The 72089-nt window shown below is 32.9% G+C and overlaps 2 protein-coding genes and 2 long non-coding RNA genes across 4 annotated transcripts in view; 1 reads left to right on the forward strand and 3 right to left on the reverse strand.

The window, feature by feature from the left end:
* Positions 1 to 5981: 5981 nt before the first annotated feature.
* On the reverse strand, positions 5982 to 6622 carry LOC108912365. The gene is made up of 2 exons (XR_001964538.1): positions 6463 to 6622; positions 5982 to 6230 (listed from the first exon to the last, which is right to left on the reverse strand). It is a non-coding gene; the product is annotated as an uncharacterized LOC108912365 (long non-coding RNA).
* Positions 6623 to 10108: 3486 nt separating this feature from the next.
* LOC108912360 lies at positions 10109 to 10707 on the reverse strand. Its single transcript, XR_001964535.1, has 2 exons — positions 10661 to 10707; positions 10109 to 10400 (listed from the first exon to the last, which is right to left on the reverse strand). It is a non-coding gene; the product is annotated as an uncharacterized LOC108912360 (long non-coding RNA).
* Positions 10708 to 18888: 8181 nt separating this feature from the next.
* On the forward strand, positions 18889 to 58404 carry LOC111691730 (protein ALP1-like). The gene is made up of 3 exons (XM_023454989.1): positions 18889 to 19134; positions 20131 to 20589; positions 58300 to 58404. The coding sequence occupies exons 1-3, from the start codon at positions 18889 to 18891 to the stop codon at positions 58402 to 58404; spliced, it is 810 nt and encodes a 269-aa protein (XP_023310757.1).
* Positions 58405 to 62711: 4307 nt separating this feature from the next.
* Positions 62712 to 72089, reverse strand: part of LOC108912356 — a 10355-nt gene continuing 977 nt past the window's right edge. The window contains exons 2-3 of the mRNA XM_018717565.1: positions 70944 to 71057; positions 62712 to 62895 (exon numbers count right to left, since the gene is read on the reverse strand). Of these exons, the coding sequence (XP_018573081.1) occupies positions 62712 to 62895; positions 70944 to 71057 (298 nt within the window). The remainder of the gene's footprint in view (positions 62896 to 70943; positions 71058 to 72089) is intronic.

A 72089-nucleotide genomic window follows, 5' to 3' on the forward strand; every position in this document is an offset into this window, starting at 1 on the left:
CATCAAATTTAGACATACCATCGGAAAGAGCATTAAATTTACTACAAGACGAGCATATATGAGTGTTTAAAAAATCTTCTATACCAGGTGCTGTAAAAAGTTAAATGTAATAATTGTGAAATGAGCAAAATTAGTGGTATCTCCTTATTGGTGATAACGCCAAAAATTTGTTAATGAGGACGTGTTTTTTCTTCAGCAAAAACTACTGTATTTAGTAAGCTCTTCAACGATATATCAACTTTTGAGTTTGCTATTTTTTTTTGGCAACAATATCGAGGGCAAAGGTAATAAAACCGTAAAAATTGAAAATACACAAACTTTATAATACATTATTTTTATTTTAAATCTGTTCGTATTACTCCATGCGTGTAGTTTTTGTGGGAGTTTCTTCAAAAAGCTGTTTTTTAACTCTCCCTCTTTCTTCTGTAATCCGCAATATTGTTACAAATGTGTTTTTGTTTAGAATGCGTCTTTCATGATAGATAAATGCCAAGGCGGCTGTGAAAAACAATATTGACACAACTGTCAAAGTCATAAAATTACTTTAGTGTTCTTGTTAATTACCTACTTAAGTATCTAAATTGAAGATGCCACGTTTTTTCACAAATAACGAGTATCGAGATATTTTATTTGTGTATGGTGTTTGCAATGGAAATTCTAGAGCAGCAGTTGCAGAATATTCTCGCCGCTATCCTGAAAGACGCATTCCAAACAGAAAAACTTTTGTAACTACATTTCGGGTTTTGGGAGAAACAGGCAGTGTTCCAGGACCTCATCGTCTAAATGCCGATCGAGTAAATCGTCATCAAGACCAAATTATAACAGCGCTTTTTGAAGAAACTCCCACATTAAGTACACGCAGGGCAGCAATACAACTTGGGAGAATTTCGCATACGTCAGTTCACAGAAGTCTCAGAAGGAACAACCTTCACCCTTATCATTTGACCCCTGTTCAAAGTTTACTGGATCGTGATAGGGCAGAACGTGTTCAGTTTTGTCAGTGGTATATCCAACAAACTAATAGAGATCCCCAATTTTACAAGCATATAATTTGGACTGACGAGTCAACATTTACCAGAGATGGCATATTTAATTATCATAATGACCATACGTGGGCACCTGTGAATCCTCATGCTGTCAGGCCCTCCAATAATCAATACAGATTCAAAGTTAACGTATGGATGGGTATAATTGGAAATTACGTTCTTAGACCAATTATACTAGAAAATACATTAAATGCAGAGGCATTTCTTGATCTTCTTCAGAACGAACTGCATAATATATTAGAAGAAGTTCCTTTAAATTTTCGGATTAATTCCTGGCTTCAAATGGATGGTTGCCCTGCACATAACAGCAGGGAGATTCGCGCATGGCTAAATGAGCATTATGAAGATAGATGGATAGGACGCTTTGGTACAGTTAGGTGGCCTCCTCGAAGTCCTGATCTAACTCCGTTAGACTTCTTTTGGTGGGGTAGATTAAAATCTTTGGTATATGAAGTACCAATTGAAACTCGAGAACAGCTCGAACAAAGGATTTTTGCTTGTTGGGAGCTACTTCGACAGCAAAATGGAGAAGTGCGTCGCACAGTTGCTTCCGTGCGGAGAAGGTGCGCTTTATGTATCCGTCAAGGGGGAGGTTACATCGAAAATTATTAAGTCATTGTAAATATGTTACTAAGTTATAAATAATTTTTTCAACAATTTTGTTACTTTAATTTAAAAAAGCAGTCTTAAAATAAAAATAAAGTACTATAAAGTTTGTGTATTTTCGATTTTTACGGTGTTTATTACCTTTGCCCTTGATATTGTTGCCAAAAAAAAATAGTAAACTCAAAAGTTGATATATCGTTGAAGAGCTTACTAAATACAGTAGTTTTTGCTGAAGAAAAAACACGTCCTCATTAACAAATTTTTGGCGTTATCACCAATAAGGAGATACCACTAATTTTGCTCATTTCACAATTATTACATTTAACTTTTTACAGCACCTGGTATAGAAGATTTTTTAAACACTCATATATGCTCGTCTTGTAGTAAATTTAATGCTCTTTCCGATGGTATGTCTAAATTTGATGTGGCTGTAAGAATAACAGAGATATTTTTGTTTTTATGAAAAAAGGAGCAAAATTTTTTGAAATCAAAAAATGTTAAATAAAAGAGCAACTATCAACATTCCAAAAAAATCTTATATTACTTTTTTGTTGAAAATTACTTGTATAATAACCCCCTGAAGTTTGGCCATCAGCATCCGTTACACCCTGTATAATAAAAAATATATAAATAATAAAAAGCGCTTTTCGAAAAAGAGCGTTTTAATTTTTAAAACCTCAAAAAATTCAATATGCAAATTTATGAGATAAATTCTAGAGTGGGATCTTCTTTTATTATAGTTTTTTTATTCGAAAAAAATTATGTTTTCCAACTAAAAAAAATGTGTATTTTAATTTTTTATAGATTTAATAATTATTAAACCAAATTTTATTATGAAAGTAAATCGCGAGGACTAATTATTAAAAATACTGTATTTTTAAAACTACTAATAATGTTATTACTAAATTACTTTTTTTGCATAATGCCATAATACTTGTTATATTTTTGACCATTTGTATTTAGTAAAAACATTTATATGCAGAAAGTTTACGACGAAATAGAAAAAATCATTTACTAGAACACTTGACGAATTTTATTTTCTGTATTACTACATTAAATATTCTCGCCAGTGATAGGTACAAACTTCAAAGCATTTCACTCTTTCGTTGTTAATTCTATTAACGATTATTTTGTATAGGGTGTTCCTTAACGATATGCGAATATATAAGTGTGTGATTCTACATGGAAAATTAATGATAATCTGCTTTATAAATTATGGTCCAAAAATGTTCCGTTACGGGGTGTTAAAATTTTATGAAAAAGAAGAAGAAGAATGAATAGAAGAAAGAATTGAGTAATATTTTCTAAACCGCTTGAAATATTTCAATGATATTTAGTACGTAGTGATAAAGGCGCCTAATAAAATTATTTTTGAAATCTCCGTTCAATTCGAAAGATAAGAGCTTTCTTGTCCTGCGATGCGCCGTTTTTGAGCAAAAAAATAAAAATAAAACAATATTAAATAATAGCAGCCACAATACTTAACCTTAAGGTACACCACCTAAATCCTAAATATCGATAAATACATCTATACTTCGCTGTCGAAATTATGGAGAGCGACTCAGACCTAATATAAAAACACTATTATTATAAATCGTATAAAATATTTAACGATTTTTACGGCTTTTTATATCGATTCAATATTATTTGTAATATATTAAATGATGTGCCGCTCTCTATGCACATTGATAGGATCTATAATCGTCTAAGTATACACTAGTTATAGTTTTTCCGAAGTCAATTGAAGAACCAATAATTTCAAGGTATGTACCAGGTTCGGTCGCTAAGCAGCAACTTGGCATTAAAATTCATTAAATTTTATTACCAGACGTTTTTTTGCATATTCAACCGACTTACTATACTGACTTACTATACACTTAACGGCGATCTATCTTCTATCTCAGTCTATTGCACATATAATACTTATAAGCTTTTTTAGTAAACGGACGTACGTAGTACTTGATTTAGATATTGTTAGAAACGTCATATATAGAATAAGGGTACGCGCGGGTCGTTAGTTCGGTGGCTATAATAAATTTAAAAATTAAAAAAATACAACCGGGAAATAAAACGTAGTAATAATTAAGATGGATTAAAGTGCCAGTTATAGTAAACGATCTGTTAGTCATAAACCCCCTAACCTATGAGATGGCATCATTTTTTAGAAAACACTTAAAATTAGAAAATAAAATGTTGCTAAAATATTTTTGAACTTTTCTTGATAAAACCTCAAAAAATAATAGATGTTATGTTTTATTCTTTTTTCATATTTTCTATATCTTTTTGCCTTCTAAACTGATACGCCTATGGATTTTCGATCCCCACATGCTTCATCCTCCTTACTAGTCCAATAGCAATTCCAACAGAGGCATTCAGTATCGATTATTTATTTATGGAAACTCCATAAATTACATAAACTCCATAAATTAAACATCGTTATAAAGATAATTTCCCTTTTCTTCTAATAGGGCAAATACTCAATATGGCGTCCATAACTGAAAAAAAATTAACACAGCTCAGCACAAATTTTGAAAAACAAATGGGTCTCTTTCGAATGCTAAATGTTATATGCTAAATGAAAATGGATGTACAACAATATTAAAAATTTAATAATTATATTTTCAGTGTGAAAAATATTATCGAAGTACTAATTTATAACTACTATTAAGTTGCCAAATTATTCATTTTGCTTATACTTAAAGATATTCTAACCCCGTAATTTCTATAAATTGTTTCGCTTATTGGTGGTTAGTTTTGAAAATGTGGCGTATGGTTTTCCCTTATTGCTTTTAATAAAAAATCAGTAGTATACTTTGTGATAAGCAACATATTATTTATATATTTAAAAATGTCGAAATACTAAATTTCATAGAATTTTATGTTTTGAAGTATACTGTTTAGTCTAATATTATAAAACAAAGATCTTAAAAAATAAAATCTACAATTTTAACATCCCAATTATATTTGTTTTTGTACTTTTAAGATAAAATATGATTGAAACAATAACTTTAGTAAATCATGTAAGAAATTTCATGTTTTTCTAGAAACTGCGATTTAAAAATTTGTGTACATAGTACAAAATCGAAAACATATTTCATATAGGAAGTATGAGATTTTACACTCACGTGAAGAAAATTAACAACCAAAATTAAACCAAGCGATAATCACCTGTCGCGTCCTATTCTCTTCACTGGCAATTCTCTCACCGACTTTAGCCGGTCTAGCCTCGATTCCGAGGAATTGGGATACAAAATAATCCTCCAACAATGCACCTGACTCATCAGATACTACCTACTGATTGGAGATTAGAGACTCGCACTTTAGGACCTTTTTCATCTCGTCTCTGTATGACTCAACTTTGATTCGGATTCTAGACATATTAAGTAGGATACGTTCTTGTTTGTTTTTTTCCTGTAACTTAATATACACCCTCTCAACGGCAATTTATACATGAAGCTTTCAACTGAGCCTCTTCTCACTGTTTTGCTTTGGCACTTCGAGCATTTGTGCTCTTGGCGCTCTTTCCACGGTAGTTTTTGCTTTGCCTGCGCACTTATTTTGGGCCTCTTGGAGCGCTGGATTTTAGGTTAACGAGCCACTTTATTATCGACCATAGGTCTCTAGTAATTCCTGGTCAATTTGGACGGATACAATGAGTTTGAAAGCTTATGAACCAACTAACTACTGGCAAGAAACGATGATTGACTCATCCGGACAATGTCAGGGTCGACGTTTGATCACAGGTTAGGGTGATTCCGCCAAGTTCTGGTATGATCTTTCGGCGATCTTTTATGTCGCTCCAATTATTTGGGGAGTAAAGCGGGCTGTTTAATTTTTGCTTGTTAACCTTGTCCTGATGTTAAGAAAGTAAATTAGTGCTATTTAAGGTGTGAAATATGATGTGTCGGAAGTTTTGAAATTGACATAGTTTATTTTTATCCAGTCCAATAAGAATCTCGGATTATACTGAATCAATATAATTTCACATGTTAAGATACTATAAAAATAAAAATCAAAATATTTTTATTATTATTCCTTATCACAATTTCTGTTTATAAACATTCGTAAATATATGTTGAAGGGAAGAATTGATAGCAGTTGTACATCAAATATTGTCTATAGCAAAAGTAATAACATGTTTGCTCTTTCTCGCATATCAAGAGTATTTTTATATAGTATAGTATGTACCTACTACTTGAATATCATGGTATAAAAGGTACAACTTCCATAGGAAATCTTCTTTTAATCTCAGCTAATGATTTAAAAATGTTTCTCGATAGTTCCTAAAAACTGTCAATGACCACAAAATGTTGAAATAAAATATTCAAATAATTCGCTTAACACTTTATTTTATTAATACATAAATAATACATAAAGAAAGTGCAAGACTATCTTCATTTACAGTAACCAGCTACCCAGCCAGGTTGTTTGTGACAGTATCCTGAACAGCAGTTCCCTTGACGTCCGTCAGGTTGGCAACCGTTACGGTTGGCAATGCAAGCATTAGCAGTCTGATGAAGAGCCACAAGGGCGAAGACGACAATGAAGAAAAGGTTGAAGAATTTCATCTTAAATGATCTGAAAATGAATATAAAATTGTTTTAGGTTTTTGTTGACCATTACTTAATTACGAAGACAAAATTGTAAAAAAATAAAAAAAATGAAGATCAACCGGCAAGGATTGCTGAATGGAGATAAAATTGATATTTGAATGCAAACTAACAAATATCTATGTACTAAGCACAGTTATAATATTGGCGCACCATAGAAACCAAAATAATGATATTATCAGTTAAAAAATGGTACTTACTGTTAATGAACTGATGAATTCACGACAATAACTGATGTATGTTAAAGAATTTTTTTCGTATTTATAGTACCATTTTGTTTGTTGCGTGCGAAGTATTAAGGACCAAACGAGAAACCTCTGACCCCCGAAATTCTATTAATTATTGTTTGCTTATTAGATGTCAGTGTTGAAAATATTGTTGTGCGGTTTTTCCATTTTTGGGCTTGATAGGAAATGTGTTGCTTTGTGATAAGAAATGGTCAATAAATAAATAGGTCTGTTATTTGCATGCGTTATTAACGTGTTGAAGTATTGCATATCTATTAAAAATTTGACCTACGTTCAATATTGTTTACTGTAACGTCGCCAAATTTTATTAAATTATTGTTTATTGTTTCTTTTTTTGGCAGACGGTGAAAGTCCTAAAAATATACAGGGTGTCTCGGTACTTGATGCAAAAAAGTCGAGTACAAGTAGACAAGGTCAAAATAATATCAGTTCTTCATATAATTTTTTTTCATACGGACCTTCGTTAACAAGTTACGGGCCCTCAAAGGTGAAAATTAAAAAGTTATTTTTATTTACAGTTTCTAAAATATTAACTTTAGCATGACGCAAATTTGATGATCGATGACATATGCGTACAACTTGATTTTAATGTTGTAAGTGAAACTTCATTATGCCCGGAACGCCAGGGACGCATTTTGCCCAGAATTTTTGCATGTATGACGATCGCACTCTGCCTGTATCAAAAATAATCCCGGCGCGGTGCCTACACCATTTTGTGTAGAAACAAATAACATTCGTAGACTTAGGAAGTGTGTGGAGGTGGAAAGTGCCCATATTGAAAATGTATTTTGATAGTTTTCTTTCTTTTAAATAATTTTTTTAACTTTAACTTATCCTTGTTTTCTATTTTGTGTTATGTGTAAAGTGTGTTTGTCAAATTTTGTTAGTGAAAATTACAGTAGCAGAAAGTAAGATTTTCTAGGCACTTATTTTAAAAATATGTACTCTTCTAACATAGTAATTAAGTACAATTAATAATTAAAAACAAAAAAATGGTGGAGGCGCCGCTCAATGTGCACTGTGACATAAAATCATAAATATTTCTTAAACTGTTAATTTTGCCGAGTTGAACCAAGAGGGTATTTTCGTTTGGCAAATTCTTCAGGGAACTTATTTTTTCTACATGCAGATTGTGATCGTCATCTATGCAAAAATTATGGGTTGATAACTATTGGGTATAGTCCGTCCCTGGCGTTCTGGACATATTGAAGTTTCACTTAAACATCCAAAACAAGCTGTACCCATGTGTTATCGATCACCAAATTTGCATCATGTTAATGGTTTAGAGACTGTAAAATAAAAATAGGTAACTTTAATTTTCACCTTTCAGGTGAAAAAAAAATTATATGAGGTACTGATATTATTTTGACCTCATCTATCTGTACTCCACTTTTTTGTATTAAGTAGCGGGACACCCTGTTTAGTTTCGCAAAAGCATTAGAGAAATTTGGGAATATAGTTTGAAAATATCCTGTATATACAGGATGTCTCATAGCTCTACCAACATCAAGCAGTAGGTATGCCAATTATTAAATTTAATAGTTCTACCAGTACCTATTAAGGAAATTTAACTTTAAAAAATTTTTTACTTTCACAAATTTTTTGAAAAAATAACGTTTTTGAGAAAATCGGGATACAACCGGTTTAAAATTAACAAATCACTTTAAAGTCCCCCAGAGAAAAAAACCACATATATTCAGATCTGGTGATCCTGGTGGCCAATTTTCTGGACAACTGCTTCCTTGTCCTATCCATCTATTCGAGAACTGCTGATTCAAGAAGTCTCGTACATAAACACTAAAAAGCGGTGGAGCACCATCGTGCATGAACATGGGGTGATGCTTACCCTTGCTTGGGGGGGGGGGTGAATGTGGCGGACTCAAAAATACCAGCAAAGGATGTCCCCCTTTAATCTAAAATCGACGGGTCTGAGCTACAATCTTGACGCAGTTCCTGAAAATGGCTCTGTTTCGTTTTCATTTGGCCACCCTGTATAAGTGCTCTCTAACCTGTTGTACGGTATAATAATGACCTACCCAATGTATCAACAATACAACAGTATACAGATGGAAACAAATATAACTAACAACAAAGTTAAATTTATATCAAGATCTCAAGAAGCTGTTAATTTTTGTAAACGAATGATATTATTGCTAAAAACATTGACGTTGTGCATATAGTGAATGTTACAACATTAAAATAGAACTTAACCAAATCAGTTTATTCACATTTCAAAATTTCAGTTGGACGGGCAACTTTTATTTCAAACACGTATTTATTATTTAATTTCTGCCTAATTTCTAATCCTGAATTTCTAAAATTCTGTTTAATCATCGGATGTCAAGGTCTACAATAAGCTGTACATTTTAATTAAGTGGTTGAAACGACTTTACATTATTTAAGAAAAGCCAGTTATTTTTTCTACAAAGTATTTTAAAAGTTATGTTTTTGAATCAATGAATACAAACTGCTTTAAAAAAATAATTAGTTTCTTATTTTATTTACGGTTTGTAACTTTTAAAGATTGCTAAAGTAAAGTATAGCGAGGCCAAACAATATTTTTTTCGATACAACTTTCACACATTGAGGCAATGAACATATGCTTCGAAATATTTTCGTCAACATGTTACTCCCACATTAGATATGTTTTCCAGATAAATATCTCATTAGTATCTGTTCTGATGAGTATTGTAGTAGAAAGTAATGATGGATGTTTTAAACTGTTTATGTTTTTAAAATTATTTAGATAAAACAAATGTTTATAAACATTCGTAAATGTGTGTTGAGGTCAATAAATTGATGATAAATAATAATGCCTTGAAGATTGTCCACATTTTCTAATGTATTTTGAATGTTTATATAATGTAGGTTCCACTTACTACTTAAATACATACCATTTGAATAGCCTGATATAAAATTTCCAGATTTTTAAATGAAAAAGTTTTGGCAATTTCAAATATTTTTGCATTAAATATTTTGAACCTGTAAAGAAGCACACTTAAAACGAAGAAATATAATAATTAGTATATCGTGACACTGTCTAATGTAATACTATAGACAGACATTCGAAATAAGAATATGAGATCTCTAGTTTTTTGATGATTTTACACCAATTTATTGATTTCACTATGTTAGGTACATACATTTTCAATAATACTTTTGACAAATCATTTTTTATTTTATAGAATTATTAACGTCAACTATGCGTATTGTGTTATTATTTTAACATATCCAGATATTCGGTATCAAAGACTACATACATATAACTTACTTCTAGGATAATTTGAGAAATGTTTGTAGAATTAAGCTGTATTCTATTCTCTAAAATTATTTATTTTGGCATAGCTTTAGTCACCCATGAAAATAAATAAAATATTAATCAAATACAAAGAACATATTTTTTATTCGTCCAGTTCTGTTTTTAATGTGAAATTTATATCTAGATTATAATGGGTTTTATCAAATTTGCTTCACTGATGGCAAAAAAAAACAAAAATAAACCAATGTTGTGATAGCTTAATATCTGTAAGGCAATATACTTAAAGTTTTTGAGAATAATATAAATATTATCGTTAGTAATGATAATGAAATACTAATATAATATGTTTGCCTTTTTTTTATTAATATCATTTTGGTACATATTATAAGCGATTAAATATTTGGTAACACATAAGTAATATACATATAAAAAAGTTCCATTTTATCTCCTTCTGCAGTAACCAGCAACCCATCCAGGTTGCTTGTGGCAGTATCCTGAACAACAGTTTCCTTGGCGTCCGTCAGGTTGGCAACCGTTACCATTTTTAATACAGGCATAGGCAGTCTGTTGAAGGGCCACAAAGGCGAAGATGACAACGAAGAAGAGGTTGAAGAATTTCATATTGATTTTCCTGAAAATTAGACACCATACTGTATTATTGAAACAGTTATTGAATTTAATTTGATACAAACAAATGATTTGCAATTTAGGAAGAATTTTTCGGAAAATAAAAATAAAATATTTTAAATTAAAAAAAAAGCAATATATAGGTACATCACACTATAACAATCATATACTAAATATGTATTTTAATATTATAGCAAAGCAGAATGTATAAAGCGTCAAAGATGAAATATTTTTTATTAATGAGATAATAGAAGTAATGCTTACTATTAGTGAAGCGATGGATATACAGCAACAACTGACTTGTGTTGACAATTCTTCGAGAATATATAGTAATTTTAATATCTGAATAATATAAACATAAACAAATTATTAAGGACCTTACTGAAGAAATCTCTGGAACCCTGGAATTTCTACCAGTTGTTTATTTGTTACTGACCAGTTCTTGAAAATTTATCGGTTGGTTTTCCCGATTTCGTTTTCGATAGGGGTGTCAGTTGTCTTGTCGTATCGTAGCGCATATAATAAGAATTTATACATACAATCAATGAGTAATTTGCTTCGTTTATTTTCAAAAAAGTCAAATTCATTGAAAAATAATATTATTTGCTTGATATTTCAAAGGAATAAAAATAATTCGAAAAATTTCTGTTAAGGTTAGTTACAAAACTATCCTTATTTACAACCGATTTTGATGAAACTTATGAAGATCCTTATGGTATGATTAATGCCTACAATTTTATTCCATTATCTTAACCAGAAAGAAACTTATTTTAAAAAATATCCTAATGATAAGACTCCTTTGGAGCCATATCTCAGTAACGGTGCTCCGGAGGACCATGTTTATAGGAACTTTTTTTACTACTTTTGGCTCTACTTTCACCTCCTCAAATTTTCCAAACACGCTGTATACATAGATTAATATAAAAAAGTACATAAATCAACAGGGTCTTCCCTTTTTAATTGAAATTTAAATACACAGACGTATCTATTAATATTATCACGTCGCCACGGTAGCGCAGTCGGTCGAGAGTGCGGTGGCAAGCATTTCTCGGCTAGGCTTCCTACTCTGGTCCGGGTTCGATCCCCGGTGTCGGCACTGGCAATGTCGATGGATAATGGGTGTTTGTCCGCGTTTTTTCAAGTGTAGCCCCCTTCCGCACAAGCCTTTGGCTTTTGGATTTGGGGGTTGTCTCATTTCTGTGGTGTATTTCATGTTTTATCAAAATAATAACTTTGTACACATACACCGTGTCCACCTAGTGCGCGTAAGTCCAATATCTAGGTTAATAAAAGATATAACTTAATTTTTTTTTCTACAGAGTTGCCTACTTTCCTGAGCTGCACAAAATGAAAATGTATTTGAATATACAGGGTGTTCAGTTTTTCCTGGGCAGGTACCAGCTTAATTTTTTTTAATGGAAACCTATATTTTTATGACATTATCGAATTCTACATGGAAAATTAAAGGGACTTTGTGTTATGATCCCTATTAAAATATTGATAGTTTTGGAGATAATCGACTTTTCATTTTTTTTCTTATGTTTCGTCACTTCTAGTAGTTGACATAATTATGATTGTATGACAGCTAGAATTTTTTTTCAGGAACTGTAGAGTGAAGATGGCTCTTTCAAAAAACGTATCAAAAGTTGACCTGCGATATACAGGGGGCAAAAAAAAATCGTGCCAAACCTGATAATTTAAAAATTTGAAAAATCTCGACTTTTTTTCAAATAGAACACCCTGTGTTTTATGATTTCATTAGATGCCTTTCTGTAGACCCTACAATTTTTTAATAGCTTTCCCTATACCTATGTTGCGTAGTTTTTGAAAAAAAAAAAAAAACATTTTTATGTAAAATACTGGATTTGCGCCCGTGCAAGTGATTCTTGAAAATAGAATAACTCCGACAATTAGAGTTATTTATTAATTAAATTTGGCATAGGTAATTTAAATGCAATGAAATTTAACCAGTCAAATCTGCAAAAATTCATACAGGGTGTTTGAAAACGTGTGTACTGTGATGTTGAAGTTGAATTTACTCAAAAATTTCAAACGGTACACCTTGTATATTATTACATTAATAGATGCAGAATCCATTAAATTTACTTTAAAATGATACTATAGTTGCCTATATCCAAAGTCAACAGTTCCTGTGTAAATTGAAAATTATTGATTTAATGCATTTCAACTAATTACAATTAGAACTATCAACAGTGCCAAATATGTAAAAATGTTGATGATTTTAAAGGAAATTAATTTTTAAAGAGTGAAAGTGGAAAAAATAACGAAAGCCGTAAGTGATAAGGATGAATTTACTCCGAATGGTAAATATAAAAAAAATCAAACAGTGGACGGAACTAGAGCTTCTTGATTTCAGCCGTAAACATCAGAGTATTTATCATCAGATATGAAAAATAAAAAAATTTGACTAAACGGACAAAGAGTACCATATACCGAAAACGGGAATACGAGTTTCGAAAATATTTTTCTTGGAATGTAGAATATTCTTTAGTATATTGCACAAATGTTCAAGGACTAATGAATGAATGAACTGAAGCCAGATATTTATAATGGAAAATAATGAATAATAATAATAATAATAATAATAATAATAATAATAATAATAATAATAATAATAATAATAATAATATCTCTACTCCTCATTCTAATTACGAGAATTAGCCCAGAAGTCGGAGACTTGTGCGGGAGAGGAGGCGGCATATTATTATTACGCAGGCCGCATTTGCGCCCAGGAACGACTTATGTTGGTAGGCCCTAACCACCATTCAGTGCAGGAATGAGGGAAACCTGGAAAACCTCATTAATTAGGGGGGCGGTCAAATGCCAACCGGTGTCAATCTCTCACATTGACCCAAGCCAACATTCTTCCACCCTACCATACCTGCACAGAGGGCGCCAATCCTCCGTACAAGTATAGATAATCTACGGTCACCGGCCGAGGGATTCGAAACCCGGGCAGTTCGACACATCGATTTAAGTACTGACGCCTTAAACCGTGCGGCTATCGACCGATCAATGAATGTTCATAAATTCCTGTAAATTCCTCAAGAAAGAACTGCATATCCTTTTCACCTTCCATTCCATAAATCGTGAAAACTCGGTTTCGTAAATTTTCCTCGATTTAGCTTTCAATTATTTTAGTGATCTACTTTCGCAACTTCTACTAATTCCGGTGGTGTAAGAGAAAATTCTAAATCAGAAATGTCCATTTTTGATCTTTGAATAATTAAAATAACTAATAAATTCTGATTTTAGTATATTGTAATAATATATCACGCTGGGAGACAAACACAACATGGAGCTAAAATCTAATACTTTTTTCCCTTGTATAATAAATAACAATTTATTTGGTCCTATTAACACGTTTGTGTACTTAAAATGATGCAGCATTTCTGACGGCTCCATCGTCTTAAGCGTGTTAAATACAGGTGATTTATCACACTATGTTAATAAGTAAGTATGTGAATTTTTTTGTATGCCTGTGTAATTTGAGAAATGAAATGAGAAATAATTAAAATTCTCTAAAATTATTTTTTGTGGCATAGTTTTAGCCACCTGTAAAAAATAAATAAAATATTAATCAAATGCAAAGAGCGTATTTTTTTTAGTTGTTTCTTAGCATCTGATTTATGTGTAGATTATCAGTGTTATCAAATTTACTTCACTGAGGACAAAAAAAAACAAAAATAAACCCATGCTGTAATAGCTTAACATATTTACGGCATATGCTTGAAAGTTTTTGAGATTAATATTAATATTATCGCCAGTAATGAAATACTAATATATGTTTAGCATTTTTTTTATTAAAATTATTCTATAAGCGTTTAAATTTTTGGTAACACATAAGTAATATATTTATAAAAAAAGTTCCATTTTATCTCCTTTTGCAGTAGCCAGCTACCCATCCAGGTTGCTTGTGACAGTATCCTGAACAACAGTTTCCTTGACGTCCATCAGGTTGGCAACCGTTACCATTTTTAATACAGGCATAGGCAGTCTGTTGAAGGGCCACAAGGGCGAAAATGACAACGAAGAAGAGGTTGAAGAATTTCATGTTGATTTCTCTGAAAATTACACAACACACTGTATAAGCTAGCTGTGATATTTTATTTCCCAAACAGTTACTGATTTAATTTGATACAAATAAATGATTTGCTTAATTTACGAACTTCGGAAAATAAAAATAATATCTTTTGAATTTAATAAAAAGAATATACATAATATAACAATTAAATAGAGGTTATTTTAGATATCAAAGGAAAGTAGAATGTACTAATGCGTCAATGATGAAAATAATTTTATCAATGAGATAATAGAATAATAATACTTACTATTAGTGAAGCAATGGTTATACAGCAACAACTGATTTGTGTTGACAATTCTTCGAGTATATATATAGTAACTTAATATCTGCGTAATACAAACAGATTATTAAGGACAAAACCTCTGGAACCCTGGAATTTCTACCAATTATTTATTTATTACTGACCAGTTCTTAAAAACTCATTGCTTGGTTTTCCCGATTTCGTTTTCGATAAGGGTGTCAGTTGTCTTGTCGTATCGTAGCGCATCTGACAAACAATCAGTGAGTAATTTGCATCGTTTATTTTTATCATTAGTATGCATTTACTAGGATAAAAAAGTAAATAAATCTACAGGGTCCCCCCTTTTTAATGTATTAACTTTAACAGTTCATAGACGTATTTATTTTGAACAAAAAACCTAGACGCAGGGTCGGATTTATTTATTTTTACCTTTTTATAGTTGTATCCAATGTTCTTGAAAAATGGCATATAAACCGTTTCCGTACAACCACCAGGGGCGTAGTAGCCACTGTTCTTTTTTTTTAATAGAATTTTCAACTTAAGTTTTTTTTGGAAAACGAAACGCTGTTCTTGAAAAATTAAAGGGTCAATGACATTATCACATTGTAAATAAAATCAATCCCCTTGATTATTTTTCCTAGAGTCATATGAAACAGCAGAATTATGCTTCTTCAACAAATACAAGGGAGAAACTAATATAATACATTAAAAATTCTGCACCATCCATTATGATAGCTTATTTATCAAACTCAAGGTCATTATTGTGTAGATGCTAGTTATGTTTCGAATAGAAGGACATCCAATTTGTACATCTTTAATTTCTGCTCACTACTACTTATATTCTCCTGTCGTTACAGTTTGTTATTAAATAAAACAAATTTATATTTATAGTTGAAATAATTTTTCAGTTCAATTTAAATTTTGTGTAATCTTTATGTGCACTAAAATGATTTAACGACATTATTTACTCAGAACCTTTTTATTTTATGACAGTTTTGTAGGAACAGCTTTTTTTAAATTGATTAATTCATAGGAAGAGAAATTCAATTTAAAAAAAAGACACCAACTATTCGTCTACCAGGAAACTGGTAGTTGTACTGACTGTTTTTTAGATATTACGAAAAAAATTGAAAAAAAATAAATTCGACTCGGTTAGGAAGCAATTGACGACCTATATCCACATGAAATTTCTTGTTAAAACAAAGTCCTCTAGCAACTGTTAAAGTAAAAATATAAAAAGGGAACACTGTATAGACATATTTACTGTTTTATAAATATTTTTTTCTATATTTCAGGAAGCTTCAATTTTAATTCGGACTTTCTTTTATTTCAACAAGGTGATTTAAAATAAACGTAAACAAACTTCTAGAGTACATAAAAAATAAAAAAATATGGAATAAATATGTTGTCTAAGATCCCCTTAAATCAACAAAATGTAACAAAAAGTCTAATGGCTTTTGCGACTAGTACCACATTAATATGAAACAACACAAAAATAGGTTTAATTTTTTTTTGAGTTGTTAGATAGAAATTGGAATTTTCCCAGTATTATACCGAAATTTAAAAATTTCATTTCGAACAATATGTTGGCCTTCAGTGGTAGGTGTACGGTGTACAACAAAAGTTATCTATCAAGTTATTATCTAAAATGGTTCAAAAGTTGCAGTCAAAATAAGTTCACCCTTTATATCGACAAATTTTACCCATTGGTAGTCGCCTAAATTGCCGCATCCTATTATAGTATTTACAGACTTCCTTGAAAGGTTCTGTAAAAGCATAACTGTAAATGAGTGTGGGTGAGATACAACCTACAAAATGTCATATCTTAAATGTAACTGTAATGCTTACTGACACAAAGTAGTACTTTTACCTACTGATGAGAATGACTTGTTTGCAAATGCGAAATAAACTTTTTCAGTAATTAGGGAATTGGTTTTTTAACTGTGAGATATGTAATAAAAGAAGAAAAATATCAACTTAATATTTCGAAATAAAGTGATATATCAAAGTCCCATTAATTTTTTGAGTTCCATCTATTCCTGAATTTTTTCAGGATTAAAGTGGGACACCCTGTTGTATTTTAAGCGAAATATCGTATGCCCTAGATAACGAACCTCTGGCCTGGGATTTCTACCAGTATTTAACTGTGCTCAATTCATAATAATTTGTTGCGTTCTGTGGGCGGATTTTCCATCGGTGAGAGAGGTAGGAGGCTATCAACAAATAAGATTGTGAACTCGTACAGGGTCATTCATCTCATACAGACACATTACTAGGGGGTCATACTTTAAAAGCCAATAAATAATTGTAAATACAATTTTTCGGAGCACTTTCTTAATAATTAAAATTCGTTTCAGTGAAATTATGAGTAGAATAAGTTTAATTTTGTCTTCTAATATTTTGTGTACATACTTTAAAAGCATAGTTTAGGATCCATGTCTGGTAATGCTTTGTGTGTTTTTTTAACAATAAATGGGATAAATCAGGCAGGGTACTTGCATTGCCTAATGTAATAAGATTTATTATACAGTGAAAGGAACAAATTGGTATAAAATTCAGGTAATTATTTTGTGGAAAAACGCTCGGACACGTCGATTAGTATTTTTAGTTGCGAATTTTTTGACAAGAAAATTGTATACAGTGGTTCTCAAGAAAACATTATTTTTTGTATAATACTATGCCATTTTTGAATTGTACGGTAAATTCTGAACAATTTTTGTATAATATACCATATTTCTAAAATCAGCGGTTTTCGTAATAATGACTAATGAATAATGAATAATGAGTGTTTGAAAATTGATATTTTGAAATAACAGGTGGTCTATGGGAGCGGGAAGTTTTGAAAATATTATTATTTCAATACTATACATAGATTGCCGCGGATTTGTTTGACAAATTATCTGTCATTTTATGCCATTTAGTAATCATGGAACAGTGGTCCGGCAAACAACGTAGTTTTGTGATTAAGTCTTACTACAAAAATAATGATTGTGTGGTCACAGCATAGGGGCAATTTCGAATTAATTTCAACATTTCTCGTCACGGGAGTGTTCCATCTGCCCATGCCATAAAGGAGTGGGTTCGTAAATTTGAAGATACTGGATCAGCTGGAAATGTCAAACATAAGGGACCAAACAGAAGTGTCAGAAGTCTTGAAAACATTGATCGCGTTAAAGCATCTGTAGAGCGCAATCCAAAACGTTCAAGTCAAAAACAAAGCCAGGCCTTGGGCTTATCAAGGACAACTCTTCTTAAAATTTTACACAAGGATCTCAAATTTCATCCTTACAAATTCCAGATTGTCCAAGCATTGAAACCAACAGATCTTCCTGTTCGCCTACATTTTGCTGAAACGATGCTACAGCAGGAACTTGACGTTTACAATTTATGGATGTTTGATGAAGCACATTTCCATTTATCTGGGTATACCAATACCAATAAACAAAACAGCCGTTATTGGGCTTTGGAAAATCCACAAGAATTTCATCAACAGCCGTTACACAGCCCCAAGGTAACAGTATGGTGCGCAATATCTTCAATGGGATCGTAGGTCCCTATTTTTTTGGGGATCACAATGAAAATGCTTTAACAGTCAATGCTGCACGCTATACTGTTATTAACCAGTTCATTACACAGCTACTGAATATGTTTCCACAGAACAATAGCTGGTTCCAGCAAGATGGCGCTACCTCACATACCGCAAGAGCATCAATGGATTCCGTGCAAAGATTGTTTCCAGGTCGTGTTATCTCCTGACACGGAGACATTGAGTGGCCCCCAAGATCGCCAGATCTTACAGCATGCGACTACTTTTTGTGGGGCTATCTAAAGCCGGGTCCAGACGCTAGGTTTTCAACAACGTTTTACCTACGCAGTTATAAAACGAGAACAAAACGATGCAAATCAAACGCGTCCACACGGTGTAGATATATTTGCGCAATTTTCGCGAGATCGACCATGGAAGAAGTACTGCTCTGGTCAATTTATGCATGTTGTCTTGCAAGAAAAAAGCAAATAGAACGTTTCAAACGTACCCGGCGTTCAAAATGGTCAAGAAACTGGCTTCTAAAAAAAGATCACTTTCCCCACGTTAGACTACTGCGTGAATTGCGTGATGAACAGAATGACTGGCGAAACTATTTGAGAATGGACGTAGACACATACACTAATTTATTGGAATTAGTAAAACCGTATATTACGAAAGAAAATACTTGTATGAGAACAGCAATATCACCACATGAAAGGCTGACAGCAACTTTGAGATTCCTAGCAACTGGCAGAAGTTATAAGGACCTGGAATTTACAACAATAATGTCCAAACAATCATTAAGTGAAATCGTTCCTGAAACATGTGAAGCTATCTATAATGTGCTGAGAAATGTGTACATGAAGGTAGGTCATTATATAATTGCATTACAATTTTTATTCGCAACATAATAGTGTTTTCGTATAATATAAATACAAACAAAAACTACAAATAACAAAAATAGTTTACAAAAAAATTGGCTGAATAAATAATGTACTTCAGTACCTATTCAGTTTGTTTGAAATTTTGAAAAGTAGTCTGCAGTAGAAGAGTTGTCATGATGAGATCTAATAACTTCAGAAGGCGCTTCAGCATCTCGTTCAGTTAAATTTTGTGGCATTTGTTGTGCTTGTCTAGCTTGTGGCAGCAAGAAATGCTGGTCTTTTGCCTGATCACTTTGCTGTGGGATGATGTGTGGAACTTGCTGCATTTGCCGAAGTGTTTGTTGCTCCTGAGAGTGTCTAGATTGTTGTTGTGTGATGTAGTGATGTGACATAGGCTGCGAGAAGGGCTCATATTGTCCAGTTTGTGGGGGTATAATATGTGACAATCCCAATTGTATAGACATATTCGCTTGCCACCCATTCTGTCCACTTATTAAATCGAAATCATGCCGTCGATGGCTGACATCAACAATTTGAAAATTTCTGCTTAGCGAACCCATCTCCGCTTCGAATAAAATGTCGGATATTAGTTTCTGAGCAAACTTGCTCTGTTGGCTATTGACGCCTCGGAGTTTATTACCCACATACTTTCCAAACACATCGAAATCATCATCTGCCTTTAACGATTCCAGTTTCTTTCCTACCAGCGCCATCACTTCAGTAGTACTGTCATCATTTGAAAAACCCTTTCTCTTGCGAGATGAAGACTGTGACGTGGAAGTACTGCGGGACATTAGTCTACTATAACTGGGGGTTGATGTTTCAGAAACAGTAGCTGAAGTTGCTGGCCCTCCATCGCGTCCAGCATCAGCATCACTCTCATGTGCATCTGCCTCAAGCTGAAAAGATTAATGAATTATTAATTTGTAATTTGTATTAAGTATTTTGTAGTTAACATTTTATGTAATTTTTTTTCAGTTTCCGAAGACCGAAGCGGAGTGGTTAGAAGTTGCAACTGAATTCGAAAGAAAGTGGCGAAAGAGGCAGTTCCCTCATTGTTTGGGGTCGATTGATGGCAAGCATGTGAAGATTGTGCCGCCTAAAGGAAGTGGATCGTATTACTTCAATTACAAAAAAACTCACAGTATTGTTCTTATGGCAATAGCTAATGCGAATTGCGAATTTCTATATTGTGATGTAGGCACAAACGGCAGGATTTCAGATGGTGGAGTCATAAATAATAACAAATTTTTTGAAAAGCTCGTTAACAACGAGCTGAGAATTCCAGGAGCCCGGTGCATTACAAATTCAAAGGAAGTTCTAGGATATGTCTTTATTGGTGATGAAGCCTTTGCTATGCGTCCAGAGTTACTTAAGCCGTATCGGCGAGAAGCACTGACCAAGGAGCGAAGAATTTTCAATTACCGCCTGTCAAGGGCGAGGCGTGTTGTTGAAAACACATTCGGAATTTTAGTTTCACGATTTCGTATTTTTTTCACAAGTATTAATTTGAAGCTGGATAACATTGATACGGTAGTTCTTGCGTGTTGCACTTTACATAACTTTTTGCGCAGACAATCCCCCCAGAAGTATACACCTCCTGAAAGTATGGATCGGGAAAATATTGCTGAATGTAGTGTTGAATTAGGTGAAAGATGTCACCCCGAAATATTACACGATCTTCAACGTGGAACAAGAGGCCAAATTTTGAACAGTGCTATCGTGGTTAGAGATAAATTCAAAGACTACTTTAACAATGAGGGGGCTGTGCCTTGGCAAGATCAATTTGTAAACTTAAATAATTAACATATAGACCAGGGTTGATAATTTTAAAAGACATACAAATTAAGTACAGGATGAAACCTGTTGGATAAGGTAGAAAATATCGTGTTGATAACGAAAAAAAAAAAATTAGAATGAATCCGAGGTACGGGGGATGAAATGGGGTGTACTTTTAGGGCAAAGTGCACCCCATTTCATACCCTTTACCTCGGATTCATTCTAATTTATTTTTTTCGTTATTAGTACGATATTTTCTACCTTTTCCAACAGGTTTCATCCTGTACTTAATTTGTATGACATTTGGCCTTGTTAACACGCTTCTGCACTGGTCTAATAATAGTGTATTTCTATTCATTAATCACATTTGTGAACTAAAGTTACTTTTTCCATCGCTATGGCTTAAGGAATAAAGGTTAAGTAAGGAAAAATGTATTTATTTATCTTACCTCTTGATCCGTTGCTTCAGAAAATGTAGTATCTTCAGTAATTGTATTCCTGGACTATCTTGGTGTCTCTTGGTCGTTTAAAAAATGTAACAAATCGAAATACCACAGTGATGGCTTGTACACATCCTCTTCTCCTATCCCAGATCGAAGCGATTTGTTTACTTTTGCCAATTCTTTTCGGTAAACAGACCTCAAAGAATTAATTTTTTTTATTACTGTTTCTTTATTTGCAGCAACTTCAACCTCTTTGAATTTTTCTACGAGTATCTCGTATGCCTGGCTCTTTTTGTCTCTATCACTATATTCCCGTGACTTGACACGCCAAAGACACGGGAAACTTTCATATAATGCAATAAATTCTGTAAGACACTCGCGGAAACATTGGCGAAGGTCTGCCATTTTGCTCGAATTTACCTACTGAAATGAGCAAAACGTAGCAGAAAACGAAGCCACCGTCCACACGCAACGACTTGTCCGCGCAGTTCACGGAAAACTATGCTCTTCGCTTCAGTTTTCGCTTGGCGCGTACCGTCTCCGCGCAGTTCCGAAAACTGCACGGTTTTCCTGTCCACACGCAACGTCTTGGCTGCAACGTTTCGAACTGCGTAGATAAAACGTTGTTGAAAACCTAGCGTCTGGACCCGGCTTAAAAAGCAAGGTGTTCATTGACAAACTACGAAATATTCGGGAGCTGAAAATGAAAATTCGGGAAGAAATTGCTAATATTGCGTTGGATATGTTGCGTCGTGTTATGCAGAATTTCAACGTTCCGCTTCAAGAGTGTATGGAGAGAAGAGGAGGCCATTTATCAGGCATATTTTTTAAGAAATAAAAATGGCACACAGTTATCTTGTTATTGCTATACTTTGTTTTAATTAAATACAGTTACTTTCGGAAATACGTCATTTTCAAAACTTCCGGCTCCCATGGTCCACCTTGTCCAGCTTGTACAGTCGGCGCCACCCAAATGTGAACGGCAATATTGTACCGTGTAATTTAAACTCCAAATCATAGTCGTCGTAAAATTCAATAGTTGTCAAATATATACTTAGAGCAAACAGAATGAAATGTAAACAAGTACGAGTAACGTGAAATATGCAGGAGCATTTAACTGAGGAGCAAAAAGCAAGGGCTGTAGCTAAATTAGAAGATAAATTGGTCTTTGAGTGAAGTGGCTGCTGATTTAAATGTCAGCAAGAGTTGTATATTTTATATTAAATAACAAAGATCACAAATATATATCAGACAAGGTGTCGGGAAGGTTTCCAGTGACGCGGAAGACAATGCCTTGGTCGAATTTATCGATCAGAATACCCTCTCTGTGTTACGCCACTAAGAAAAGTTTGATTTACTACGATAAAATCCGGAAGAAATTTCCATAACAACCGCGCCATTATTCTATGGCTAGAAATTGGCCTCAATGATTTGGGATCGAGGGGGATTATCCCTCTTTATCCTGTCTCATCTCGTGTAGGCCTGGACAGCCTTCGTAGGTGGGCCCCATCCGTCGTCTACCCCGACCGCAATTGCGGCCGGTGTAGGCGCTTTGTGGGACCTCCTTTTGTCCTGGCTGGGCCCCGCCGGCTAGGGCCCTTTCTTCTGGAGCCATAACAACCAAAATCCGTTCACATTTGGGTGGCGCCAACTGTACATACAAGTAATTAAATAAAATGTTTAAATTGAACGACCTTGAACATGTTTTTAAAAGCCAACAAAAACAACCTGGTATGCCACATTTTATCTTAAACAAAATAATTTTCTTTGCATTAATCGTTTTTCATTCCTTTATCCCTAGACCATTTTGTGACAATAGTTTGTCAGTGTCATTTTATCAGTTTTACGTTTTATTTTAAAAAGGGATTTATCTGAGAAAGAACGCATTGAAGTAGGTACTTATGATGATTGGTTTTGGAGACAGAATGCGTACTCAACAAGAAGTGTGTAATTCATTTAACGTAATTCATCCTGGACACATAAAAAGACAAAACTGCAGGTACTGGGCAACTGAAAATCTTCGTTGGACACAAGTCTTTTATACACAGCATCGTCCAGAAGTAAATATTTGGGAAGGTATTGTCGAAAACCGAAATTTAAATGGAGAACGTTACTTACATTAGACTTTCTTCAGTTTGAACTCATCCCCCCTTTAGCTGTTGTGTGTCCTAATCCACAAGATCCAGATATTTCTTATAATGACATATGGTTCCAACACAATGGGGCACCTCCTCATTTTGCACTTATTGCTGTTCGACAATTTCTTGACTTAACTTTCCCTAATAAATGGATAAGACGCAGAGGTCCTATTGTGTGACCACCAATGTCACTGGAATTTAACCTCTTTAGATTTTTTCTTATTGGGTTATTTGAAATCTAAAGTTTATGTGAATAGACCAAATAATCTTGATGGTCTGAAACAGAGAATACGCCAGGAAATACGACTTATTCCAGCAGAGGTAATTGAAAACGTTCAACAGGAAACAATCTTTCGGCTACAAAAATATATTGAAGTAAACGGACAAAACATTGAACATTTATTATAAATCAAGTGTTATTTAAATAATGTTTTATGATTAAACATATTTTTTTCCATTTATCACATTTCAAACGTAATTATTACGAAAACAGTTGATTTTAGAGATACAGTATGTTATACAAAAACTGTTCAGAATTTATCGTAGAATTCAATAATTGTATAATATACAGCGCGTTCCATAAAAAAGTCAATGATAACTGCATAATGTCCTTTTTGAGATACCCTGTAAACAATGTTCTTATGTTAAAAAAACCGCAACTAATCGACGTGTCCTAGCGTTTTTCTAGAAAATAAGTAGGTACCTGAATTTTAATCGAATTTGTTCCTTTTATCATGAACGCACTGCATAAATAAAAAATGCTTTGTTTCTGGGACATACACTTTTTTGCGTTTCTTTTTGTACTGAAAATTTTTTGTGTGTAAATAGTATGCAGACGAGACAGCAAGTAATAGTTGTTAATTTTTATTTATTTCATTTTTTACAAGTATTTTCCCAACGACGTAGAATTATAAACTATGATGGGTCAGTTTTGACGACTCTTGTTCTTGTCAACATATTATTTTAGTTATTACTTGTAACGATTTAGTAAAAGACTAGCGTCTTTCCGAGAACTTTTTTTGGTACTTTTATATATTTTCCGACCCACAAGACAGCTTCACGAAACTAGTGTTTATAAAGTCAACATTTTTCGAACTTCTAAAATTGCTCCGAGAGTTGTCAAAAAAATAATTGATACTATAACGATTCTATATGATAGTTAAGGGGTTCAAGTAAATATATGTAAAAAAATCGCGCCAATTAATGACATTAACATTCACAAATGTCTCATGCTAAAACTATCAAACCGATTTGGATGGGGTTTTGGGATATAATTTTGTAATACTTAAATCCACATTTATAGTAGAATTGAACAATTGCTTACCCGTTATTCTATTTCTAGAGGGACTTATCATGACATGATTTTCCCGGATGAGATTACAATTTTTCTCTATTCTTTGCAACAATTCGGCTCGTGTTCATAAGCCCAACAAGGACTGCAGCTTCAAAAATAAATAAACAAAGCTAGTTATAGTATTAAAAAAAAACATAGAACACACCACAGAAATGAGACAACCCCCAAATCCAAAGCCTAAGGCTTGTGCGGAAGGGGGCTACACTTGAAAAAACGCGGACAAACACCAATTATCCATCGACATTGCCAGTGCCGACACCGGGGATCGAACCCGGACCAGAGTAGGAAGCCTAGCCGAGAAATGCTAAATGCTATTAAAACGAGATAATCGTAAAGCTTAATTAAATTATCACCTAAACGGCTGCTATTATAAAAAAAATGCCAAGAATCACTCTTCATTAATTTAACGAAAATTTTCATATTCTGAAGACGGAGCGATCTTCAGTAGCACGACAATAGTTAATTCAATAAAAGGTCTAATTACGTGAATACGCTGTAATAAATTTCATTCAAATCGTTTAGCGTGATATGAAAATATGACCGAAAATATAATTTTTTTTTTGGAAAATTGAACACCCTTTATCTCGAATACCACGTCCCCAGGAAAAGAGTTTATAGAGCAAACTCTACTTATTTTTTGGCAACTAATCTATTCCTACAGTTTCTGTATTTAAAGTGAAATCACCCTGTATATTATTTTCTTAGCGAATATCTAATCTACGTCAAGCAACAGTTACATAGTCGACTCTTAATTGATTTTACATACTCAAAATAAAGTCAAAAGTCACTCACTTGATGCAGAAACTCGGATTTGAGTATAATTCTCACTGTTGTAATAGTTTCACTTATAAACTTTTAATTGTACTAATAGAGTGAAAATTTCACTCAAACGGGTGTGGACAGAAATTTATACATTATTGAGTAAAATTAATTAAATTTGAGTGAATTATTTTTACAGTGTACAAACTTTTACTAAGGCAAGTGTCTGTGTCTACAGTACGTCTTAGGACTAACCAAGACACACAAATTAAAGCATTAATTTTTTAATTTTTTATTATCCATATTCGTTTAACTGGAATAGAGCTTCTGATATGTTTGCGTTTAGCAATGTATATTTTCACGGAATTTAGTGCTAACCCAATTGTGAGGTGCAAAAAATCCTTAACCAATATTTGTCAAAGCCAACGAAGAAAAACAGTAAATAGGTTTTACTAACTGGAAATACATTCTAATATTTTGTGACGTAATCGCCTTAATAGATTGCACGATATAAGATAATGATAAAATTGTATCAGTGATTTAGAAACGTATTTCCTGTGCAATAAAAAAAATATACACCGCTACTTAGGAAGCAAAGATAAAGCATCAAATGTTAGCATATTATTTAATATATCCAGTAGTGGCAAGCGAGGTCATATTATTTATTTTAAGCGTCTTCATGGTCAAGTTCAGGACAACATTTGCTACTACACAATATAGTTTTGGTTCATCCATTATAATAATTGAATTATTCATACAAAAATAACGTGATTTCTGTGAAAAATATTAGGAAAAGATTGCTTTCTCCGAATGAAGTTATACAATAGGGAAATACGCTCTACATTTCTGCAATAGCGTTTACCAAAGAATATGAAGGTCAGTGGTCTCAGAACACATTAATGCGTGTGTTCCAGTAATTACTAAAATTATGGTTTGTTTTTATGGTTTGTTTTCAATCTAAAGAACTTGTTTATTAAAACACAGTTACGTCGTAAATAGTTTGTGTATCTATTTCAGATTACTCTGGAAATAAATTCTAGAGTTTTTATTGCATGTGACATTCCATTTTTAGATTTATTTTAGTAACAACAAGAGTGAAAGATCTTGTAAATGCAATAACGATTTAAAAAGAAAAACTAAAGTATATACGTTATACAAAAAAAATGAATCTCGACCTAATGCCGTACAAAAATAGCAATACCGGAAGCTAGGAAAATTTTTTATTTTCTGAAAATTTTAGCCCGGGTTTTGGTGATTTACTACAGTAAGTGCAAATTTCGGATTGATACGTAGAGAACTTTTTTAGTGACGCCGTACGTAGGTATCTGCTGATACAGGGGTTAGAAATGCAGGGCGCAACCCTCTATTTTAGCCCCATTGTTTCAAGTCATTGAAAACTGTACGGCATCTATTCCACTCTCCAAATAAATCTTAGCAACTATACCGTCACAAAATTATGGTTAATTCAAAAGTTTATAAACAATTACTTGTATTTTGGAATTGAGTTTTATTTATTTTTCGATAAGATCATTAATTCCTGTACGGCAACCACTTTTTTGATAAAATATAACCAAAAATTATCGTGCAAAATCATGGCCGGTGTTTAATTAATGATACAAATTAAAAATTCAAATTAAAAAACAAATAAATAAATTTTGAAAACCTTGTTATAAACTAACTAACTAAAAATGTTATATTCAAAATATTATCGCTGTAACTGACTTTTCATATGTAAAAAAATAAAAAAAAATGCCGTACATTTTTAGGTTATTAATAACTATACGGCATTTACAAATTTTCATCAGAAATATAACATAAAGAATGAAAATTACAATGCCGTACATATTCGTTGGAACAATTCTCCGAAACTGTACAATGAGTTTTATCCTAATTTCAAGAGAAATTTAATTTATATCGTAGAAATTATGATGGCATTGTCCTTCAGGTTAAAAAAAATTGTGTATAGAGAATCGAGAAAATATTTTGAGAAATTTAGAAATTTAATGAAGAGTATTATTTTTAAATAAATATAATAATAAACAATTAATTTTAACTCAATATTCATGAGAATTCCTACATAAATACTTACATTTAAAACAGTGATATAATACATGTTTTGAAGTAACAGTACCCTCGCATTTGCATATTTGCAACTTCTGTTACAATTGTTTGAACAATTTATTTATGTAAAAATTGTGATGCAGCCATTGGCATATACTTAATATATATTTAAAATTAGTATAAAAATAATTTAAAAATGCATTTGTTACAAAAACAACTTTAGATCACATAATAATTTTTTACACGCCGAAAAGAAAAAAAGACAGAGAAAAAAGATGTTTCGATTTTAATTTTAAAATAAAAATAATACCAATTTTTTTTAAGTATTTGAATGCAGATTTTTTTTTTAAATTTTACTTATGTACTTGAGACAAAAAATTAATATATAAGCTTTTCAATTTTTTAAAATTAATAAATTTTATATCGACCTATGGTTTTTTAACGCCATATTACTTATTTTACGTCTTAAATAATGTTTTAGCAACAATGCCGACCATTTTTCAATGATCGAAAACCATAAGGGTCAGAATAGAGGTTTGCATCCGTGGTTTCTCACTCCTGTTTCGACAAATCTGTACGTCATTACTGAAAAATATTTCTATATGATATTGTAAGTCTTATTATAGAAAGGCCGTACAGTAGTAAATAATTTGTATTAAGGAGAAAACAGTGGTAAAATTAAAATTAATTCTTGCAAGTATTACTTACTTGCAAAAATATATTTCAAGCCATTTAGAACCATTTTTTTGTACGGCATTTTGTTTTTGTTGACGATTGTTGTCAATATTAACAAAATATATTAATGCCGTACAAAAATTTTTCACCGTGAAATCCTACTTTTCAGAGGGAAATTAATTTTCGTATAGTAAGCACATGTTTCATGAAAAATGTACGGCATGGCCAAAAATGTCATTAGTTTATAAAATAGAATTAAAATTAGTGAATTTGATATTGGTTCAAACAATCCCCTATACGCTACTTACAAATAGAGGGTTGCATCCTGTATCAGCAAGTACGTACGGCGTCGCTTAAAAATTTATCTATGTATCGATCCGAAACTTGCAGTACAAATGCCTTACTGTAACAAATCACCAAAACCCGGGCCAGAATTTTCGGGAAATCAAAAATGTTCCTGGCTTCCGGTATTGCGGCATTCCGGTATTTTTGTATAACCTATGTACTTTAGAAATGCCATACAAAAATGTTTTGCCGAAAACCATCTTCCTTGGTGGACTGGTTTAGCTTACCTGTGTACTCACCTGTACCAACAAGAATTGACGGCATAGATGCTAAAGTTATTGTTGTATGTGGTAGTATTGATTTATAATTAATTCATGCTGGGTCAAATAACCCCTGAAAATTTCCGATGGGCTTGTAGTCTATAATTTTAGTATTATCTATTCTTTCTGGAATCTCTTATACGTGTCTAATAACAGGCTAATTTGATTTATTTGACAAACTATTAATTTAGATTATCTATTTTCATTTGCACAAATTAACGATATTAACAAAATTGTAGAAGTATCTTCATTATGCATAGATGTTCTTTATAAAAGGTAAATCTATATAGGATTGGCCAACAAGCGCACATCGGTCAATAGTTGCTAAACCGTTGAATATAAAGGGAAAATTTGTCATCTCTGTTACAACCAAAAATTATTTTTTAACATTTAAAGTATTTCAAAAAAGAGTACTGTACCAAGAACTATATTTTTCTGAAATGGAATACCCTATGTTTTTATGTGGCAATTGAAGCGTGAGTTCTATATTCAACTTTAAATATATATGTGGGTCGAATGCAGCGTTGCAAATTATGAATTTTTCTTTTAAACTTAGTCAAAAAAATACTTTTTTTAAAACCGTTATATCCCCTCCACTGTTTATTAAATTTCCTTAGAAATCTACATGCAATCTACTCTGTTACCCTAGTTTATACTAAACTATCTTCACTTTTTGGTTTAATAATACCGGGTGTTCAAAAGATTTGTTCAAATCTATTTTAATTCTACTTTAATTTCATTTCTTAAATATAACACCCTATATATTATTTTGCCGTTAAAAATTTGAAGGTGTGCTCTTTCAGAAAATATTATGTTTGCCAGATCTACCTCACTGCTATTTTGAGATATATTAAGATTTTTCCTTAACTTTACACAGAAAATGGAAAAAAAATTATGCGGCATGCTTCAAGAAATAAAAAAAATACTACTCGTTTAGAAAATAATATTACTTGAGTTTGTATAGCAAATTTATATCATATCTATTTAGGTTTAATAAAATTATTCAAAACTAAATAAACAACATAAATAAATTTATATATTGTCGCAAACATAATTTATTCATTAGATTTTCAAACACTACCATTTTGCTGTAAACACATATTTAAGATGGCGGTTAAAAATCTATTTATATTTTATACCATTACAGGAGTAACTAAATTAAATGATTCACTTATTCATTCCTGCATGTTTACAGCTGTAGCTCGGGGTGTTCTGTAGACCAGATCTTTTCATCAAAAGTATTTCGGACTCCAATGCTTAAATGAGCAGACGCTACAGCTAACTGGAACCACATTCTTCTTGGTGGTATATTTTCTAATAGACTCAGATGATGATGTTTAAAAAATTTTGAATAATATTCCCAGGTGCCCTATTTCGTGTTCTCCAATTATACCTCCCTAGTCGTTTACACTCCACATATGTTGCTGATCAACAGTCCCCATCAAATTTGGGTTGGATCAACGAAGAAGTGTTAATTATGCCTGTTCACATGACCGTTCCTGTGCAATGTCACCTCATCGGTAAATAATACAATATTAAAAGGCGTATATCGAATTCGAGCAAGTTCCCAATTACAAAAATTTATTCTATTTTGAAAATCTAGTCGTTCACGTATTTGATTCAGTTGCACACAATATGGAAGGAACTTGTTTTTCTTCATTATTCTCCTCTCAAAAGTTAGTCCAACAAATTACTTATGTCTCTGGGTCTTCAGCAACAGATACGAGATTTATTTCCTTCGTTTACCACTGGTTTTATTCTGTCATGCTTTCCATACTTAACTGTCACAATTCTGTCAAATCAATTCATCAATCTTTGAAATGATCTTGCATCTGGATGTCTTCTATCAGGAAACTCTTCGCCGTACAGTCGGGACGCCAAAAGACAATAATTTTTTAAGTATTCTCCAAGATCATACCAATTGATTGTTGGTTCGTATAATTAATTTTTAGTATAAAAAAACTCTTATTAAGGAAAGACAATAAGCACAAGACATCACAAAATATCACAGGATTACAGAAATAATTAATAACACTGCCATGACAACAAGTAGCAATTGTTTCGTTTCTTGAAGCATACCGCATACAATTTTTCCTATTTTCAGTGTAAAGTTCAGGAAAAACCTTAATATCTTAAAATGACAGATCACTATACAGGCTGTTACAAATTCGCTTTCTCGGAAACGGTAAGAGATACGAAGTAGGTAGCTTAAATGGGGGCAAAGTTGCGTATTCAGGGGACCAACCTTATGCCTCTAAAAAATCAAGACTAACATGATTAGCTTTCGAAATATTTGAAAAAAACCGAAATTTTGGAAATCCGTTTTAGTTTCATTTCAGCCTTGTGTGAGATGATATTGGAAAACGAAGAACACTTTCTCATGGCCACTTTTTGCCCTCTATCGAATGGCATAATCAGTTTTTATATGTAACGTTTAGTCTCTCCAGGACCATCATCAACTTAATTTTTTTAAATACGACCCTGGAAATTTTATTACATTTTTTGCAAGCCTTCATGACCCCCAATACTGTACTGCCTCAGCCCAACCCAGATTTGTTTTGTCTCGAAAAATTCATCAAGTTTTTAAGTGGAATTTTTTGAATAGCAAATTTTCACCAGTTTCAACCCGTGAGAAGATACAATGAAAAAAACATTAAAGCTTACAATTTTGAACCCCTTTCGAGAGTCGCAAATGTTAAAAATTTCGGGGTAAGAAAGTCTTTGATAAGGTAACATCAAGAAATAAAATAAAAGTCGACTAAGCCGACTTTTAACCTACTCCTTTAAAGGGGTGTAAAAACGACAGCAGTCGTTTTTGGAATTAATTTTTTACAAAACTGACATGTTGGCAAGGAAGTGTGAAGTTTTTCGCAGTATTAAAGAAACACCCTGTTTATATAAAGGAGCTCATATTTAGTATTATGTCTACATTTAGCTTGTATATTGCTATGGTTTCTTGTGGTAGTTTCTGATTATTTGTTATTAATTTCTTAAATAAAAATTGTTATTTCTTTAATTAGGAAGATTTTCCAGTAAAAGTAGTCATTGCTATATAAATTGATATTAAATAGATACGATATTTTATGCTAAATAATATAGTTTCTTATTGTTTACCTACGTAAAGAGACTACCAATTACTTGGATTGTTATGGTAGCACTTGCGAATATATAATTGTTGTTTCATGTATGTCAAAATTCCAATCATCGTTTATATACGCCGGGTGGTTTTTCCAATTGCAAGTTAAGAATGTAGGCACTAAGCTAAGGTTGAGAAAGAGGGTTGAGAAAGAGAATATTAATTGAACATTTTATTTTATAAGGTAATTAATGTGTTCTGTGAACTATAATATTTTTTTCTGGAATACCTTAGTGCATGTCTAACCGTACGTGGAATTTATTCAAAATTTGGCTATTTTTATAGGTTTGTCTTGTCCAAATCTACAAGTATACAACGAATTATTAATTTTTAAATAGATAAAACAATAAGATAGAATTTTAGATAATACAAAGCTCTTACGATTCAAATAGCACGTTTTCATTTTTAAAGTCAGCGTGTTTTTCAGTCTCCAATCTCGGAATTCTATTTATATACCGCAAAAACACTATATTAGGTAATGTTATTATTTTAATTTTATAAGGTCAAGTTTATGACACTACTTAAATACTGAATAATAAAAGAATGGTTCTAGAACATCATCTACCTTACACTATTTGAATTGTTTATGAGACGAACGAGTTTTGATAATTATAAGTAATTACTATAGCGGGAAAAGATCTATTAGTAGTCCAGTTGGCAGAGGACGAAAAGTTACTGTTGGTGACATTTTCTTGATAACTCGGAAATAACTACACAGGAATACTTTAAATGATGAGTACAATAACAGGCTAATTTGCTGACAAAGTATTTTATCAGGAAAAAAAGTTATTAACAATTTAATCGTGAAAAATTTTTTTAGTAGTTTTCTTTAAATAACTCGGCGGGATGACTTTGTACGAAAAAACGCTTAGGACATGATTTTGTTCGTAATAAAAATAGTTACAAAATGGCGGCGGTCTGATTATGAAATTTGCAATAACAAAGCCGTGAGATTGAAAAAACGGTATAAAACTTCAATTTTTTAAAGTTGCTGTAAAAATGTCAGTTATAAACAAAAAGTGATAAAACTTTCGAAAACTATAGTTCAATATATATATATGTACAATAATGACGCTAAAGCCGAAAGTCAGGAGAGCAAAACTTTTTGTTCTATAAGGCTTTATACATCCATCGGCATCTGAAACTCGAAACTGCCAAATTTGTTTGAAGTTTTGCTGACAAATGAAATTTGGCACTTACTGTAAATATGCAGAAACCAAAAGCAACTTGCAAAATTCCATTATCTTCATATTTGGTAAGGTTTTATACGTCACCGTTTTTTTTTAATTTTTGGAAAAATATATATGTACCTATATTTATAAAATATTCCATCATGGTAGATTAACCAGCACAATTACCTACAATTAAAAAAAAATAATAATTTTCATCGTTTAGATCCTAAGCTACTTAACATTTTGCGCCTGTTAGCCGTAGTCGTACATTATTCAACATATCAACATAAAGCAAAATCGTACGTGTGGGGTAAACCTTTAACTTTTCATTTTCGAGCGCGAGCTCCGCTCTTCGGCGCTTGTATGCAACAGTAAATTTAAACAATTGTTCACTTAAAGTTAAAGGTTTACCCCACACGTACGTTTTTGTTTTATGTTGATATGTTGAATAATGTACGAGTATGGCTAACAGGCGCAAAATCTTAAGTAGCTTAGGATCTAAACGATGAAAATATTTTTGTTTTTAAATTGTAGGTAATTGTGCTGGCTAATCTACCGTAATGGAATATTTTATAAATATACATAAATATACGTCCAAAAATTAAAAAAACGATGACGTATAAAACTAGGGTGACGTATAAAACCTTATCAAAACTGCAAAAATGAAGATACTTGAATTTTGCAAATTGCTTTTGGTTTCTGCATATTTACGCTATGTGTGTGATAAATTTCAAGTGTCAGCAAAGCTTCGAACAAATTTGGCAAAGTTTCGAGTTTCAGATGCCCATGAATGTATAACACCTTATAGAACAAAAAGTTTTGTTCTCCTGATTTTCGGCTTTAGCGTCATTATTGTATATATATTGAACTATAGTTTTCGAAAATTTTATCACTTTTTGTTTATAATTGACATTTTTACAGCAACTTTAAAAAATTGACGTTTTATACCGTTTTTTCAATCTCACGGCTTTGTTATTACAAATTTCGTAATCGGACCACCGCCATTTTGTAGCTATTTTTATTAAGAACAAAATCATGTCCTAAGCATTTTTTCGTACAAAGTCATTCCGCTGAGTTATTTAAAGAAAACTACTAAAAATAATTACCGGAACTTTATAGTAAAGGTAATTTCGGAAGGAATAAAAAAAACAATACTATTTGATAGTAGTGAGTACATGAATCGGTTTCGAGCTCCTTCGAGCTGTTTTCGGTGCTGTGGATGAATTTTGGAGAGTGAGATAAAATTTCCATTTTTGCGCCGCATCACCACGTCGAAGCTCTGGATCCTTGAAGACGTGTCCTATAGGCTCTACATGCAATAGAATTTATATGAAGCGACTTTTTAAGACTTCGCAGTCTCCCGATTGGTAAAATAGGCAAATTTTTGAAATCCTTTCGGGAGTGGTACCTAATACGATAATATAGCTTAAAATTAGTAATTTTAATACATTAACGTCTTACATATCGAGCCTTTAAAAATATTGAGAAACAAAATAATTATAAACATCTCTTTCTAATTTGGACACCCGGTATACTTATTTGTAAAAAATATATTAGTAAGGCAGACACAGTTTAATGGAAAATCAACGTAATGTAATTGAGCGAAATTTGCCTTGCAATGCAATGAGATGAAATATTGCTTAATTTCAGTATTTTACATTACAAAACATTTCACGGACTTTCAAGGAGTCGCAACTCACGAGTACTACGCCACTGTTCTATAGATATAACAACTTTGGGACTATATTCCAAATAATTAGTGACAATAAAAATAGTTTTTAACTGGACTAGTTAATAATTCACAAGGTGTAGTTTCGAGACTAATAAAGCAATGCCTGTTTAGCTTCTCAAACGGATATCCAATATGCGAAGAGTAGCCATCGTATTTACATATTAAAAATTTTTAAAATCGTTGGATCGATTTCAGTTTATTAATGTGGACACCACTGTGTGTGAGAGGTACCAAATTTAGTGATTCTCGTGCAACAGGGTTCTGAGATATAAAAAAAAGATTATTCTTAGGGGCGGACTTCAGGGGGCTATAACTCCAAAAGAGGGGACCACTTGGCAAAAATAAAAAATACGGGTCCCCTAAATTTGTCTGTGACCAAATTTTGTTGCATGAATTTCGGTACACCCTGTATAGGACGAAAACTGGTAATGTTAAATTGATACAGATCAGGTAACTGCACTCAGTTAGGCACAAGGTAAAACATTTGTTTAAAGAACGAAAAAAATCTGACCACAACCTCTTATCAGAAATACCGGAACACCATCGGATCGGCAGTCATTTTGGGTTTAATTCTTTTTAACGCTGACAGAATTTCGGTTTCAATGAAGTCGCGCATATTTATTTAATTATAAATGTTATTGGTTACACAAATTATTGCTTTAGTTGTTAGTAATTATTTGGTAATGCGATTTTATTCTGAATTTTTCTATTAAGTCTATACCCCAGAAGAAACAATTCGATCGGTTCTAGTGCGTGATAGATTTAGTTTCTAACAGAATATTACTTTCAATGATTTAGTTTAAATTTACTTTTTGAAACTCCTTTATATAATAATAATAATAGTATACCATCCCACCCCCCACAATTAATATATTTTCTGCCACCCACAATAGATTAAACAGTGCGCTTAGTTAACATTCCCAACACGTAGAAGACAAACATGCAAATCAGAAGCGTCCGTCAGCCCCGTCCACCGCAGGCTCAAAAGTAATGCCCTTGGCATTAGCGGCGATTACGCGGGTGTAAATTTGATAAACCCGGGCGCTAAACGCGTTATCTGGACGATTTTTCTCCGTCCGAGGTTAACTGTGTCCGGGAATGATTTAGTTATCCAGAGTCGGTGGGACATCCGCGCCGCTGTTTCTTCATTGATTTATTATGAACCCAGAACCACCGCAGACACAAATCAAACCCCCAGATTTATGTGCCCAATAACGTATATCTTCATTACGTGAGGGAGTAAGCGCTCGCCGTCGTCGCTGCTCCTTGGTATTTTATTACCTGACCAACATGCTGATGAGCGACCTGGACGGTCCCCTGTTTGCGCTGCTAATGCTCCTGCGAGTGAATCCAATAATAGTTTCAATGCAATTACGAATTGGTTAAGAGTAGAAATTGAAACCCCATTTCGTCAGAGGAAATACCGCAATATTTGTGCAAATGTCGCTATACAAAATACGTTTTTAGTAAAAACTGTAATACTATTTCATAATGGTGAACTTTTATGACAACAAGGACGAACTAATCGCCCTATGCACGTGCGGAAGACGAAGTGGGAAGGTGATACAAGATTATATTCCATGTAAGGATTAAGTAGCTATTTAGGATATCGGTGCACAGATCGCGATGTAAAATAATAATAAAATGTAAATTTATGCTGCCAAAATATACGTATAAACTCCAGTTCATGAGTAAGCACACTGGACCGATCGAAACTACTCATTGAGAGGGAAAAAAAAGAAAATTGTTACCTGGACTTTTATAAGTGGAAATGGTAAAGGAGCTTATAATAAACGAAAAAATAAATAAATAAATAAATGCGTGAGCAGGAGTGGCGGAGGGTTAATTTGGGACGTTGAAAAGTTGTGAAAAATTGTATCATTGGAATTTCTGGCGAAAGTTGACGTCAAACAAAAAAGTATTCAATACAAGAGATATAGATCATGCAAAAATCTACAACTTTTGTAGAGGTTATTTTTCAAGATAATCTCAAAATATCCGAGAAAAATTCGAAAAACCGTTTTTTTTTCTTATTTTTGTTTTTTATTTCTCATTTCCCCGAAAATAATTTAATTTTGATGAAACTTGGTGAAAGTATACCTTTCTGTGTCTTAAATAACCGCAATTCTTTTAGATAAAAAAATCAAGAAATTTCCGAGACATTCATTTTTCCGATCTGAAATACTTTTTTTTCAAAGAAAATTTCTTCTTAGAAAAATCATCGTACAGAGTTCTGCCGGTGATAATTTTTTTCGTTTTGACATATACTCCTTGGTGAAATAAAAAAGTTTGTAATCATAGTTCAAAAAAATGCTCAAAAATAAAAAAAATAAAAAATAACTTGCAACAATGACTTTTTCATTAATTGTTAACAATTTCTTTAAATTTAAAAAAATCAAATATTGATTACACCATTCAATTGTACAGAAACAATAAAAAAACTAACTCATTGTTTGACGGAAAACTTTATTTTTGTACAGTATTGCTATAAACATAAGTCGAATAGTGAAGCTACTTATGCAACCAAAAACAACAAGTAAATATAGGTGGGGTAAAAAGCAATCTAGAAACCGTTACCTATGTGGTTCCACAGGGAACGGTCTTGGGTCCTCTATTATTCACAATCTACATAAATGATTTACTTACCCTTAACGTAAATGGTTCCATTCTGAGTTTTGCCGATGATACTGCTGTGTGGTATGAATCAGAATCGGTCGGGCCTAAAAATAAAAGCAGAAAAAGATTTCAGAAATATAAAAACTTGGTTTGAGCAAAATAAACTTACCTTAAATGTAGAAAAAAACAAATTTCTTCCATGTACTTCCTATGCGGCACGTTTACCTCATATGGGTCCACTAATTATTGATCAGAGTACAAAAATGCCTGAAGAAGAGTCTATAAAATATCTTGGTATAATTATAGACAGACATGCACGGTGGAACCTACAAACATAAATATTGTCAAAAAAATCTGAGGATTATTACCTCGATTTAAATATTTGAGACTTTTTGGATACGTACAACTTAAAAATACTCTATTATGACTTAGTACAATCTCAGTTGAATTACGGTATAATTGGTTGGGGTGGGGTGTCTGATAGCCACCTCCAAAATTTAAATATAATTCAAAAATGGATAATTAAATTAATGTATATAGTCCAGTTGGTAGATGTTCGGCGTGTGTCAAACCTTGATAACCCGGAAATAACTACATAGGTCTACTTTAAATGATGAGTACAATAACAGGCTAATTTGCTGACAAAGTATTTTATCAGGAAAGAAAGTTATTAACAATTTAATCGTGAACAAAATTTTTTTTAGTAGTTTTCTTTAAATAACTCAGCGGGATGACTTTGTACGAAAAAATGGACATGACATGACATTGTTAGGACAAGATTTTGTTCGTAATAAAAATAGCTACAAAATGGCGGTGGTCCGATTGCGAAATTTGTAATAACAAAGCCGTGAGATTGAAAAAACGGTATAAAACTTCAATTTTTTAAAGTTGCTGTAAAAATGTCAGTTATAAACAAAAAGTGATAAAACTTTCGAAAACTATAGTTCAATATATATATATGTACAATAATGACGCTAAAGCCGAAAGTCAGGAGAGCAAAACTTTTTGTTCTATAAGGCTTTATACATCCATCGGCATCTGAAACTCGAAACTGCCAAATTTGTTTGAAGTTTTGCTGACAAATGAAATTTGGCACTTACTGTAAATATGCAGAAACCAAAAGCAACTTGCAAAATTCCATTATCTTCATATTTGGTAAGGTTTTATACGTCACCGTTTTTTTTTAATTTTTGGAAAAATATATATGTACCTATATTTATAAAATATTCCATCATGGTAGATTAACCAGCACAATTACCTACAATTAAAAAAAAATAATAATTTTCATCGTTTAGATCCTAAGCTACTTAACATTTTGCGCCTGTTAGCCGTAGTCGTACATTATTCAACATATCAACATAAAGCAAAATCGTACGTGTGGGGTAAACCTTTAACTTTTCATTTTCGAGCGCGAGCTCCGCTCTTCGGCGCTTGTATGCAACAGTAAATTTAAACAATTGTTCACTTAAAGTTAAAGGTTTACCCCACACGTACGTTTTTGTTTTATGTTGATATGTTGAATAATGTACGAGTATGGCTAACAGGCGCAAAATCTTAAGTAGCTTAGGATCTAAACGATGAAAATATTTTTGTTTTTAAATTGTAGGTAATTGTGCTGGCTAATCTACCGTAATGGAATATTTTATAAATATACATAAATATACGTCCAAAAATTAAAAAAACGGTATAACGTATAAAACTAAGGTCACGTATAAATCCTTACCAAAACTGCAAAAATGAAGATACTTGAATTTTGCAAATTGCTTTTGGTTTCTGCATATTTACACTATGTGTGTACCAAATTTCAAGTGTCAGCAAAGCTTCGAACAAATTTGGCAAAGTTTCGAGTTTCAGATGCCGATGAATGTATAACACCTTATAGAACAAAAAGTTTTGCTCTCCTGATTTTCGGCTTTAGCGTCATTATTGTATATATATTGAACTATAGTTTTCGAAAGTTTTATCACTTTTTGTTTATAATTGACATTTTTACAGCAACTTAAAAAAATTGGCGTTTTATACCGTTTTTTCAATCTCACGGCTTTGTTATTGCAAATTTCGTAATCGGACCACCGCCATTTTGTAGCTATTTTTATTACGAACAAAATCATGTCCTAAGCATTTTTTCGTACAAAGTCATCCCGCTGAGTTATTTAAAGAAAACTACTAAAAAAAATTTTTTTCACGATTAAATTGTTAATAACTTTTTTTCCTGATAAAATACTTTGTCAGCAAATCAGCCTGTAATTATACTCATAATTAAAAATAGACCTGTGTAGTTATTTCCGAGTTATCAAGAAAATGTCACCAACAGTAACTTTTCGGCCTCTGCCGACTGGAGTAATAAACAAACCATTACCTACCCTAGCGAACAATTATTTAGAGAAAGCCGCTTAATGGATGTCCGTCAATTATTCTGTTTTAATATTTTAATAAAAAACTATAATTCCGCAATCGATAAATCACCCATATAGCACTAGAAACAGAGGCAATTATGTTAATCCAAGGTCTATAAAAACAATAGGACAAAGAAATTTAAACTATCTGGCTTCTAGATATTTTAATATCTTCTATAATATTTTACCAAATAATCTTAAAAATATAAATGCATAAAGTAAAGCTGTGGATTCATGAAAGAGGCAGATAAATATTTCATAACATAATAAGTCAAAAAAATTGAGTCATGGAAAATTTCGGCAAAAGAGTGCTTATGTGCTAGCAAAGTCGTGGAGAATATTTATCCGATATTCTATTCCACTGTATACTTTATAAATCCATAAAAAGTTTACAGTTTTTTATTAAAAACCTGTATTTTCTATGAAACTTACTTCTTACGGGAATTTTGGGACATCCTTTATTTACTATATTTTGGCCCCTCAAAAAATGATCACAGTAGGCCTTGATTGACAAGTAAGTAAGCTTTAAAGAAGATAAGGTTAAAATCGATTAAAAAATACAACTTCTATTAGTATGTTGAGATTTGAAATGGGTCCCTCTGTATATTTTATTCATCCATTTAATAATTGTATCCAACTAATGAGAGAGAAAAAATCAGAAGTATGAAAACTTATTATCTTAAATTTATTAAACGGCTGTAATCGCACCATCACATTAAATGTAAATTCTTCATCCAATAACAAGGGGTGCAAAAATAACTACCTAAATCCACGTCCAGGATTATCGAATTCAGGAAAATGTATCCAGATTATCGAGTACACATTAACGCGGGATATACACGACAGGATGACAGTCGAAGCGAAATATTTGGAATGGAAATCATGTAACGGATTTGATTACGTTCGTTAAATTTTGTCACAAACATTATCTTTAATGACGCTAGCAAGCAGGGCTTCAAGCTCGAGGATTATTCGATGGCGCTCGCTTTGGGCAGACAGAAAGTCGATGCCTCCGCAAATTAAAGCTGGCATGTTTGTACCAGTATATAGTTCGAGTAAAATTGGAAACTATCAGTCATTTCTACTTTTTAGTGTGTTAAAATAAACCCTTTTTAACAGAGAGATTTTTTGAAAACTTATTTTGGTGAAATTGAAATGAAATGATATTTTGTATGATTCGACGAATAGTAATTGTAGTATATAAAGGTTTGAAATATTTTCAAATTAAAAATATATGGTATTATTTAAAGTTTGTTGCTTGTAAATATAAAAATTAATATTTTTTAAACAAAAATCTTAATAATTGCATTATTTAAAGCCTGCCCTTAGATGTTCATCAAAACAATTTGCCATTTCTTGTTTGCAATTGAAGTTTTATAAGATACTGTTATGATCAGAAAAAATTGTTTAGTTTATCGTGACATGTTTGTAATATACGGTGTGTCCCGTTTTTTTCAGGTTAGCACGGCTGTGGACTTTCTGCAACCTATTTTTTTTAATTAGCACCCTGGAGGTCATATTTTACTAACCATTTTATTGATGTGACAAAAGCCTCGCCAATTACAATTTTTTGAAAAGGTCGTTTTTCCAGAAAGTGGTATTATGCCTTTTTTACCAAAAAGATAGTATTAGCAGGCTATTCAACACCCATCAAAATACCCATATACCAAATTTGATCGACAAACGTCTATGGAGTGTTTTTATATTATGGGGTGCTATACTTCGAGAAATCAGACAACTAAAAACTATAATAAACAAGTCAAAGATTGCCATGACAGTAAAAACAAGTACCTATCCTACAAAGAAGAAATACAGACACACTTTTAATTGCGATCACAATAAAAATAATAATTAACGTACAAAAAATGAAATGAATTAAATAAATACTAAATTGTTGTAGCCGCAATTAAAACTATTAAATTTATAGTGTCTGCATTTTTTCTTTGTCCGATTGGTACTTGTTTTCATTTTCGTGGCAATCTTTGACCTGCTTATTACAGTTTTAGTTTTCTGATTTTTCGAAGTTTGACACCCCATAAAAAACACTCAATATACATTATTGTCGTTCAAATTTGCCATAAGGGTATTTTGATAGATGTTGAATAGCCTGGTAATATTATATTTTTTGATAAAAAAATGCCGAATACCACTTTATGGAAAAACGACCCCTTTAAAAAATCCTAGTAGGCCAGACATTTGTCACATCAATAAAATGATTAGTAGAATATAACCTCCTTTCAGGGTACTAATTGTAAAAAAATTGCTTGCGGAAACTCGACATCCTTCTCACATTGCCGGGACACAGTGTAGATTGATTTGTAACCAAATAGGTTCCTTGTGAATTGGAGGACAAGTGTAACTTAACCACAGTTGGCTGAGACGTATTGAGTACTGTATAAGCGTTTTAAGAGACAGATTGAAATAATGTTGTTCCAACTTGTCTTGTTGTTGGTGATAAAAAAATACACACAGTCTATGTTCTAATGTCTCTGCAACCGAACTTTTTTTGAAATTATTACAAAACGGTACACATGTAGGACAATAATGAACTTGTTAATTTGTTGTTACTTTACAGTGAATGCCTGCAAAATGCTGCAGAAACATCACATCATTATGAAAAACGTTTTGCCATGAGATTCTATCCCGTTTGTATCGTATTATCTTCGTTGAAATTCATATTCAGAACTATTTTAAAAATATGACATGTAAAAAGTTCCTTGCAATATTTTACACCAGTAGCATTTTTTCTTATTTTGACAATCATTCTGTACATTTTTAATTTTGAATTTTCTTTCACAGCATGAAACATTTTGTGTTTGAAATAACAACAATTTAGGACGCTTTTCTAGCTTATATTTTATGAGAATTAGACTGATTATTGTATTGATTACTGGTTGTCACAGCTTTACAATTAATTATAGTGAGTAATGAAAATATTGACGCTTCGAAGAAAAGTGACGTGCAACTTTATTTATTCTGTTCTGTTAGAATATCATCTTAAGAAAATAACCTCTATATCTTTACAAATTACGACGTATTTGCACACATAAAGAGATAATAATTTTATAAAAATATAATCTAACTTACTCCGACATCAATATTGGTCCACTTACTTTAGGGACGCATCTATTTTGTTGGTTCTACTAGGAGTATCTCCTTCTTGCTTTTGATAGTAACTACGATGATTTAACAGAAATACATGTAGTCATTGATTTAATCAAATATTTAGTACTATTTAAAGTATTATGGAATTTAATGTACTGCATCTTCTAAAGGAATATAGGATTACAATCCTCAGTTATCCTAAATTACTACAAAAAATATATTTAAAAAATTAGTATAAAACTTGGAACTCTAAAGAGCAAAAGAAATCGTATTGTAAATGTAATAGCTTCTGGATTATTGACCTTCACCCGCTCAATTCTGTTGACACTTTCATTTTAATATAAAATTCACTTTATTTAGGTTCTGTTTGCAGCCTGTCTGATTATGTTGCGGTTGGAATTTTTCCTGCGATCTCTGGCTCACAGTGAATTAAATAGACACGCCCTCTAGCGCTTCCTGTTTTGATGTAATGTCTGCTTAGAGTGGCAGGCTTCTTTGTACTCCCATCACGGTCGAAAGTAGGCTAAAGTCAGTGGCCAAACGTCAGTAAGTTTCATATTTCACATGCCCCAGGCACTTTTTCACGTCTCCGATTTCAGAGGAAATTCTGATATGTACGTGGCGTCTGAAAAAATATATATAAACTGCTATAACGTCTATCTTAGTCAGATTTTACGCACCGTCTAATCAATATTTCAGAAAAATAAAAGTTATTTGCTAAATATTACATACATAGAGAATAAAAACTGTATACAAGTATATTATTGAGAAATCATTAGAAATATTTTGTGAAATGATTCTGCTTCGGTAAGAAATAATTGTAGTATATTTTTATTTCTGAATATTAAGTAGGCGTTGTTAAGAAAAATGCATGTGCCATTTTTGTAGAACATACCAAAAACATTCAGAAATATATGCTGTTTAGAATTAGTGTTTAGGTCCCACATTTTCCGCGCAATTTAATTACCTAATTAACAAATCAAAAAATACTAAAGTAATTTGATTACCTTCAAATAGTACATAATCATAAATTTTAATTGAAAATATCTTTTCCCAATAAAATTCGTATGCTTAACACGATTTATCGTATTAGCTTTATTATTTCTTGTCGTGCACATGAGTAGATAGTTTTGTTAGATAAAGTTCACGTGTAGACCTAATTAATAAATAGTAAGTATTTTTATTTATTTTTATTTTGACAAGCTGTCATTTCGTTACGGATAAAAATAATGAGGTGTAATTGATGAGACCTTTAGAAAGAGGTATGGCAAGACCCCTATCCCCTATTCAAATTTGGGGGGTTGTTCTCTCCCCACCTAGGAGGTTAAAGCTACGGGATGAAGAAAACTGAAAAATAGTTCCCCCTCAAATCAAAAGTCGACGTATCCCAGCGTTTTCCCAGATTTTTATTTTAAACCAAAAAAATCGGGGTGGAAAGTTTCCATTGGCCCACCTTGTATATCCCATGAATTCATACTGGTGGGATATATGTGTCCCAGTCAATATTTCAGTAAAATAGACACCTAAAATTATTTCGTCCCAATTAATTACTTCAAATGCTGATCTAATTGTAATGAACCCGTTTTATTTTTATTTTATTATGTCCAGAATTTGGAAATATTTCTTTTTATTTCAGATTATTTTACCCCGGCGGCGAAAATTATTGATTTTTATATACAGTGCGTCCCAGAAGTAACGCAAAAAATTCATATTTTATTTTGTGTTGAGTTTTCATAAAAACGCTAAAACACGTCAATTAGTAAATTAGAATTGTCGTTTTGTCACGTTGCTTAAATCTTTTTTGCGCTATGTTTCATAAACCTATGACGTCATCGACATTTTTTTAAATAGCACCACCTAATTTTTTAAGCATAAATGGATAGCTCTTTTGAAGGGAAATGCCTCGATATAGGGTTTGGCTTACTTTAGTTTGACAGGAGCGAAAAAAAAGCCAACGATTGGAATGAACATGGTTTGAATTAATAACAAAAATAGGTATCACAAACTTATGCGCGGACAGTGCTATAGCAAAAAATCTGTTTTGTTTGATTGTTGGCACATGTTTTTATGTAGATTGGGTAGGTACACCCGATGACAGTGGCTATGTAGGCATTGTTCTGAAGACGACAGCGAATGCAATAGTGCCTCATATCATTGTCACAGTTACAAATACCATAACTTTACATTACGATGGTGTTGTATTTAAATGAGAAACAAAGAACTGAAATCCTAATTATGGTTGAATACGGAGATATAGGATCCGTAGTTATGATGAAATATGTCAATTATTCAATGCCAAGTATCCAGAACAACCAATACCTCCGTGTACAGTATGCAGATTAGTACCCAAATTTGAAGACGCTGGCCATGTTACAAATGTGTCTAGATCTAGAAGGCCAACGACAGTGACAGAAAATGATAGGCAAAATGTTATGTTTAGCTGTCACTGAAAATCCACACATTGCCATTCGTCGTATCGCCGCAAACGCCAACATATCAGTACATAAAAACGTACCTACAATCAACCAAAACACAAAACATCCCCAAATTTCCATTTTATACTGTGGCACTGTTCTCGCATTAGTTTATGATACCTACTTTTGTTGTTATTTTAAACCATGTCCATTCCAGTCATTGGCTTTTTTTTCCGCTCCTGTCAAAGTAAAGTAGGCCAAACCCTATATCGACGTATTTCCCTTCAAAAGGACTATCCATTTATGCTTAAAAAATTAGGTGGTGCTATTTAAAAAAAATGTCGATGACGTCATAGGTTTATGAAACATAGCGCAAAAAAGGTTTAAGCAACGTGACAAAACGACAATTCAAATTTACTAATTGACGTGTTTTAGCGTTTTTGTGAAAACTCAACACAAAACTTCTGGGACGCACTGTATATATATCAAATATCCGCTCGCGGGTCCGACCGGCCGTTACCCCACTCTGGCAAGTCGTTAGTCACGTGGAAGTCCCACCACAACTTGTGTCAATCCGGTGGGGATTTGGGCAAAAGCCCTCGACATTCCCCGAAACCGGCAGATCCTACCCAGAACTCGAATCCGACTAGAAGTTCCTAGCCAGAACTCAATTCCGATCGGACGTCCACCGCCAGAACTCGACACCATCCAGAACCCAGTAAGAATTATCTTCCTTTATTATTATCCGTTCCAACGGAGTACAAGTCCGAAAAGATTTGTACGCTTTAAGTGTGGAATTACTGTGGGCCCCTGAAGAATATTCTTGGTAACCCGCACACAAATTCCACCGTCCTTCTCAACCCGCACGATAGAGCAATCGTTGGATTCGGCGTGTATACCCAATCTTGACGAAGCTTTCGTGGTTACTACAGCATTGCCCGGTGTCCCGCACCAGGAGGTACGCTGGGTAATAGGGGATATGTGAACTTACACCTAGAGGTTCGGCGTGTATACCCAATCAAGGGGTCGTTGGATATAGTATACGTACCTTTCTCCCTGCTCGGCGTGTAAACCCATCAGACCGGGAAGCATTATATACGGAGAGTCCGACAACATCGGTCACCTGGACGTATAAAACTTAGAGGCCAGTACGAATTGTAAGGCGAAATACTTCGGATCCCGTTTTACCATCTTAACGCCACCCGATTTTTCCGCCTTATACCGCCTGGGCTTTCTTCACTGGTTATTGCTACCGCTTACCGCTTACTAATTCTGCATTTACTTGCTAGGCCATATTACCGATATTTGACCACCGACCTGAGTTTAAATAATTCCGAAATATTTCCGCATAATGTTGATTTATTTCAGAATCAGCAAGGACCGACAAAAACATCTACAAATAGTTCATTCTCTAACAGACCGTTTAAAATCACCTTTCTTTTTACTTACTTTTACTCTACTATTGTAAAGTAATAAATATTTCGTTTTTGATTCCGTTCATAAATATTTATCTCTTTTCTAAAGGTGATAAATAAAAATTGTAGAAACCAAGAATTATAACTTTTAGTTTTGTCTCTAACACCGATTTTGTATATAATTATTGTTTAATAAACTTGTAAATAGTTCCAGTCATTTAGTAGTGGGTAGAAATAAATATTGACACGATTTGTATTTGTATAAAGTATTAATATTTTTCCTCGCGAATAAATCCAGTAAAAATTGATAGGTGTATTTCTTTCAACGCCGAGGTAAATTGATAACATTCCGAACCAGCAAAAACACTAATACCGTTTTGTAGGACTCCCGTTTAATTTTATATTTAAAATAAAACTACACTGAGAAAACTACTCTCTGATGTTTTCTCCTAAAAGAAATACAATTGACCCCTGGAATTTATTTTCTTCACTGTAGCTACCTGTGCACTTTACTCTAAACCAAGGGTAAGGGTTACGTGGAGTTTCCCCCACGTAAAATATAGGGAAACTGGCGCCCGAGACTAACGGAATATATCAATTATTAACTAATTTTGCCGTTTAGAGTCCAGTCCGAGGAATAAAAGACCTTTCCAAAAATTAAGTTACAAGGGGTGCACACACCATAGTTAAAAGTAATAAAATATTAATACCGACCGACCCATAGAGAGAGAACCGAGGAAAAGTGCGTCACATAATCTTATTAAACTTATTTTAAGAAAAAAACACTAGGGGCCAGCTCTAGAGTGTAAGGATGGTGAGGGAGAACAATAATCTGATTTTTGGCATATTGTCATGGTGCAAGAATCATGAGGTCTCTCGCCACAACCCTGGACTCTTTTTATGGATTTTTTCACGTAACTTTGAGGCAAGATTTCAAAATGTCCATTAAAGTCGAAAAAAAAAACAGTAAGTATCACTTTGACATTAGATCGAGACTGACCTGCTTTCTTGGGGCGTGGAGATCCTTTGCCAATCCATTGTCATGATTGTCGTTGCCGTAAACCAAGCTTCCGTCTCCCGTTATGATCCTTTGAATAAATGTTTCACCGTCTTTCGATAGTTCATGGAGTTGCCGACAAACATCCACACGATTTTCATTCTGTTGTTCGGTCATCAAATGAGGAACAAATTTTGATGCGACTCGACGCATTTTCAATTTTTCAATCATGATTTCATGGTATGACCCAATTGAGAGGCTAACCTCTTCTGCAATTTCTTTGAGAGACAATCGGCGACTAGCATGCACCAGATCTTTGACTTTCTAAATATGGGACTCGAAATTTTAAATCGTGAAAACAATTCGTAACATTGTGTACGACCCAGAGCATCATTTCCATAAGGTTTTTTCAAAAGCTAAAACGCTTCTGTGAAGGTTTTCCTCAGTTTCGATTTTACGTTGCATAGCTGTTCCAGAAAGTCGCACATTGAAAAAATGGGCATTAACACTTAAATACGTTTCACTCAAATAACAATATCACGAAAACTACATGCGATATCAACAATCCAAAAACATGTGGTTACAGGTCACAGAGGAGGTTATGCGCAAAGCAATGCTGCCAACCGCATATAACTAAACATCTTCATTGGCGGATAATTCAAAAAGGTCGGATATTTTCTTAACATACCTCGTACAATATCATTTCCCAAGACGTATAGTTTTAACTTAAAAATTTGTTTGTTGTCCGTTGGCCTTCTTAAAACTACGTTTTTGTATATTTGAACAGAAGCCGAATTTATAGCGAGAACGACTTCTTTTCATAAAATAAAAAAAAATCCTCCTCAATTCCATCCGTGGATACTACTGTATATTGCTATTAGAACCGTATGAGGAATCCGTCAAAGTGACACAACTCCGGTTGTTTAATTTATTCTATCAATGTTTGCGATAAACTGCTACTAGAATGGGCGAGAAAATCAGGGAAAACAGAATAACAGATAAACTGCTACAAAAAAAGATCTGGAAATCACAACAAAACTTCAGGATGTAATAACTTATCGATTGGCTGTTGCATTTTGTCGGACAAGTCCTTATTTCCGTTATTACGCCTAGCATGGGTCAGATCTCTGGTGACTAGCTATTGGGCGGCGGCCAAACAAAGCCCGGTCAGGCCAAACAGGTAAACGATGTATTTTTTATTTTCCGGGACAAATGGTCATCAGGGCCATTGAGATAGCTGCGTTGGGGGCTTATCAGTATGCGAGCCGCCGTAAACTGAACGCGTGAGCCACATATCAACCGGAGGCCGCAACCGACGGAGGAGTCTTTAACTGGATTACATTCAAAAGACCCATCTTTTTCTACGGCCGCCGAACATCAGTATATACTTGCGTGGAATATTTAAGAATAAGTGTATTAGTGATTTTTTAAGGTTGGGGATATTTTACCAAGAGTGCTTTAGTGCCTGATGACTGGATTCCATGTCTGAAATACTATTACCCGATTTGACTTCGAGTTAAATTATTTTTTATTCCTATTTGGTTTGATTACTACTTGACTTGACCTCATATTATTTTTCGAACTATAGAAAAATGTTAAAAAGAATGATTTCAATTTGTAACTTAACACTTTTACATTCTGAATTGGCAAGGAACATCACATCACGTAAGGACAGCTCCAGAACGCACCGACGAGTTATTTTGAAACTTATAATTGTATAAGGGCTCCATTATATCTGTTCAAGCTAGACATTTGTTCGTAGATATTGCTATGAAATGTTACTTAAAAAATCAAAAGTTTACCCTACTGTCAGGTGTCCCTTAATGGTTCAACCTTGGCTCGTTACTATTTTCTTTGTGTTAACGATCTCCACAATTGTATTACTTGCAACAAGTTTGTTTTTGCTGACGATTTGAAAATATATTGATATGTAATAGCTTACTTACATGATTCCATGTTTCTTCAGAATGAGTTAAACCAGGTTTCACAGTGGTGCATCTCTAATAACTTAAACTTAAATATTTCGAAATGTAAGGTAATATACACGCGGAGAGTAAAATCAATTCTTCTTTATTACAACGTAGATACCGAAGCTTTGTTACGTATCAACGCGACTAAATACCATAAATTAAGTTTCTCTGAACACATTCAACAAGGTCGTACTTTTGAAGACAACGAAGTTCTAGCAAAATTTTTCTTTACTTTCGTTCGATCCAAACTTGAATATTGCTCACTTATTTGGTATCCGTCTTACAATCATCATATTAAATTACTTGAATCGGTTCAAAAAATATTTTTAATGTTACTGGCATTTCGTATTGATTGCATATATGCCAGCAGAGGATATGATTACAACGAATTAATAACTCATTTTAATTTTAATTATTTTAAGTTTAAAAGGAATTTTTACAGCTTAAAGTTTTCACATTCGCTTCTGAGTAATAATATCGACTGTCCCCATATCTTAAACTCCTTACACTTTTTAGCAAACAAATTAGCCTGTCGTATTCCGCGAAATTTGTATTGTCCTATTGCTAATACGCTTATTGCTATATTGCTAATAATATGTTTTATTGAAGTCTCCCATGTATACAGTGTGTTAGTAAATAAGTGCGACAAATTTCAGGGGGTGATTCTACATGAGAAAATAATGGCAGTTTGCTTATAAACGTATGTCCGCAAATTATTCGCTTTCCGATATACGGGGTGTCAAAGTTTTTCTTAAAAACTGACGATTTGATTTATTGCTCTGAAACCGGTTGAGATGTGCAAATGAAATTTGGTGGGTTTTAAGAGGTAGTTATTGCGCATTTTTTGACACGCAATTAAGAATTTTATGTTCATCATTGGCGCGCGTACGGGTAATAATCGCAATTTTTTTAAAGAAAAAAATGGTACGTCACTGAGATATTACAAATTAAAAATCATTTTTGAATTCCTCGTTCAATTTGTGACAAAAAATATCTCTTGCCTTTTCCTCGTATTGAGCGCGGTTTTGATGCAAAAAAATAAAACATCTTAACGCGTATTTTTTATTTCTTTAATACATTACCTAGTAGGCTACTGTCAACATTTGTCTGTTAAATACGAATATTTTTAAGAAATGTCAAATTAGCGTTTCGTCATTATTAATTTATTAAGCTTTTAGTTTGCTATAACATTAGTGTTAATAAGTAATTAATTTTTCTTTTATCGAAAAGATTGGAAAATATTTACAAATGCGGAATTGTCTGACATGCATTTTGCCTATGGTCGAAGTAATGGAAATGGTCGGCAAGCTCGACGATTGTATGCTGCGTTGTATCCAGGACGTAGGGTACCCCATCACACAACATTTGCTCGTGTTCATCAACGTTTGCGCGAAAATGGTTCATTTAAGAAACAAACGGTTGACTGTGGGCGCCCTCGAGGAGTACGAACTGTACAGGCTGGTCCATTTTCGATGGGAATTCAGGGTATTTCAGAAACTACTAAAGATATGATAAATCTGACACCTCGTTCTCGAGCTCGATTTTCATGGCAAACTCGACTGTCAGATCAGAAATTTGCTATCTTCAATTGTTTCTGAGTTACAGGGCGTTTCTCGTTATTGTGACACTTTTTAACATGTCTAAATCTCAACTGTTAAATAAGTTAGAGTTAAAGTAAAAACTGCTCAAGACTAATTCTTTGGCGCAGAATTGAATGCTGATATTAGATTTTTAGTAGATCTTAAGATTTCGGAGTTATGACCCAAAGTTATAATTTTTTAAATGGAAATCATAGCTGGTTATGACCTGAAAAAATTGAGATTTTTTTCAGCTTTTCAGCAATATATCACATGCTATAGTTATTTTTACAAACACAGGAGATACGGGGTGTTTTATATATAAATTATATATTTTTTTCCTTTTTAATATGACCGGCTATGAAAATACAGATAAAACTATAATTCTTTTACAAAACTTTTACAAAAGTCATATCTGTTTTAAAATATGACATTTATTTTAAATGCACAACATATACTCGTGTGATAATATAATACTAACGAAATTTTAGGAGATAAGTAGATAAGAACAAACGGACCGATCAGATGGCCAGCTAGGTTACCTGATTTGAGTCCGTTGGACTTTTTCCTTGGAGGTTTTCTAAAAGACATTATATTTAAAATTCCTTTTAATAATATTTCAAATACCCATACTTACATTTAATGAATGCTACCCGAAGCGTTGCCAGAAGATGCGTGAAATGTGTGACAGTTGAGGGACGGCAATTTAAACATTTAGCTATCAATTTTGAAACTTTTTATTGATCTAAGTACTTACTATTGTTTAATTTACGTTTAATATTGTAACTTCATTTGAAATGGAATAAAAATTTGAAAAGTCTGTATTTTCTTATGTGTAATATATATTTTAAATAAACGTCATATTTTTACAACAGATATGAGTTTTGTAAAAGTAAGAATTATAGTTGTGTATGTATTTTCATAGCCAGCTATATTAAATTGTAAAAAAGCATCGAATTTATATATAAAACACCCCGTATCTTCTGTGTTTGGAAAAATAACTATAGCATGTGGTATATTGCTGAAAAGCAAAAAAAATCTCCATTTTTTAGGGCATAACCAGCTAAGATTTCCATTTAAAAAATTATAACTTTGGGTCATAACTCCGGAATCTTAAGACCTACTAAAAATCTAATACCGGCATTCAATTCTACGCCAAAGAATTAGTCTTGAGCAGTTTTCACTTTAATTCTAACTTATTTAACAGCTGAGATACAGACATGTTCAAAAGTGTCACAATGACGAGAAACGCCCTGTAACTTAAAAACAAATGAAGATAGCAAATTTCTGATTTGACAGTCGAGTTTGCCATGAAAATCGAGCTCGAGAACGTGGTGTCAGATTTATCATATCTTTAGTAGTTTCTGAGATATTCTGAAATCCTATCGAAAATTAACCAGCCTGTACAACTAGAAGAAGCAGTTCTCGAGTTAATTGCGGAGTCACCTGAAACAAGTACTCAAAAAATTGCCAACATATTGAATGTAAGCAACTTCACTGTATTTAAAATTCTTAAAGAACAGCAATTGTATCCGTTTCACATCGAACGTGTGCAAGCTCTACTACCTAGAGACTTTTTTCCGAGCCAATTTTTTTGCCAATGGATTAATCATCAAATCGCTCAAATTCCTAATTTTTTAAATGCCGTCTTGTTTACTGACGAAATAACAATCACTTATGGGCTGAGGAAAACACTCATGGAATCTTTGAAGCTCATTTTCAGCATCAGTTTTCCGTAAATGTATGGCTTGGGGCATAGGAGATGATCATTTAATCGGTCCATATTTCCTCCCACAAAGACTAACAGGCGAATCTTATCTTAATTTCCTACAGGAAGAGTTACCTGTTCTTCTTGAAGAAATTCCTCTACAGCTGAGACAACACCTATGGTACATGCATGATGGTGCACCAGCCCATTTTAGCATTAATGTACGTAATCACTTAGACACAGTATATCCAAATCGTTGGATAGGTAGGGGAGGTACGGAACATTGGCCTGCTCGAGGAATTCAAAAATAATTTTTAATTTGTAATATCTCAGTGGCGTAGCATTATTTTCTTTAAAAAAATTGAGATTATTACCCGTACGCGCGCCAATGATGAACATAAAATTCTTAATTGCGTGTCAAAAAATGCGCAATAACTACCTCTTAGAACTCACCAAATTTCATTTGCACATCTCAACCGGTTTCAGAGCAATAAATTAAATCGTCAGTTTTTAAGAAAAACTTTGACACCCCGTATCTCGGAAAACGAATCATTTGCGGACATACGTTTATAAACAAACTGCCATTATTTTCTCATGTAGAATCACCCCCTGAAATTTGTCGCACTTATTTACTGACACCTGTATAATTACAACAAAATATGTACCTAGGTATATGTGATATCTTTTATTGTTATTTGAAAACTTTGTATTCCACGTTTAAATATGCCAGTGACACTTGAATATAATTGTACTCGTATTAGCTCGTTTCATCAATGTACGAGTATTGTTGTTCTTTTTTTGTTATTCTCTATGTTGGTAATTGGTATGTACTGTTGCGAAAAAAAAATACTTTTACATCACTCAGTCTTTACAATATTTTGACATGACAAATTACATGAAAGTTCAACTGATCTTTATAACTTGGAGTCTAACCAAGACAATGTTAGGTAGAAGTCTTACGTAACACAAGCGGTGGTATGGATCCCGAAGATGTGGTGGGTTAAATGGAGGATGGATTGTCTGCGTTCTCCAGTGATGTGGTTGGTGTAGGAGATGAGCCTCTGCGCAGGGTTGTATGACTTGGCTGGGAACGTCTATAACGAACGTCGTCCACAGACTATGTTGAGTTGTCCGTTAGAGTTGTCTTGAAGAACTGCCCTCGTGTAAAGACAGTCCACTTGGTCAGTGTTGACAATGGAAAAAACACAAGGTGGGATCATTTGACAATAACTATCTTGTTAGTTATGAGGATAAAATGTTTAAAACTGGTTGTGTTGTGATATCCATGGTTACAAAATTTAAAGATCTACAGAATTAGTAATTAAAAATTGACTTTGTTACTCGAAGTTACTGAACTAGTAAAACAATGATTATAATATTTACAATATTTATAATGTGATGAAAATGATTAATATCCAAGGAATTATAATAATAAACAAGAAAAAGATTGATTAATAGGCTATTAACTATTAAAGGCTATTAAAAAATGATAAAACCGCGGAGTGCTACCTTTTAAAGGGATGCGTATTTGAGAACGAAGTAAAAAGGTGGTATTTTCAGTTTTTTGAGTTTTACTCGAAAACATGCATTTTTTCACTATAGTTGTCAATAGAAAAGTTGTAGCAAATTGAATTTCCAATCGAAAAAGACCTTTTGAAGTCAAAAAAATATTTTTAACAAATATATGCCCAAAAAAACGAGTTAAAAAAACCCGAAAAAATGCGTTTTTTTCTTTTTGGTTTTTGGCCCACAACTTTTTTCTGAGGAGTTAGGTATAGACATTGCTTAACAGAAAAAAAAGGTAATGTTTTTTCCTTTACAGAAGTACCTACGACTAATAGAAACCGAGATACATTGGATCAAAGTTGGCTACTTTTTGGATTTTTGGCCAATTTTTGCTCTTTTTTGACGATTTTCGTCTTATAACTTTTTTCTGAGTTAATTTAGATCAATGTAATGCCATATCAATTGAAAGCTGTTTTCAAGACCTTTAAAATGGTGCCTGGTAGAAGTTTGTACAATTAAAATCAACCGAGATATGTCAATTTAACCAACGATACTTTTTCTTATTTTTATAAAATTTTTATTACTTTCGGTATTATTTTGTCTAATAAATTTATTTTTGTGAATGTGAAAGTTAAAATAAGTTTCTAGGTGATTGAATATTATTATTTATTTATTTAAATAAAAATTAATCATATTTATCTTGTAAAATTTCGAATTCTTTTAATTATTTTTGTACTTTTAATTAAAAAATTACAATTACAAAAAAATTTTTCAATTTTGTAAATAAGAATTTTTCAAAATTAAAAAATTTCCTCGATGTATTTTTACTTGAAAATGCTAGTGTTGAGGATATCACTGCCGCATCTGAATGCATTGTAACTATAATGTATAGTTAAAAAATTGACAGCCTAAAAACTTATATAAATTATTTCAAAAGTATTCAACAAGTACAAAATTTACCTTACCTCGATTGCCTTCAACAACTGATGCTCTCAAACATCATGAGTTCAGAGTATATTTTCAGATGCAACAGTGGAATGGTTGCATCTGAATTATATAAATGGGCTAGTTCCCATTTTTAATAATAAATCTCCTGCACCTGAAAAAATTTACTTGAAAAAATAGCCTGTAAATGTATTAAAGAATGTATGGGAATTGAATGCTTATGAGCCTGATTTTTCTGAAGAGGACATTGATGAAAATTATGACGACAAAATTGATATTAATATTGAAAATATGCTGAATGAAACTGAAAATTTATAAGATATATATGATTGACTGTTGTTTAAATAAATAAAAAATAATATCCAATCACCTAGAAACTTATTTTAACTTTCACATTCACAAAAATAAATTTATTAGACAAAATAATACCGAAAGTAATAAAAAATTTATAAAAATAAGAAAAAGTATCGTTGGTTAAATTGACATATTTCGGTTGATTTTAATTGTATATACTTCTACCAGGCACCATTTTAAAGGTCTTGAAACATAAACTCAGAAAAAAGTTATAAGACGAAAATCGTCAAAAAAGGGCAAAAATTGACCAAAAATCCAAAAAGTAGCCAACTTTGATCCAGTGTATCTCGGTTTCTATTAGTCGCAGGTACTTCTATAAAGGCTTATTTTAAAGGAAAAAAACAATAACTTTTTTTTCTGTGAAGCAATGCCTATACCTAACTCCTCTCAGAAAAAAGTTGTGGGCCAAAAACCAAAAAGAAAAAAACCACATTTTTTCGGGTTTTTTTACTCGTTTTTTGGGCATATATTTGTTAAAAATACATTTTTTTATTTCAAAAGGTCTCATATGGATTGGAAATTCAATTTGCTACAACTTTTCAGGTGACAACTATATAGAAAAAATTCATAGTTTTCGAGTAAAACTAAAAAAATTGAAAATACCACCTTTTTACTTCATTCTCAAAAACGCACCCCCTTCAAAAGGAGCACTCCGCGGTTTTATCATATTTTAGGGTCAATTGAACATATCAAATAATAAAATTTCTGTTACGTTGTAGTTCCTATCTAAAGTACATAGTCAATAGCCTATAAGTTTGTAATGTACCATAATTTAGAAAAGCAGTGAATATTGACTGTTGTAGATGAATACAATTTAAAAAGTTAACATTTTTGACCATAAAATTGAAAATCAAAAGGTCAAAATTTATCTAGGTTTAATCGGCAAACAGAATAACCGTAAAGCCTACAAGTTTCATCTACACAAGTAAAACATTTCATAAAACTCTACAACATATTTCTCATCCTAACGTCAGAATACGCTGCAACCACTCCGTAGTGTCCAGGGGGCCAATTATTCAGTTTGTTAACTGCAGTTAGTTCAGGGTTCATTTTATACCTCACCAAATCAGTAAAAAGTTTTTCCGGATTCACACCAAAGTTGGAACAAAAAATAGGCTGGTAAAATATTCTGCACTATACACAAAAAACATACATTGCTTCAGGAATTCAAAATGCCCACCCACGTATATTAACGAAACCTAAATAAATTTTAAGAAAGCTATTAAATAACGAAAGCAGTTAAAATATTCAGCTAGTAAAAACACACTTACTTGCACTTTAACAATTTTTCATCGAGAAAGCATGTACTTCTAACTTTCTCGAATATCATGGATATGAAACCAAAGCGGAAAGGGAAAATAAAAGAAGGTCCATTGAATTGGTACCCGGGTATTTATACTCTCGCATAGATGGCGTTTCGAGTCATAGAACATGTATTCATCGAAATATATAACGTGTTCTCCAGTGTTATACGAGGTGCTTGGAGTACAATGACAGCGGTATTACTATGAGGTTATAGAATTAAGTGAAACTGGGTATAAAATGATTGTTATAAAGGAAATTAATTAAAATGTAACGGAATTAACAATCATTTCATTACAATATTAAAACTAGACATAGGCATTTGTTTATTATATATTATTTTGAATTTTGATATAAGAGGACAGTCAATAAAAGGATACATCTTAAAAACAAATTAATAGTCTTTAAAACTTTAACTTTAAAAAAATGAGATAACACAGCGTTAACATTTATAATGTTATTGCAATGTAAGAAAGCACATTAGTGCTCAATTGATCTTTACATTGTCTCAGTAAGGACAGTGGTTGTCATGAAAGAGACTTACGTAATTATGCAGGTGTATGTGACCAGACCATTGTTGCTGGGTTCAATGTGGGGATTGCTGTAATATACCTCGACCTCCGATGATGATATTGCCTCTGTCAGCTGACGAGTCTAGGCTTGACCGGGAAGGGCTACTACTGACCACCTCCAAAGACTGGGTTGAGTTGAATGATGAGTTGTCCTTGTGTTTGAAGTTCTCCAGTTGGTCGGTGAGTACAATGGAAAAAATTGAGTTAAGCCAGTTGAAGCTAACTAGATGGCATCGTTGTGCTTGTAAAAGTTTAAACTGGAACTAGGAGGTGTCTGACGGATTTCAACTACCACATAAGTTTTTTTTTAATATTTCAACAACTTGGGCAATACAGTTCTGTAAATATATGTAATTCGTCCTTTTGGATACAATGCAAGAGAATCCGTGTGTTGTTGATGTTCCCCACAGTTTTAGGGCAAACTAGACCGTGCCCAGCTAGGGGGTAGCGCAGACGATGCCGCTAGGTCTAAGATGAAGGACGTCTCAAAAAGAGAAAATTTGTTGCTGAAGCTGCTATAATAGTGTAATAAAAGTTGTAAATGTAATAAAGAATAATGGTAAATGCGTAATTTATCAGATCTAACGGCATCGGCCGCCTAGATCCTGATGGCCTACAAACGTCAAAATTTGTGGGCAAGCATCAGTCCTTATTTTGACTTATCTGATAGCGTAGCTTATAAAGTCAATAGTTTAGACTGACTACTGAACTGTATATTTCAAAGAACAAACCAAGGCATACTAACTTTTTAGTTGGAAACAGGAAATAAAGTTTTTCCTGATGCCAGCTTCATCGACAAATGGAATTTGTTTCAGAAACGAAATCACTGAAGCTTATTGCTGTTACATCGTCTACATCTGTATCATAGATTGAATTGAATTGAATATGAGAAACAAAACTGTTCTAAATCGCATTTTTTTTTGTTCAAACTTACGTATGTTTCTATATTTTTCTCTAGTACGTCTCTATCGATGTTTTCGTTAATTAGTAAAGATGACATACACTTAAAGAGAAATCCCACAGTGCCTTCAAAACGTGATTTTTTTTAATGGTATGGAAAGTTTTTAATAATACTTACGTGTAGAGATGTCATATATGTTGGTAGAACTGTCCAAGCGTTTGCATTTTCTCGCTTGAAGGTTGGCAGGACCGAGCAATGGAGAGGATGAGGAGGGAGTGTGGTGTGACCAATTTCATTCTCTTTTCAACTGTTGCAGTGATCATAACCCTTTTCATTCATTTTTGTATTAGTAGGCACCACTTGCCACATTGTTTGTAAGAGTTTTTTCAATATAAATAAACAAGTACAGTCCTCTCAGCCTAGCATCATTGCTACACATATTCACAACTGTAAACAACTTTTATTTTACAAAATTTAATTATAAACAATATTTCTTAATAAAATGAAGTTATAACGTTAGCTTCTACTTTCTTCGACAGATCGAGTAAGAGTGTGCGGTATATCGTCCCGATGTTGATATTCCGCGCCCAATTCTGCAAGCTTAGCACTGGCCCTGGCCAAATGACATCATCGCTTACGCTGTTCACTCAGCGTCGGTCCAAGCCGGAACCCCAAAAGTTGATAACACAACATATGTATTTACAGGGTTACAACTTTTTAATTGTCCTATACAGGTATCTTTCTTATTTTAAGGGTTATAGAAATGATTAAATGGGTAAACCCTGTATACACATAGATTACATATGAAATAGACTAAAATAAGAAGATGAAATAATTATAGATCCAAAGGCTTTCAAATTACGTTGAAATTTAAAGTCAATTTGACTGGTACTCTACATTGCGTTAGACGCACCATAAAATTTATTATCTCGTTTGATATAAAACTGTATGCTCTCTTATGTGTTACTGTGCATATAGGATGTGCTTTATATTGCGTCTTTTTTATTGGTGCAGCGTAAACGAAATTGTTTCGTCATGGATATTACTAAAGTTACCATACCATACACAAAGAGACAAAACACGTGGTTTTATTTGGGAAGGCTGGATGTACGGTTGGTATCAAGATATTAAGAACTTGTAGTTTAAAATGTACGCATTTCTGGAACTGTTTTTTAGTGTTCCAGTTGTTAAAAAGTCAAAAAGCCTTCTCACACAATGTTGTGCGTATTTCGCTCAAATAAGTTTTCTGAGCGCAAGTAAAAACGATAACAGTAAAAAATCAAATCAGGTGCTGAATCAGAACAGCCTTTTCGGATACGTACATATGTTATCCAATGTTTACTCGGAACAACGTTTTTTTCTTTACATGTATGGAAGCCTTAAGTTAGTTCTAGGAGCACGTTACCCTCTTCCTCAAATGAGCCCCTGCTGTTCCTTGCAATTGCCGTAATAGCCGTATAACTGTCACCAAGGTAACTTATCTCACATCACTTCATCCATCACTGTAATTGATTAAGGACAAATTTTAATCTTTCCAGTTGAGAAGGATTGATGGCGGATAAAGTCCTGCCTTATAAAATGTCTCGGTTAATTGCAGAGATATGAAACACGCGACCAGACTGTACCTGGGCAACTCCATTAGTCTTGCCTTGTAACTTGAAGCAAATTATATAAACGTTGGGTTGGTTGGCTTTGGTTTCTGTTTGACGGCATCATACCGTGTAAAAGTAAGTACCAGACAGTCATTGAAATATAGGGAATAATATTGTTATAAGAATCTCACAGAAATTTGTCTTATTGTCTGATATAGCCCTCCTGCTTCATAAATCCCTTGGTCTACCACTGAAACTTATGGATTCAAATTCTGTAAATTTCTGATCTTCCAATTTGCTGAGATATCTAAAAAATCTAGTGGCACCAAATTCAGATAGTACGATGGATATTGTAACACCTCCAATTTGTGAGTATGTAGTGTATCTAGTCGATGAATATCAATTTGGTAGACGCAGTCATAAGGTAACAACTCACAATTTCATATTTTCAATGAAAGTGTACTCATACTCCAATAGAATTAGAGTTTGAATGTGAACAAATTATTAGTAGACATTTTATTACATTTTATGACGGGAAAGGGTATATAGAACGATAATATCAAAAAAGTAACTCGAAAGAAATGACGCTAAGTTGGCAAATTGCTAAAATAAGTGGCAAATTTAAATGTTTTCTATACTCTTTTTTACTGCCCACGAAAATCTAGACGACCTATCGGAAAATTGGTCATTTATTCATTAAAATCATATTACACATATGCATAAAAGCTATGGATGTTGATGAAATTTATGGAAAAGATGAATAGTAATGAATAATAATGAATAGATGAAAAGAACGACTTACCGCTACTTAAGGGTTGGAAACCACCCCTAAAACAAGAAACGTCGATCAATTCTTGGTAAAAATTGGCGGGAATTTGAATGGCAAGGAAGAGATCAGGGATGTTCTTCCAAATATGCTCAAGGTGAAAAATATCCCCCGCGTGGGGGTAAAACCACCCCTATTGCCGAAAACGGCGGCGAATGATGTTCCCTTCATGAATTGCCTTTTTTGTGCCACTCTTCCTTATAAATCCAAATGATATGAAATATATGCCCCCATAATTCGTTCTTCTGTCGGATTCTGATCAGTTACCCCTACTGAAGGGGTGGAAACCACCCCTAAAACAAGAAAACAAAAAATATGGTCCCCAAAATCTGGGTAAAAATTGGCGGAATTCCACATGGCAAGGGTAACATCAAGAATGCCCTCCTAAAAATGCTCAAGGTGAAAAACACCCCCGCGTGGGGGTAAAACCACCCCTATTGCCGATAGCAGACGGGGAATGATATCCACTTCATGAAGTACTTTGTTTCCCCCACTACCCGACAAATGATACGAAAGACGGGCTCCATAATTCGATCTTTTGTTTTACCCCCACGCGGGGGGGTGGGTTTATATTGAGCATTTTAGAAGGACATTCCTGATTTTACCCTTGCCATGTGAAATTCCCCCAATTTTACCAAGAAGTTATCGACTATTTTCTCATTTTTCTTGTTTTAGGGGTGGTTTCCACCCCTTAAGTAGGGGTAAGTCGGGCAAATATTGGAAAAATCGAATTATGCTCACCTAGATTTTTCATGACCTCTGTACAACCTTCCCCGTTCTTGCTACACACTACGCAAAAACGAGCGGATTTTGCGGTCACTCTTTCACTGCTGCTAGCGCGTTTATTATGAACTATGAATGTAAAACTTTTTGGAAATAAAAGTTTATCCTTTTCTTTAATTGTCTCTGAGATCCCGATTCGATAGTTAGGTAATTAACAACTATCATTATATAAAAAAGTTATCTTGGGAACAAAGAGGCGTGGATGATTTCCTTTATTTTTAAGTTACCGTAAAAATAAGCTATGAAAAAAGAGCAAATTCCCCAGCGGCTTTTGCCTGACCCTGGAACAATTTATTTATAACGCTGTTTTGCACGACATACTTTGTTGGTTGTAAAGGACAACTTATTTTCAATCATATGAAATTTTTCTTTTTAGATGCCGTAAAGTGAGGTGAAGTTGACCAGTGAGGTTAAGTTGACCAAAAGTTTCATCAACAGGTGGTGTTTTGCTCTCAGCTAAAATTTCCATATTTCTTGAACGGGAAGTGGTTAAAGATATAATGAGGTGTTAATTAAACAGGAAACGGGAGTTTTGTAAGTAATTTTTTTAACTATTATAATAATGCATTTAGCGTTTCTTTTAAATTGACACAAATTTTAACCACAAAAACTACTTCTCTACTTACATTTCCTCGTAAAATAAAAAAAGTTAACTAAAGCATAAAATAATAATGAGTTATCCCTGCCTACAAGGTGCTAACTGAGGAATTCTAAATAAATTACGCTTTATTTAAATTCAGTATATTTTTGTAAGTCCTCTTCTACAACTGAAAACAAGTCTAGAAATCCATTTCTACAGTTACAGTCAGGGTATAAGGTATCACACTCAACACCATACTCTCCAGCCTTTTGTGCTTCGTAGTAAATAGGATTCAGCTGTGGATCTACTTCTCCGTCACCGTAGTCAGGTCTGAAATTAATAAATTAATAGCAGTAGTGTAATAGCTTTGTTCCTAGTGCATTAAAATTAGTTTCCAACAGTCAAATGTAATCGCACTTAATTGATTGAATAAAGCTAACAACAACTAGAATTATTTTTAAAATATTACTACTAAATGGTGTCCTAAAATTCACGTAAGAAGTAATATTATCAGAAAACAGAGGTTTTAATTAAAAATTGTAAATCTTTTAATGATTCATAAAGTGTACAGTATAGGGTTATGCATGGAATAGCAAATCGGGTAAATCGGCACGCACTGTTTTGTCGAAATTTTCCATGACCCTGTTACGTAAATACGGCTGAATTTCGTCGATACTGCGCTCAATTTCCTCTCTCAAGGCTTGGGTGGTCGTGGACTTGCTGGCGCATACCTTAGACTTCAAAAAAGAAAAAACTCTTAACGGCGTTAAATCATGATCTGGGCAGCTAATTCTGATCACCAAAACGGGAAATTACGCGACCAGGAAATGACTCATGAATTGTTTCTCGGGCTACATGTCATGTTGTTGAAACCACGTGTCGTCTACATTCAATCTTGCAATTTAGACACAAAAAACTGGATTATCATATCGCGATAGCGAGCACCATTAAGTGTTATTGCCTGACCAATTGCATTCTCGAAGAAACAGCGACACGTTGTGGATGCATTTGTTTTTCAAGAATCACGAGTGGATTTTCTGAAGTCCAACTGTGACAATTTTGTCGATTAACAAAGCCATCAAGATGTAAATGAGCCTCATCGTTGAAGATGATTTTGTTCGAAAAATCAACATCCACTTTCAAAAAATCCATTCAACGAACTCTTAATTCTACGTGGTCAGTAGGTTTCAATTCTTGAGCCAATTGAACTTTGTAAATATGAGGATGCAAATCTTTCGTTAAAATACGCTGTAGAGAGCTTCTCGAAATGTCCAATTCTACAACACAACACAATTGATGTTCCTGGACTCAGCAATATTCACACGAACTGCTTCGATGTTTTCTGTTAAACGACTTCTTGAAGGAAGCCCAGTGTTTAAGATCGCTAATTAATCCACTCTCCCTGAATTTTTAAATTAATCTCTTGACAGCTGAAGAAGTTAAATCACTATTCTGACCATATTTTTGTACGAAAATGGCAAACTGCAGCTGCCAAACCTTCATTATTTTAAAAATATTGCCCAACAATGAAAACGCGTTGTTCTTTCGCGTAGTGCTCGATTTTTAATAATCCTGAATTGTCAGCTGTCACGTTGTCTTTTTTTTCATAGGCAACGCTTTGCTGCAAAAATGGGCAGAATTCAAATTTGCATGAATTTTGGGACAAACGATATAACTTATTATTGCACAATAATATATACAATACTGCTAAAATAATTCCCTTGTAAAAGTCGTGTAAAAATTAGTCAGTATAGTCGGGGAGCAGACGACGAATTTAGGTAATGTATTTTAGGCAAGTTGTAATAATAAAAATACAGTATTTTATCAATGGGTGAATCTGGAATCGTGAGTCAGGCACAGCGTTTGCAGTTATTTCGCTACTGCGCAGCATGTGACATTTGCAAAAACGTAAACGAAGAAAATATATTTTAGGCAACTTGGAAATTTTTGAATCTTTTATTTCAACCTGAGGTCAATTGACGTTAAAAGTTTGCTTTAGTTGTAGGAATTAATATTATTTTAATAAAAGTTGGATATAAAAAAAATATTGAATAATTTAATATGTCAATCTTTAAATTATTGTTCCTGTTAATATACAAAATGCTTTGTTTAGAATATCTATTTTTTCAAAGGATTTTCATAACACATTTTAATTTTTTTTTTAATAATAAAATTTATAAATATCTTTAATTTTACTATTTCATTAGAGTTGTTGCAATGCAAACATTATTATTTATTTGTTAATTTTTCAAAAAAAATTTATTACTTCAAAATATTCTGTTGTGTATGGAGAGCCCGAGCCATGTGGTAAACTCGAGTCACGTGGTCTTTCAACAATCAATCAGCCCGAGGAAGATGCTGTGCAGTAGGGAAATAACCGCAAACGCTCTGAATGATTCACGATTCCAGATTCACCCATTGATGAAATACTATTTTTTTATTTCAACTTGCTTAAAATACATTCCCTAAATTCATCGTCAGCGCTTGGACTAGTAGAAAAACATGTTAGTATACTAACACAGATATCTACTCTATCATTAAATAAAATGCATAGTTAAATTAAAAATTAACTAGTTATTTATAGAATACCACAAAATATTGTTTGTACATATTACTGCGAAACTGTATTATTAATTAAATAAATTAGATCCTGATAACTGCATTTCCATAAAGTTTTGAGTTGCGGCGATAAAAATTATGTAATCATTGATAATTGTAATGTAAATCTAAGGGTAATTATGTAAACAAACATTGAGATCGACCACACTGGACATATTTTATCAGCTTGTCACCTTGCCAAGAACAAAAATATTGCAGTGATACGTCTAGCCAGCGTCTACACTTTTACTTGTTTCATTGAAGGCATCAGAGTTTTTATCAAACTCTGACGTAGATCAGACTTCCTCATAAAGAATGTCTGTAATCTAAATGATGCAGATAAAATGGCTATTCGCAACTGCTGTGAACTTTAACATTTTGATAAAATATTTAGAAATGTAATTGTGCAGTTTAGGTCGAAAAAGGAGTAGCAATTGAACCAAAAAATAAAGAAAAATAGAAATCCACGGTTCAAGAACTAATAAAAGCAAAATCCCGTACCTTACCCTTTAAAATTTAATTATATTTATTTGTTTTTGTTTTAATTGGTATAACTTATTTCAGTAGTACTATCTACAGTTGCCTATTTAAAAATATTATATAATAAGATGCATGAAATGCAACTTATTTGAAATAATTTTTCATCATTTACAATACTCTACATAATCAGTTGCTCTTTTTTAATACTTTAGCTATGAAATAATAATACAATTTTATCCCTAGGAGAATTTTAGAGACTTTCGACTCCAGAATCAAATTATAAATATTTAAATAAAATAAAAACAAGGAATAGGGTCCTCATTTATTATTGTAAGTCGTTTCGGTGATGTAGATATTGAATAGGTAGTACACGGGTTCATACTTAACTCTGAACTAAATAATTGATTTGATACAAATAATTCTAAAATGGGGTATCTTTCAAGGATATCCTTCCTCGTTATCAGTATAAATATGATGTGGAAAATGTATTTTTTTTAATATCTTATTTGGGGATGGACTGTCAGAAAGCTATTTCCGTAATTCATAACATAACGTTTTATGCAGAACTCTGAAGGTAGTGTTAAACATTTAAGAAAATGTATACCTATAATCCAAAATGTTTGTTTCTGGCAGCAAGGCATGAAACGATATGAAAAAAATATATACATCTCGAATTACTAATATACTGTATGTTAAGAAAACTAGTAGTACTTAAAAGAAATAAGAAAAAGTTTGTAAGAGGCGTATGTATGGCCTCGTTTTCTGAGATACAAAGTGTTATAGTTTTGGAAAAAAAATATGTTTTTATTTATTTCTTCCAAACTTCCAACTTAATCAAATCAATTTGAAATTGTACTATATTTAACCTAATAAGTCTGCATAATATAAATATAGCGATGATAAATTAAATAATTCCGAAGAAAAGCAGATTCAGAGGTATAATTGCCTTTTTCAAGAAGTACTTTTGCGCCACTAGAATTTTCACAAATTTAGTGACAATTTTGATAGTGTAAATTAAAAAATGTACTGTTATATCTTGTACTTGTTATCTCGAGAAACTCAAATTGTCCTGAAATACATCACTTTTGAATGTTGTACTCGTTAAAATGAAAAAAAAAACTTCATCGGAACTCGTTTCATGCGAACTGTTAAGAGTTAAAAAACAGATGGTGAATGAAATTTAACTTTTTTATTTCACGAACAATACATTATCGGAGAAGGTGTTCAAAACATTTCTTTAATATGGTTAATTTTGTGCTGTTTTAAATTTCCCAAATTGGGCTCTCTACAGGGTGTGGCGTGTATATTCTATAAAAATTAAACTACGGCTTCCCGATGAGATTTGTAATAGAAAAGTCTTATACGAAAAAGTTCTATCTTCTCTTTTTTTTTTGTAAATTAAAGTTTATTTTTTCAACGAAAATGAAGGCCGACCCTGGGTTATTTATTAAAGACTTTGGAAACGTTTTTATGCGACCGATTAATGTCATTAATGTGTTGTGTTTTTACCCAATCAGTATTTGCCCATGTTAATAAATTTCTCTTTTGGAAACGTTTTTATGCGACCCGGGATGCAACCTTATAATTTAAGTCGGCATAATTTAATACTAGTAATACTAAAAGAAGGCTAGGTTAATTTTTTGCTTTCGTCAAAAACATATTACTTTAGTTAAATTGAAAAAGTTATTGAGTTAAATGATTTAAAAAAATAAAATAATTACGTTTTTTCTATTACCTATTCGACCCACTTTTATTTCATCTCAAAAATTTACTGCATTTGTTTTTCAGTTATAATTTCTAATTCGATTTTTCCAACTGAATAAAATATAAAAATTTCAACCAATGAAACTATCGAATATTAATTAATTATTATGATTAATTTTACGTATATGTATTCTTGGTGTATGTTGCTAACAAGCACCTTTTTGATGTTGCAAAATGTTATAGCTATCAAACAATAATTACTTCTACAATTTGAAATAAACAATATTCATTTTCTAGTCTTCTATTAGGGTATTAATTTAAAAACACATACCTGACAGAAATTGTTAAATAAAGCACCTTTACCAAGATAGTATTGATCAACACAAGGACTATTTCTTCATGACTAGATTAATATGTTTTTACCCAATCAATATTTGCCCATGTTAATAAATTTCTTTTTTAGAGAATAGAGGATGTTCAAATTTGAGCTAACTTTTAATTTTTTTATAAAACACTAAAAATAATGGAAAAGAATGTCAGATAAGTGACCATCTCTTGCAGCTCCAAATGCTTTCAATCTTTTAGCAAAATTTTCCATCGCGTGTTCTCATAATAGTGCTTCAATTTGAATGATTTGCTCAATTCTGGTCTCTTTCAGATGTTCAATGGTTTGAGGATTATCAGAAAAAAATTTGCCATTAAAAAACTCATAAGAAGTCTAATCGTGATAGATTGCACCACCTTGGTAGCCTATTATCACCAATTTTAAAATGAGCTTCATCACTAAAGGTAATTTCGTTAAAAAACCATTATTTTCTTCTTTCACTCCAAGAGCCCAAATAACAAATGTACGATGTAATCTGTGATGAGTTGGCAATAATTCTTGTATTAATTGTATTTTGTAAGCTTGTAGATGTAGATCCTTATGCAAAATATTGAATAAAGTGGTTTGTCTAATGCCTAATTGCTGTTAACGATGACGAATTGATGTCTTTGGTTCTGCTGTGACACTATCATCGACAGCTGCAATATTCTCTTTTGAACGACCACTATGACTATGTTTTACTTCTTTGATTTTAAATTGAAGCAGTTTCTTCAAATTTATTCACAATATTTCGAATGGTGCTGTTTGTTAGACAATTTGTTTTTCCATATCTTGTACGAAATTTTCTTCCAGCTTCAGCATAATGCTAAATTTAAAATAATTTTTAACAATAAACACGCCTTGTTCAATCTTATATCTTTTCATATTTAATCCCCATATTTCAGCAGCTGTCAAAAAACCAAAACCATTCAGTACAAAAAACGCAAATAGCGGCAAATTTAAAAATTTGAACACCCTCTATATTATGAAAATATTAAAGTAGAACCAGTCATTATAATATACAACTTGTATAATGCATATATGAGTTTGAACGTTTCTGCTGTATGCAGGGTGTTCCAATTTAAAATGTCCCACTTGGAAAATATCGGAATTTAAAAAAAAAACAAAAAAAAACCTGACACGTCGATTTTGGTGTCTGGGAAGTGACACTTCATTTTAAAGCTTTTTCAATTCTGCTCACGACGACATACGACTTTTTAAATTTTGGTTTGGATGTGAAATCATTACTTAAAGAGTAAGAATGAAAGTATGTTATTTTATTAAATGTTCAAATTGGTTTCCCCGCTTCCATACAATAATAAAATTTCACTTCCGAACGACTATTTCGAAGCATTTCGGACGTTATCTGACGACATTCTTCAAGTTCGATCGTTTTGCATAAATTTTCGGACTTTAAGTGTTCCCATAGAAAAGTCTAAGGGCGCTAGATCTGGCGATCAGGGAGGCTACTCAATTGAACTTCTGCGTCCTATCCAGTGATTTGAAAAGAAAAGTTCTGATTAAGAAAATCACGCACAGCTACGGCATAATGTTGTGGATCACCATCCTGCTGAAACCACAACTCTTCTGGCAAAGCGTTGTCATTTACTTCCACAAACATCGGGTAGATATTCGTTTCCCGTAGATTCAGATACATGTTTCCATCCAGATTTTCCAGTAGAAAGAAAGGTCCTATGACGTGGTCTCCCAGAATGCCCGCAAAAAACATTCAATTTTCTGGGACGCTGCGTATGAGTTTCATGAAAAATGCGTGGATTTTCATCACGTGGATTCAAAAAAAATGGGATTCCTTCGAGCATGATCATTTCTTCACAGAACTGCAAGCGGTGATCAGGATCGTCTTCGTTTCTTGTACCAAATTAATTTTGTGTGGGTGATACTTATGAGTTTTTAAGATTCGGCGGCAACTAGGTACAGGAATTCCTGAAGTACTTGCATGTTTCCTGAGATTCAAATTTGGTTCCATTGCTATGTGACCCAGGACAGCTGTTCACGTTGATGCTTTCTGTTTGTAACCGATCCAGTTTCCGAAAATGTATGCACTAAATCCAGGACGTACCGACACGAAGTATTTTTGACAGGATGACGATTATTAAAAATCTGTGCTGTCTGCCATGCAGTCATTATTCTTGCAGGACAATGGAATTCAATCGAATTTGTGATGATTTTACGGGATATTATCTCGACAAGACAAAACGAGACAATATTGTCTCGTTTAAAGTAAAACAAATAAAAAAGTGGAACTGATAGAGATAAAGTATTTGTATTGACATATACATGAAAAATCAAAACAATTTATTTGATCGAGAAATTGTTGAAGAATGTCGTCAGATAACGCCCGAAATGCTTCGAAATGATCGTTCGAAAGTGGAAACCAATTTAAACACTTAATAAAATAACATTTTTTCATTAATTAATATTTTGTTTAAGTGATTACTTTATTGTCAACCAAAATTTAAAAAGTCGTATTTAGTCGTGAGCAGAATTGACAAAGCTTTAAAATGAGAAATTTAAGGGTATCTTACAACCCTGCCTAAGGGAAAGCTTCCAAGGCACCAAAACTTACGCCCTCCTGTGTCCCCCTTGAAAACAAAATCGACGTTTTCTCATTTTTTTTTTTAATTCTGATATTTGCAGGTGGGAAGTTTTAATTGGAATACCCTGTACATTTTTTACATTTTCCCTGTTGCACCTACACTTGCAAGTATTATGAAAGCAACACTAGTGTCGCGCTAGCGAAAATGGGAAACCGCTACTCTGTAGATTAAGACCGCAACTGTAGGTCACTCTCTGCCACTAGACATTGAGCAGCAGTTGTGTCATCTATGGTATACTGATGAAAACTAACAAGTTCAAAATCGGTCTATGTCTAATGCTAAAATATCTTTAGCTAAGAGCATCCTGTAGATAGGCAGTTAAATTAAGGGTTGCCATGTACAGTTTCCTAATTCATAGTGCTGTCTGACATAAATAAATTATATGTTTATAAGAAAACTTATTTCTCATCAAAATGAAACTTGACAAAGTATGTGAAGATTGTAAAAATGACTTGATACAAGATTATTAAATGACCATCAACAAACCTATAGTAAAGTGAAGTTCATTCAAAGATATTTACTGTATCATTCCAGGAAGCTGCCTTATCCTGTGAAAAGCACAAAAGAAAATTTAGAGGTCCTACTTAAAGGAACTACCTGGAACCGGAACTTACGTCAATGCAATATGGATTAGATGCCCATAGAGGCCATTAGCTTCATGGAACGTACTATCTGCTGCATTCTCGCAAATACTTCTCAAGATGCATGCCCTGCCGTCTATTCCTTCGCTGAAAAGTAATAAGGAAACTTAATCAGAAGGAATGAATGGTATCTTTAATAGAATCTATCTATGGTAGTCCCATACTTTACTCGAAAGGTTATCAAGTTTATAGTTATTACTGCTATAATGGAGAGTGAGGCCGTACATGACAATGTAACATACAACAGATTTGTATGAATAGGTCTGGAGATACGTTTCTTTAGAAGTATCGACTTAATTTTCTTTTTGAAAGTATTTACTTGTATTTTTACCGAATTGTAGAAGGCGGTTCTTGTAAAATAAATGAGAAAATTGTTTTTGAAGATTAATTTCCAAGGGATATCTATTGGATAATTTACTAACTAACTGTTTACTTCATCAACAAGTGAATATACGCTCCCTTTTTGAAATAGTATAGAAACATTCATAAAAGCTGTCGCATTTAACATTAAGGCCAAATTTTTCTGTTTAAAATATTTATAAATGTTCATAGAAATATAATGTATCACCTAATGTTACCTACTTCAAGGGTATAATCTAGAACTCGATTAAAAAAAAAATGTCACAAAAAATTAGGTGCAGAGTGTTAAAGTTTTTTTGATTTCTTATTTTTTCCTTAACTCAAAACTCAGTTAACCGATTTGAGCAAAATTTGCTGTTGCTAAGTTCCTCTTCATGAAGTGCATGCACTGATTATGTTCCTATTAGGTTAAATCAAACAGGGCGTTAATTTTACTACAAACATTTGTGAATTTCTTCTGTAACTTTTTTATACCTTTAAATGTTTACACTGAACTATCAGAAATAGGTAGAGAATTTTATTTTACATAAAAAATGTATACCTATCAAAAATCGAAATTATGAAGATATTACAGAAAATATTTATTACACATACTCCATATTTTTTGGAAATAACTACGTATCCATAATAAACATAATAAATAACATAATTAATACCATAATAAACTGAAAGGTGGCAGTAATAAAAAGTTTACTAATTTATAATAGATGTTCTACGTGTCCCCCATTCTCTTCGACACATTTCCTTAAGGTGGCCATA

This window comes from Anoplophora glabripennis, unplaced genomic scaffold (genome assembly GCF_000390285.2).
Source record: "Anoplophora glabripennis isolate ALB-LARVAE unplaced genomic scaffold, Agla_2.0 scaffold454, whole genome shotgun sequence".
Lineage (NCBI taxonomy): Eukaryota > Metazoa > Arthropoda > Insecta > Coleoptera > Cerambycidae > Anoplophora > Anoplophora glabripennis.

Bases quoted from the DNA above. Each gene is read 5' to 3' on its own strand.
- LOC111691730 (XM_023454989.1), top strand. From the start codon at position 18,889: ATGGACGTAGACACATACACTAATTTATTGGAATTAGTAAAACCGTAT. The intron at 19,135-20,130 runs GTAGGTCATTAT...ATTTTTTTTCAG, and splicing joins TGAGAAATGTGTACATGAAG to TTTCCGAAGACCGAAGCGGA. The intron at 20,590-58,299 runs GCGAGGCGTGTT...CCACAGTTTTAG, and splicing joins TCAATTACCGCCTGTCAAGG to GGCAAACTAGACCGTGCCCA.